Source organism: Hetaerina americana, unplaced genomic scaffold, assembly GCF_022747635.1.
Source record: "Hetaerina americana unplaced genomic scaffold, ioHetAmer1.1.p SCAF_10, whole genome shotgun sequence".
Lineage (NCBI taxonomy): Eukaryota > Metazoa > Arthropoda > Insecta > Odonata > Calopterygidae > Hetaerina > Hetaerina americana.
In genome coordinates, this window is record NW_027286070.1 from 30,989,276 (window position 1) to 31,061,364 (window position 72,089).

Below are 72,089 nucleotides of genomic sequence, written 5' to 3' on the forward strand. Positions count from 1 at the left end.
TTATTAAATATTCCTCATAGTCTCAATATTAAGAGTGATTAATACGATTACATGCAGCCCTCAAATGCAGTGAATTGTAGAAAGTTACCGATGACTGTAAATCATAAGTGTTTAATTTGAAGGCTGTTTCCTTTAGTTAAACTAAGACCCAAATATATTATATTCTCTTGCTGCTCCAGATATCACCAGAATTTTAAATTTAGACTTTAAAAACCTTCCTGGCTAAATTTTTAGGTAACTTTGGGTTTAATGATAAGTTGAGAGACATTCCTCTTTTTATCATCGAATTCGTAGAAAGCAAGTGAGAAAGAGAGATAGAGAGAGAGGTACACACTCAAGGCGACTTAAAAGACGTTAAACTTGATCAAAATCTCGGAATCGTTTAAAACGCCAATTCCTAAAAACATCGATTTGTGCGGTCGCGTCTCGACCACCTTTTTCCCCGTAATCCGACTCATCCGGTCGTAAATTTCCCACCGACTCGATTCAAAATTATGTGACAATGGCATTCATTAACCGTTTCCCGATTCCGTCGTACGTTTCTTTCTTGCCCTCATCTTCTCCACCGACCAGCCCACCTCCCCCACAATCCTCCCTCCCGATGGCTTTGAGAAGCAAGTCGGGATGGTACGAGGAAGACAAGGGGGGCCCCCTGCATCCCTTCTCACCTTTTGCATCAATGCGTCTCCTTCGTTCTCCCCCTTCCCCGCTGAAGAAGGGATCTCGGAACGAGTTTCTCCACCCCCCACCCCCCCAACCAGGATCATGCACCCGGCTGTGAATGTGGGGGGGGGGGGTGAAGATCTGGGGGTGGGAAGGAACTCCCGACTCGAAAAACGTATAATTCGCACACAAACACGCACACACCAGAGGGAAGGGAAAAAAACGCGCATCCCGTCCGATTCTTCCACGCGACTTCATTAATGGTGGGTGGTGAGTGCAGTGAAAGGGGTTGAAATGCGAAAGAGTTTTGCGGGGGAGGGATGGGAGCGGCGTGGCGAACGGACTCCATTCCTCCCCGGGGAGAACGAGGGAGGGAAGAGGGCCGTGAAATCTCGCCGCGGTGGCGGATGGATCGGCGGAAAGGAGTAAATCAGAAAAAAAGAGATCTCCCGATTACACGATCGCAGCCCCCACAATAAGAGGGCGAAAGACAATGGATTGGTAGGCGGCAGCGGGGGGAGGGAGGTGTTGCAAAGCTGTGGCGGGGGACGGGGGGGATGGAAAAATAGAGGAAGGGAATGCGGTGTGAAGGGATGCGAAAATTAAGTGAGGATTCGTAGGGGATGAGATGGCGGTTGGTGGGCGGAGGGGAAAGTGGAAAGGTTTTGAGGAGCGAGGAGAAGCAAAAACGAAGGGGAGAGAGATGGAGAGGCAAGTGGCGAGAGAAGGGAGTGGGTAAGGGGAAAGAGAGAGAAGGCCGGACGAAGAGAAGAAACTAAGGCAGAGAGGACATGAGGTTTTGTGGGGTATCTCCTCTGAAATTCCAAAGCAATTGCCCGAATCCTTTTCATTTCTTCTTTGATTCCTTACATACGGTTTGATTTAAATTCCATACTTCTTATCGATTTCCCTAGAAAAAACACTAGAGGATATTTGACAATCGGTGATTTGAGATTTTACCATGCTAGGATCATTAAAATTATGTGTCCCATTCCAAAAATCAACCTCTTAATTGTGAAAACAATTTCCTTTGGATTCAATAGTTACCCCAGGATCAACTTATCAACAGCAGATACGTCTATATACCTTATTGTTTTTTTGTTTCTCTCTTGTCTTTTCTTATATCGCCTTGTGTGTTTTTTCACTTGGGCTCGAATACGTGTACTTCAATGCGTCTTTTCATGGTGCAAAATATTGCGTAGTAACGAAAGTCTTTGGGTAATTTTACTAATTAGCACATCAGTACTATGGAATACAAATTGAAAAATCTACTAATATTGTGTACAGTGTTTTCTTAAAAATATTCAGATCACATGATTGGTGTCGTTAAAAAACCAAAGTTTGTCAACGGATTTCAAGGAGTTTTTGTCATATATATTTTCTTTCATAAATAGTTCCTATTTTCTCCTGTTTCTTTCCTCCGTTGATTTTTACGTTTTTCATAACCAATAAATACAACTATCTCATTCAATACCAGTTTCATTCATTTATAAAATAGTTCACGTCAAATTTATGGAGGCACATTTAACAAAACATGGAATTAGAACGTATGAATGCCTGCAATAACAAGAACAGTTTTGCAAAATAGCGAACGGTGAAAAGTAACGGTTCTAATTTCCTTTCAGAGAGGAGATATCTTTTGGAGCTGCTTTGGGTGAAGAAGTGAAGCGATGAGTAGAAAAGTGAGTAGAAATTTTTAATATGCTTCACAAATCATTATTTCTTTACTCGTGTCTTACAAAATAAGGGGCCAAATCGAATGTCACATTTCTCTTGGTACGTTTACCAAAGCGTGAAAAGTTCTATGAGAATATGACAGTGTAAAACGAACACAACTTAACCGTTTTTCTTCTGCTGCTTGCCATTTACCTTTGTATCTAAAAATCGTGTATACGTATATATTGGGGCATTAGTCAACTTCTTAATTCCATGTTTACGGAACCCAGTGCTCGTAAAAACCCGTGCAGATGTCATTCAATGGCCTTTGCGAGCACTTCTCAAAATTTTCGGCATCAGTCGGGCAAATGGTTCACGATATCCTAGTATCTCCTATGATTCTGAGCAATGCTGCCCTTGAATCATCTGCAGGTTCCATAGAAAGAGTATTAATCTTTAAGCGACGGTTTTCCATCTTTTGCATTCACACCCTACGCAAGACATTTAGTCGGGACACTAACCCGCTACCATTCCTCTCTCCATCGTGAGTTTTTGAGTGGCTTTCCTTACCTTCAGGTCACCATTGAGTCACTTTCCCATCACACATTGCAGTAGGCACATATATTACACAAAAATGACGATTTGCAGCATTAAGTCACCTTAGAATTATAAATCTAACCACTGTTCGGGCTTCACTACTGACGGTATTGGTTATTTATTATCACACTAATTGTAGCGAACAGTCACTCAAAGGTGAACTTTACTGAGATGACGACAATATTGTGGTAACATCCCAAAAAAACGAGTTGAAACTCATGTGCATGCGTGAAGTAATCAGTACTACCGATTGCCATTTAAAACCGATCGACCTTTACTTTTGATACGCACCACGTAAAATATTCTTCGGGAAAATTGGCTTAGGTCAATTGGTTTTTTCTACTTGGCGCAATTTCTAAAGGGAATTACTAAGTACGATAGTACCCGTATTCTCTGGTCGAAAAAGGTTGAATTAATGAAGACGAGATTTCGGGATGCAATAATGTTATTTTCGCCCCATTGCAAAGTGCATGTGTATGTTATTTGATGTTACATGTATTTGCATGCGTGTAAGTAAATAATATTTTTACATGAATGACCTAATGTTCGCCACTATGGGTGTAGGTTCACATAAATATTTTGATTTAGCATTTGGTTTTGTTCTTTTTTACGGATGGTGACCTAACACCCCCTGCCACACGCCCTTGCGGCGGCTTGTTGGGTATTATGGAGGTGTACATAGATGTAGGTGGTATGGGCGAATGTCACTCGTGGTCTTGCGCGAGATAACCTCAACCCTTACACATTAAATCTATTGAATTGTTCGACTTATTGTTGGATTGAATTGTACGTTTATAATGAATATACTCCAACATGGGCTATATCACAGCGCCCATTTTGAGCGCGACGTATCACACGCATGCACGCTCAAATCACCCGTGCGTAAAATATTTTTTAATCAAGATATTTTACCTAATAACCCAGGTTTTGGACGGACTTCTATAATGGTATCACGGAAATTATACGTTTGCTCTATATTGCTCAATATATTCTATATGCGATATTATGTATATATTCTATCATTTATTCATTACTTCTACCCGCCTTCTTGCTATCTAAAAAGTTCTGCTATTCATCTCTTCCTTCCTCTACCCCGCTTATCCAATACTCTTCCTTCTATCCCGGTCTTCAATATTCCACTACCATTGAAATTTCCCCCATCCGCTTACTCTAACGTCCTTGGATTTCTCTTCAAACTACCCCTATTCGCCCACAGTCCTTAAATCTGCAGTGTTTCTCTTTTTCTCAATCCAAATTATTTTTTCATTCTTCTCCATGCAGATGTCTTAAAGTCTATACTCATTCTCTTTTCTCAAAAGACCAGGTTTCCGATCTACCAAGCGCTACTTTCCATATTTTCGGCAATCTTCGCTGATCTCCTCTTCAAATCTCTACTTAAGTGCACCTGATACCAATTATCTTCGCCTTGTAAATGCCTCTTTTGCCACCCCTATTTCTCTCCTTATGTCCCCACTACTATGCCCACTTTTCTCTAAAACACTGCCAGTACTCGTATAAGAACTGCTGCATTTTCTGCATACACCATTGTAAAACAAAAAAGATATTCATCAAATTCACTAGTTTACTGCCCAATACCACTACAAAGTTCCTTCTACCTAAATTTAGGCGAGCATCGGGTATAATTCCAAAAAATTTTGTGACCGCTATGAGATACAGCGAAACGCAATTCCGAGCAAAGATCAGAAATGGCGAAGTTGACTTGAAAAAAATGTTTCCCGCCCTGAATGAGCAGAGAGGCAGAGGTTCTCAGGCAGGGAAATGTGTGATTAGCGATCCTTTCATCGCATCCCGTGATGAGCGCGGTCCGGGCGTACAGTGCGGCGATTGGTCACACTCCTTCCCGCCGATTCGCACTGCGGTCCCGCCCGCGCTTGTGGGAACTTTCCCATCGGTCTGGTCCCCCTAGGGGGCCTCTTTCCGCCCAACGAGGTGGCTGTGGGAGACCATCCGGGGAGGGGGTCGTAACTGAGAGAGGGTGCTGAATCGAAGCTTTTGGTCGTCTCGATGGATGCATCACGCCCTTGGAGTCTTCAACGAGACACGCCCATTTGAGAGATCACTGAACCGTTGTCGCTACCCATTTTTTACGAATTAAACAGAGTACAATTACACCTAAGATAGAAAGAAATGGAAGGTGAATACAGTAATTTGGCAACTGTAGTTAGGATTGTGAAGGAGAACACAGAGGAATTCGTCGCGTGCTAAAACCTTGTGTAATATTTTAGGGAAAAATGGGAATATATTCTTCTACTACCGCTCTTGGATTTTAGGACCTTTGGCCTTATTCTGACTTTACCATCTCATCCTTGTTTCTACACATCTCCTTGATAATCGATTAAATTTTATCGGAATCCTTTCTGCAGCTGTACATAAAAAATGTTCTTTCCGATTAACTTTGTATTGTGCTGCTCTCTCTGGCACCGACTGTGCTCTTAAGTCATCACTTGTATGTTCATTTTCATTATGCTGCGTGCAGCCTTTTGCCAGCTTTTCCGACATGAATGGAATTGCATTTAAGATAATTTTATTTCACTCAAATGTTTTTTCTAGGTCCCCAGCATTCCGATTCATATAATATAATGGTGCCATCGTTATTTTGTTAAAAAGTTCATTTCTGTTTATTTCGTCGATTTTCCTTTAAGAATCCTTATTCTGCCACATAATTTCTGACAAGTATTCATTTTCTCGGCTAATAATTTATCATTTTCGTAGATAACCTCACATCTGAGACATGGATATGGTTTATCTATTCTATTGTTTAAACTTAAATGACAATTTTACCCTTTATCGGGTGATTTACTGGAATTTGATTGTTTTGGTTCCTGATATTTTCATGTTAAATACTGCTCTCGATTAATGTAGCCTGTGTCTTGCCTCTTTTAATTTTTTTACTGTATTTTACAGAAATCTAGCCGTCGAATAAAAGCATTTTGTTCAAGCTTTCGGAGTATCTAAATTTTATATCAATGGTTGTGTACTCATTCTTCCGTCACTAGTACGATCACCTGTACATAGAGATAGAACGATTTTGATGACATAGAGGTGAACAATAACCTTGAGCCTTTAGGTGGTTAATAAAGAATTACAGTGCCCTAGTTTACTCTCGTTTGCCTAGCCCTTGATTCCACTCGGATCAGGAAGGATGTCATGCGACAGAGACATTAGCATATTATAGATTCGAGTAAGAATATAAATGTACCCACCTAGAAGAGTTACCTTGGCGTTAAGATCACTATGCATGGATGAAGGGAGATATTTTAATTATTAATGTATGTGAACAGCTTGCATTTAATACTATGTATAAGTAGTTGACTGATAAATTATTAAACCTTGCAACGGTAAAATGTTATCCCATTATTTAAACATGGAGAAAAGTATTAGAAAGATTTGTTAAGAAAACTTTTTTCTTAACAAAACTTTCTCAACAAAAAACAAAAAGAATTTTGTTGTTTGTTGAGAAAAGTACTGAAGGATAGCAGTAGGGGTGCAGGAAAATAAAATTTTATTAAGAAATCAGTGTGACATCAATTATCCTTCTCATAAGGTGCCTAGTAATACTGTGACAATATTTTCCTTATATACAGGGTTCGTCCGGAAAATAAGTGTACTGAGCTCAGGGAAAAAAATTTATTACACTTTTACATATCTTAAGCTAATATTCCTCAAAATAGGACCCTTGTGAGTCGATACACTTGTTCCAGCGGCGTTCCCATTCCTGGAACGCTCCCGCGAAGGCATCATCGGAAACCTCTCGAAGATTCGTCGTCGACCTCTTCTCTGCCCTCCACGAACATCTTGTGCCACCGAAAGATCATGTTTCTGGACATGGCTGACTCCCCGTAAGCCTGGTTAATCATACCGACAGTTTCGGTAGACGATTTCCCAAGCTTTACCGCAAATTTGATGGAATAACGCTGCTCCAAAAACTTCGGCATCGCGTTCCGTGACGTGGGTCGAGCGTGGAGGTTCACGTTAACAGAGCTCCTCACTACACCACAGCTCAGAGCCGACTGCCTTTTTCAGCGTCGCTTGCCAACATACCCCCGTCCAATCGCAGCCCGTCAGAGCGGTGCTGGGCGCGCCTGGAGCGGCGCGCCCAGCCCAGGAGTCAGTACACTTATTTTCCAGACGAACCCTGTACTCTTAACGTCATCCCCAAGGGCAGATGATAGAATGATGTTAGAGTAGTTGCCAAAATACTATTTCTGCTGACCTTCCAATAGTGGGTTATCCTAATGGAAAAGCAGAAGTTTCGGGAGAACATTGTTCCTAGCAAAGTGAATTTATTTTTCCAAGGAAGCAACTGTAATAAAAAAATCTACTCTTTGGTAGAAGCAGCTGGGTCGCTCACCTAGCTAGTACAGTTTTAAGACGCAAGACTTGTGCCGACGAAATATTCTTCTACCAGCCAGACCGGTCTTCACTCTAAACCTAGTCAGTCATTCTCCGAATCGAGTTTGAATGGGGGAATATTCAGAGGGATGGGCGCCCTCCCCCACTCGACCCCCCTCACTCCCCCCACCCGATCCCAACGCCTTGCCTCCTCCCTCCGCATTCTTCCCCTGATAAGTCCGTGGGTGCGTTAATTTTTGCACTTCCTCCGTCGGAGGCGTGACCGTGTCATTGGCGGTGGCACGCCTTTGTCGATCCCGGCACGTTCGCCTCGGGGGTTAACTAGCCGTGACGTGACTTAAGGAAAACGGTAGTCCGAGTGGAATAGAAGCGGCGAGCAGTCCGTCTCATTGCGGGGGAGTTGGTGGGAGGTGGAAGAGGGAGGCAGGGAAGGCGGAAGAGTGGAGAAGAATGGGAAGAGAGAGAGAGAGAGAGAGGAGGGAAGGGAGGAGGATGATGGAAAAAGGATACCCGTTGATTCTCCCATCCGCCCCCGACCCCAACTCAAACCTCTTCCCAACCCATCCCCTCCCGCCCCCACCCCAGCGGGGCAACTGTTACCCCGCGAGTTTTTCCGCCCATTTTCACGGGCAGGGGGGGATTGTCTTACTGCTAGTTAATTAGGTGTGCTGTTTTTATTCGGCGTCTCCACACACACACACACACCCACAAACGGACTCCTATCCGATCCGCCACCTGATTCAGATTTAATTTTTGCGCTTAGATCTTGCGTTCTTACCCTCCCTCTTGCTATCTTTTTCTATTCCCAGCACCACCACAGCGCACGCTCGCCTTCCTCCTCCTTCCCCCCGCCCCGAAGTCAAAAAAAGGTGTTGGTGGAGGGAAGGGGTGGAAGAAATAAGGAAAGGAAGCACCTTAAGTTGTTTTTCAGACGCCCTTGATTCCACTCGGATGGGCCAACAGGAAGGATGCTCGTGTCATGCGACACCGTTTACCCGCGATGCAAAACCTCGTTATTTCCCGTGATTGTGCCGTTTCTCTCCCGGCGTGATTTGCATTAGCACTCCTCAGATGGATGTCTCAAGAGCAAGAGCCATTTCTGAAAATGGTCTGGTAAAAATAGGTGTTGCAATGGCCAACTCGCCCGCCATCGGAAGTTCATCATGACCGTACTCAGTGGTTAGACATCGTTGCCCAGCCATTGAACCCTTCACCAGAACTTTTTATAAGATATATCTATTATTTTATGAACGTTCTCGATAGCCTCGGTGCGTTTTTTTGTAGCTTGCAATCTGATCTAACAATAAGTCTGTTATATATTTCTTAAAGTAGTAGGTACCGCTCCGGTGGATGCTCGAGATTTAATCATATGATCAAAGTATTGCGTGATATGGTGAAAGAAAAAGAATCCTCATGATGCTAGGTTTTTAGGTATTTGTATGAAAGCATGGAAAATTTTTCTCAAAACTATGGGAGGAGACCTTATAGCACGGGATAAGTGGAATAAAAATTATAACATTTGAGGAAGAATGTGAAGGGTAAAGGTAAATCCATTTAAAATTTCGACATAAAATATATAAACTGTGTATGTGCATAAGTCAATTACGCAAATGCGGACCAATGGCCTTCACGATAAGGAAATGTAAAGTTTCAATGAATCGGTGCAACAAAATCGATCAGCGGCTATCCCATATTCAAGGCTTGCCGGACGGACTGTATATTTTTATTTAAAATGATGTTGCCGCGAAGTGAAGAACAACTAATAATGCTGCTCATTAGTTATTCGTGTTTACCTAATCCCAAGAAATGTTAGAATTTCCTGCTCTCTCAGAAGTGATCCGATTTGTAATTCCAAGTATTCTTGACACTAAGGTTTTTTAACTCCTCTTTATACTTTTTAATAAATATTAAATTAAAGTTTTAAATAGTATGTAAATATTTTCACTAAATATATCGCATCCTCGTACGTATGAATGCGAGATAATTTGTTGACGTGTCACATAAAAGATGTCAGCATGATTATACTACCAGGAATGTGATGGTTCTTTGATTCCAAGGATTTAATTTGAAAAAAGAAACTACTAATAATGCCAAGGTTTCTAAACATTTCACCTAATGTCTTTCTTTTGATAGCCATAAATCTTGAAATATACATTAAGTTTGAAATCTAATTTCCCATACCATGACACAACTCCCATTGCTTCTGGCTAATTATTTTTTATATTTTATGAAAGAAAAAGTGGGTTTGCAAAAATTTATTTAAACATAATCGTCTTTATTTCAAAGCATATTAAACCATAATCGCATCGTCAGCAGTCACAATACTAATGAAAAATCGTAATATTTATGAAAAAATCACAAAATTTAATCACCAGTAATTAATGGCTCTAAGTATGATGGTTGTCAAATTTCTAATTATCATTTTAATTGGACTTTGTTGAATCCAAACGCTGTTTCTCTTAAATATTCATCGAGGAGTCGAATTACCTTTTCAAGCTCATCCATCTTGTAGTAAGTGCCTTGTTTAAATGCATAATAAGTGTAATTATGTCATCACTTAATTCAAAGTACAGGATTGAAAATTTAGACATTTCATAATGAAATTCGTGTCATAAGAATTTCATGTCACTCATCGTTAAATCTTTTTCCATTGTTTGTCATGAAGATAGGCATTCTCTTTCTAATTTGAGATGAGTCGATCAATAATTAAAGAGCAATTAAGTTGTATATGTGCAGACCGTTGACCATGAACGCAGCCCTTTATGTCGTATCCGAAGGATACATAAATTTCAAGTGTTTAATTTTTTTTTCAGCAAATGGCCAAATATAATTGACTCCACTCCCATTTGAAGAGGGAGTTATCTTCTTTTAATGCACGATTCAATTATTATTTTACATCCCGTTAGGCCCAAATTAGTCAGGGTCATTGCTGCTCAAAGAATAAAAACTTTCAGGATCTCGGTTTTCGGGTTTAACAGTTACACTCTTCTGAAGCCTACCCTTGGTCTTCCCTTGCGATTTTGCTCGGGTATGTAATTAAATCAGGCAGGTGATCACCGATTCCGACACGCTGTGTATATTTCTCTTGCGTTATGACGTGAAATGACCGACCCTCTTATGGAGGTTAGCGGAGTTCTAACAGAAAACAATACAATGGTTATCAAATTAATTATCTTCCATTTCCTCAGCTTTCCTCTAAGATTAACGAAACGGCATGATTTCCAAGTGAAATATCACTCAGTGATTCTCCTTTCCGTCATTTACTGCAACGATTACTCATTTAAGATTATTATGCTTACGTGTTCCGAGACTATTATTAATTGGTTTGATTTCGTAATCTGAAAATTATAAATACAGATTGGCGCTCACTTTTCAGAAGTTCCTTGGTTAACGAATGAAGTTTTACAGATTCAGTTCGTCGAAGTCGGATTTTCCCTGAGGAACTGAAATAATGTTGCTCTGTATTTCTCTCTCAAATCCTGTGAGTTAAAAACTTGATTCCTGAAATATGTAATTTCACCGGACGATTACCACAACATTAACATATAGGTATTGCTGTTTTCAATGCTTGAAGTATCTTTCTATCAATTGTAATGCACGATATCTTCATTTAGCATTTGCTATAGGGTATTGAAATATGGAAAACCATAATAAGATCACATTTTTCTTTACTTGAGCTTATTAATTCCTTGAGGATTAATCTCAATATGTTGGCGAGGGAATCCTTATATATATACTAATTTATGACGATGAGAAAGTTTTATGTATCGTGATGGTTTGAAAGGTAATTCAGCACGTGAGGGCCTGGACTTCTTCTTTGGCATTAAACTCACTTTTTTTAGAATGTTTGTGTAGCCATAATAATCATATTTTAGTGTTTCTCAAATAGTTTGGAGTGAAGGAAGAAAATATAGCTCCTCGAGTTTGTGTTTAATTTTAACATGCCGAGATAGTATTCACTCTGCATGAATGTAGAAATCAAACTCTATGTTTATTTGAAATGCTTATAATTACATCTCCTAAGCTACTTTTGAAACCTAATGGAGTTGATTTAAGGACTGATGGTTTATTTTCATAATTACGAAAGTGTCTATCATGTCGAATACCATTTTTAATCCGCCTCTTCTGGTAACAGTATTTTCCGTGGATGCATTTAAGATTATGGGTGAAGTGAGAGTAAAATACATATACAGGTATCTGTTTGAGTTTGGAACCATGCGCTGCCTATAGTTGGACACTCGTTTGAAGGCCAATCTACATCTACACATTACTCCGCAAGCTGCCACAAGGGCGTGTGTTGGGAGGTGTAGGGACACCACCCATAAAAAAGAATAAACCACATGCAAAGCTAACAAAATCATGCCAATTTAAACCCGATTCTATGACCTATAGTATACCTCGCAAAATATAAAAATAATTGTACTTAAGCGTTCCACGGATAGAATGAATTCATTATGACTAGTTTATCTACGCTATGGCATCAAGTACGTTAGCGGCAGTCTACAGGACATGAGGAAAATCGCCATCTGCTCGTATGATACAACGGAAAACCAATTTCGGCGTTAAGATAGCGCTATTGGGTGTCTTAAAGATGTGGGAGGTAAACCGCTCAATCGGCAGCCCGCTCCCGCTAGAATTTTAGCATTTGTGGGGGGTCTGTCCCATAGATGCCATAGATAAGTTAATGTATAGTTATTCTGGTGGTAGTCGTCCAGTCAAAAAAGGGTGCATCAAATCTTGAATTTTCATTGCCAATTTCTATGAAAACTATCACGGTGACTATTTAATCATCGCAATTCGATATGGTGAAATTAGGACGACAAAGTCAGGAAATTATATCAAAATCGCATAGTATAGCTGGAATGTCGATGCAAACTCCTAAAGATTTAAGCGGTTCACTTCGAATATTTTTTGCGTATTACATGTATTTTATGGTTTTCGGCAGACTTTGGACGTTTAGATTGCTTTCTGTGACAACCAAATAGTAGGTAAGGATAATCATCATCCGATCTTTTCGAACTCAGATGATCTCTAAGGATTACTGGAAAATCTCCTGCCCTAAAATTAAATTTTCCGGTCATATTCCGAGCATAAATCTGAACCGTTTCGCTCATTTAGAACAATTTGTTTTTATGGAGTGCTGGTCAAATTAAAGACATTTGACCAGCACTCCATAGTGGAGTGAACGCAGAAATATCGAGTGCTCAATTGTTGGCTCGTTCTCATTATTGATAGTCTTAATATTTTTCTACTGGTCTCGAATGTAGTAATTCTCAGTCACGTGAGAAATACATTTATCTTCTCAGGCGGGATCATTGACGAGTAGAATCACCCTGGCCGGATCGCTTCGGGACAATACGAGGGGTATGTAGATAGTCCCCGCAGCATCTGCTGTTCAAAGACGCGACTGAAGGTGGCGTTTCACCTCGTTGGAGCCACCATTGATGTGTTAGTGACACGTTATAAAACACAATGGCGGAAAGAAGCAGGAAGCCACCTCAGTAATACTCCCCATGAAAACATAAGGGTCTGAAAGAACTTACGACGTTTCTAGAAGAAGGCACTTGATGGTTACTGGGTATTGGAACGCAGAGATAGGGAAATGGAGTTGGAAGATATGCGAGTTAGGTAGAAAGATATGGTTTATGAACAATGGACGCCCCGCTGTGGGAAAATAGTAGTTATGCAGAAGAAAAAATTATTAAAACCTGCCTCCCGTTTCAGAGACACCTTAAAGATCATACAAAGCGATGTGAGAAGACGGGATTCGTGGATATGTCAGTCAAATTATATTACTGTGAGACAGGTTAAAGAAGAGGGATATCAATTGTCATATGCACTCGGGTAAACGTTAATATTTAAATAATATATCAGTGACTGCGAATTCGAAATTAAAAATAACTATTTTAAAGGGTATGGGAGTGCGAAAGAAGTAGCAGGTTTCATTGGGATTCAGTAAAGAAAACCAAGAACGGAAATATACGTACATGCATTATCATTAAAGATCAAGAGGTGAGAACAGAGGTAAATTTTGAATATGTAAAAACAACTAATACGAGAGCTATAGGTGGAAACAAAAAAATGATAAATATGAAAATAATTATGTTTAAGAGTTCTTCGAAATGAGAGAAAATCATAATGATAATGGAGTGAAGAGAATAAGAAGCAAATGTGATGGTTGGGAGAAGAATGCTCAAAGAATTTAACAATACAGGTCATACCTGTACATGTACAAGTGGTCCGAGACAAGAAATAAAGTGTGTGATCATGCAAAGAGTGTGATCATGCAAAGAAATGAATGGAGCAGAAAAAGGCGAAAGTGCGGTATAAGAAAGTGAAAGACTTTTCAGAATTAAAAAATTGAATAAACAAAGCCAGAAATGGAAGTTTTGACAAATACATTGAATTTCCGAAAGAAATTCATGGAAAATCGAGGGAATGACATGAAGAGGTTGATGGACCAAATAAATGGCCAGTATTCTTATGTATAAACAGGGAATCATTTTTAGATAAGGTTTGGATCACGTCCAAAATCAGAGATAGCGAGTGATAAAACGGTGAACAGGTGTTGGAAGGGATCACGGCATATGAAGTATGCATTTGCCCCATTTAACTACTCTAGGGATTGGAAAACACTGGAAAAAATATTTCGTTCGAACTCAGCGAAAACCTTTTCCATTGGCCTTCGTTAAATCAAGATTAATTCCCTTGAGAAAATTAGTAAAACAAGAAGTTTTTGAGAATTACGCGGCCGTAAATTACGTCCCACCCGCGATGAAGGTATGGTTTTCATCCCAATCCCAATCTGCGGCAGAGAACTGGAAATAACCTAGAAAAGTATCCAGAATGTCTGTTCTCCTTCATGAATTTCATGAAGGCATAAAAGAGGGAGAATTTTACAACTATGATGATATTGTCCATGATTGAAAAATACGGTTTCGGTGGTAACTTGTAGAAATTAGCCTTACAATACAATGTGGGGTAAGAATTGGTTGGCTGTTTGCATTTTAACTTCTCGCTTCAAGCGGCTCGTATCCAAAAATTTACGGTATTCATGTGACACAATGGATAAAGTTCGTTTAATGTTTTTTACTTAACGAGCAGCTATTCTCAGTATCCAGTTCACCTCAAAAATTAAAGTCATCTGCACAAGGTCCGACATACCTTAGTTCTATAAAACGAGACGCATGCATATCATGAAATTATTCTGCAATTGCCTCCACGAGAAACAATAATCAATGATATTATGTCGATACCTATAAATGAAAAAATTTTAAAATAGTTGACGTTCTTCCCGGAATATTTATCTGAATTCGGTTTCACCACTGGACTACGAGTCTTTCGTACGTCTTTCATCGCCGAAATTTCCACTCCCAACTAGTTCACCCGTTCTCTGAGATTGCTGACTCTGCTCAGTCTAATCGACTCAAGTGGTATACTAGTACATGTATGAGGGGTGGTGAACGAGATGAAAATCGAAAGGTTGGTACTGAAAAACCCTGCCAGGAGTAGACTGGAGAGGTCATCTCTCATACTTTGATTTCGCGTCCAATGTCTCAGTATGTCCCTCGCCACATCACGCCCTGGCCCTTCCCCCATAAGCGATCCGAATGGCGATGCCTCCGCCGCTGGGCCCCCGGTGCCTCCTCCGTTGCCCTCCGTCCCTTCCATTCCCTTCGACGACCCCTCGCCGGAGTCACCCGGCGGCGACGCGAATCAACTGAGTCGCCGACCTCCGTCGACTGCGGCTCTGTACAAAGGGACGCGAACACCCCATCATACAGAGAGAGGGAGTCTTCCTCCATTGTTTGCTCTCCGCATTAACTCCGACGCGCACCTAATCCGAGGGAAGGACGGTGGGAGGGGCGGGATGATAAGGGAGGGAGAAAGGTAAGGAAACATGGGAAGAGTATAAAGGGATGGGCTGAATGGGCTAAAATGACGGAGGGGAGGATAGCTCTCCTCCAATCTGAGATACCCGATTGTCGTCCATTTTATAGTGCATAAGGTGCCTATGCAAAATCAGTTTTCTAATAATTACACTTTAGCTTGATTATGATATCCCTTGTCGCCTGTCGCGTTTTTATTAACATTTCTCATGGATATTTCTAATGTGGTCATTTGTCATCCAGTTCCCCATATGGTTGAGATAAAGGATCATCTAATTTACGAATTCGGATTCAATTGATCGATTTTTGAACGCTGATTTTTCTAGAAAGTCGGCTGCCTATCTCCTCATTGTTCATCACAAAGTATATTTATTTAAGTGCATTTCATATATTCGATGTTTTCAGGCTTAACTTCGTGGTAATCCATTATAACTTAAGTAAAAATAACAATGTATCTTTCCACTCAATTTTATCCGGTGCAACAAGTTACGACGCATCGACCTGAGGATGACGCCGATGCGTCGAAATAAGTTGTACCGAATAAAATTGAGTGGAAAGATATATTGTTATTTTTACTTCAGTGGTGAATGCATTTTATTAATCGCTCCTTAAATTCAATGAATAGCGCTATCAATGAATGATCATTCACGAATCAGATGCAATTTTTAGCAATATTTAATGAAGAATCGCCGTTAAAACATTTTTTCTAGAGGATTCAAAATAATTTGGCTGAAATTTGATATCTAAACCGTATTAGCATTTCTTCCAGCTGACTTTTATAGGGAATTACTTGCACCGAAATTTAATTCGGTGAAACTGATCGCATTAAAATTGTAAATGCTAATTTCAGTTCAGAGTATACAGGGTTCGTCCGGAAAATAAGTGTACTGAGCTCAGGAAAAAAAATGTATTACACTTTTACATATCTTAAGCTAATATTCCTCAAAATAGGACCCTTGTGAGTCGATACACTTGTTCCAGCGGCGTTCCCATTCCTGGAACGCTCCCGCGAAGGCATCATCGGGAACCTCTCGTCACGGCCTCTTTGACGGCGTCCAAAGTCCCGTATCGCATTCCTTTCAAACTCCTCTTTATCTTCGGGAACAGAAAGAAGTCTCTAAACGCTCTCTAAAAAATGTGGATCATTTTTGCAGTGATCCGCAAGTTGTGTCGCGATTTCCAAACGATTGAGTCTTTGATCATCACTGAGCACTTTCGGTTCCAACTTTGCACACATTTTTCGCATCTGTAATTGGTGCCTAATAATCTCGTGCACTATTGTTTTTGGCACATTACACTGCTCTGCTATCATCCGAACACTAAGACGACGATCAGAGTTCAGTACATCGCGAACTTTTCGCACATTTTCGTCGGTGAGTGTCGTTGATGGGCGTCCAGGCCGTGGTTCGTCGTCGACCTCTTCTCTGACCTCCACGAACATCTTGTGCCACCGAAAGATCATGTTTCTGGACATGGCTGACTCCCCGTAAGCCTGGTTAATCATACCGACAGTTTCGGTAGACGATTTCCCAAGCTTTACCGCAAATTTGATGGAATAACGCTGCTCCAAAAACTTCGGCATCGCGTTCCGTGACGTGGGTCGAGCGTGGAGGTTCGCGTTAACAGAGCTCCTCACTACACCACAGCTCAGAGCCGACTGCCTTTTTCAGCGTCGCTTGCCAACATACCCCCGTCCAATCGCAGCCCGTCAGAGCGGTGCTGGGCGCGCCTGGAGCGGCGGGAAAAAATCAGTACACATTTTCCGGACGAACCCTGTAGTGTCATTATATAACGCTGTTTGTGAATCAATTGGTGGCCATGCACGTGATGACGCGCAATAGAGTACTTTGCAAATTAAAATGCTATTTAAAAGTTTTAAAGTCAATGTTAATTGAGAAATCACATCCGCCTCTCAACATCTCGTACTTGGGTGAAATAATAAATCCAATACATTTTTCCTTAGAAAAGAAATCACGGTGAAAAATATTTAAAACCTTATGATAGTTCATAAAAATTGAAATATTTGCTATCTATTATATTTAATGTTGAAGTAATAAACACCTAGGCATGCACTCAGTATGTGTCGGGTAGTTTCGGTGAGTATCTGCAGATTCGTATAACAATCAATCTCCATTATTTTGGTATGCATTTGTAATTAGGTAGAGCTGGAAAAATGGGCCAATAACTTGGGAGAAGCTCGAGTCAAGAAACATATAAGAAACGAAATTGTTCAAGTTTGACATCAACGACTCCGCTTTAAATTAATTTTCACTAGGAGATGCTGTTTATTATTTTTGAAAGAACACCCAGGTAAAATTCGTTTTTCTATGTGCACCATAGTCGTCGATACGGAAGAGGATATTATCTCTCTAATCCCCAACTCATCTGTTTCGCCCACCATGACTGAGTGAATCAGTCCGGATACCTATAATTTCACTTAATATTTTCTCCTCCTAGACGTATATAAATATTTTATTCATTTTTGTTCGGCGACGGATTTTCTCTTTTCCTTTTTCTAATTCAGCACTAAAATTTTTCCGTATTCCAACAAACGGTTTTGGATTTACGCATAGGGTGAACGGCACTTGGTTTCCGCAAGAATGAAATATTATCATTGTTAATTGCTTACTTTTACGCACATTTCTTACTTTTTCTTTCGAATCCGTGAAAATATTAATGCGAATTCGTGTTCGTAATCCAGTATCGGTTTTTAAATTTCCTTTATCTATTCCTACGGAAAACGAAGGCATTTTCGATCCATTTTAAAACTTCATCACTCCGTGTGAGAAACCTGCTTCGGAGATAAGCAAGCTCTTCCCCTGCACGCCGGGGAATGCGCTCTTTCGGTGGGAAACTTGCCCTAATGACCATATTCACCCCCTCCCCCCAACGCCTCAACATCCATCGCCACTGCTCCCTCCCGTTCCCATGCGCTACAGCCTCCTCCTCCCTACCCCCTTCCTCCCTCTGTTACAAAGGTCGCGCTTTGATATCCCTCGCCAAAAGGACATGCATTTATCGGACAGTGATATAACTCAAGCCCTTTCTGTTTACATTGGCATCCCTTAATGAAGACCTCAGGCCGGAGGGCGGGGACGAGAGCGGGAGACTTGTACATACTACTTCAATAAAAACGCGGCGAGGCACCCTTTGAGAGCGCAGCCGTTCTCCTTGCCATCGACCTCGCTGAGAAAAATAAACTTACCCGCTCGGCAATACATGCACCCAACCAATCCGTCCTATCTGCCCGAAACCCCTCCACCTATTTGCTCCTTTCTTTGTACGTTTGTTTATTTAACCCATGTTACTTTTCACTCGTAGTTTTAATCGGAATTCGGGTCCGAGATCCATTTAACTGGATGGATTTAGCGAGGTGCAGTCGTAATTATCTCTCTTTCCCTCCTCTCTCACCCTTTTCTCTTCCTCTCAGCTCGGTGGAAATGCTCAAGGGCCGAAGTCAAGTGCCTTCGCCGAGGGCGGAGGGGGCGTGAGGAGTGGGGAGCAGGCGGAATAAAGGAGCGAACGAGTCGGTCGAAAGAATTACTGCCATGGCCCTCGAAACAGGCCGGCCATCTGTTGAAGCTCCCTGTTAACGGAAAACTGTTCCAGCTCCCACCTCGCCTCTCACCCTATAAAAATCCTCCCTTCCTCCACCCACTCCTCAAAACAAAAGCAAAGAGCAAAAAACACGGAGGATACACTGATCGCCGATGTGGATTCAGGGGGAATGTAAGAGTTACTGGAGGCTGAGGAAACCTAGGAACCCGATAGATAGATAGATAGAGGTCTTTTTTACTTGGGCAAAATTGAGACATATGGTCCCTTCTTCCATTTAACCTACCGTCGTCTACATATTATATTAGGCATAAAATTTATAAATACATGCATATATACACATAAATACATATGGACAGACACAAATTCATTATGCACAGGTATGCACATCGAAAAGAAAAGGAAAAAAAATATATAGACCAATCGGAGCCTCGCTCCGCCAGAACTAAATCCCCAACACTGGGAATTTTTCCGATAAGACTGTTTCCATCGCGTTCATCCCAGACAAAAGAGCATCCGCCAGTGGAGTTCATCCTGTTTCAATGATCAAATGAAATTTTCGAATACTCGGAAAAATATTTAATTGAATTTTTTTACTCTAAACTTTTATTGTGATTTGTCAGAGGTAACACAATTTTCAGTCGGGTATCTTGATTTTTGAATTTCCTTGACCCAATTATCAGTCAAATGTGGATACGAGTTAGCTTGTAGTTAGCTTTTCTCCCCCACTTTTTTTTAATTTCACATTTTAACCTCAGATCCATTCGTACTTGTCCACGAAGATTTCTCACAGCGTTGATTCTGCACCATGAACTCCTTCAGGTTGGAATCTATGGGGTTAGAGGTGCAACAGACGAGCAAGGCATTCTCGTTTATTATTTATTCTATTCTCATTCTAATTCTTTTGTATTCTTTCAGCAAAATTTCTTGACAGGCTTAAACGGGTGAATTAACAAAGCATTAGATTCAGGTGCGGTTGATCATGAGAGCAAGAATTAGTAGCTTTCAACAAATTATTTACGACTCTCCTCAAAATTGACGTTTTAGTTTTCGAAAGAGTCGTATATTTTATCTTACAAAAATAAACCGTGATAAATTTTAATATTACAAGAGAGTAAATAGCCTTTAATTTATAAAGCTGTCCATTAGCCGTCAGTTTCCACAATTTTCTTTGTCTAGAATAACCTCTTAGACCATATCATACTTCCATCTCACTCTTTAGGCAAGGCTTTCATTTTACTTTGGTGTCCCTCTCTCTCTCTCCTCTGCTTCTTCCCTGCGAGTTCGGATCCTCCAAATTACATTTTGTCACATTTGGTACATAACTCCATTCGACATGTTTGACAGTTCATACGTATTAAGGGCAATGGAAATTAATAGTCATTTTCATTCTTGACATCTTAACTCCTCCTTGAAGACTTCTTATTTCATACCTGATGTTAGTAACTAGATACGAGTTTAACCCTGAAAAACAACGTGCAATATATCTCCGCATTGCACCAGTAGGGGAGATCACATTGAGAAGTAAAGAGAGTTTAACTTGCAAATAGAAATAAAGCTTATAATGCAATAATTTTCAAAGTGTAAAAATTATTCGCATTTATCGAGATCCCGGACAATGTGAATGATTTTTTACGCTTTGTAAATTGCTGAATTGTAATGCGCATTTAACGGATGACTTCGTGAAAAGTTACTGGCGCAGCATCCCCCGCAGTTTCTTAGAATTAGAAATAAGGCTTTACAGGTGAGGTAGGTAAGAGCTTACCTTATAATAAGCCATAAGGCGTGTGAAATTCACTCATCAGTGTTGGGGAGGGGTAATTCTATACAAGTCTGTGATTTCTCAGAAAAATCTGGCACCCTAAAAATCATGATAAAGCGGGTATGTTCGTGTAAAGTTTTAATTTTTTCTTAAGAATTAAAAATGTTTGAGTGCGTATGTTTCATATTGCTAAGGTTATGTATCCTACGAAGGAAGAAACAGTCCTAAAATCTTCCAATGATGGTGTGTGTCTCTCTTTCTCTTATTTTATATTATCTCTTTTTAACCTCTAATCCCTATCGGGCTGTTGCAAGGTAGTGGATGACAAAGAACTTGAGTAACGTTGTCAAGAAAGAATAGTGAAAATTTAATATAGAGATTTGCATGGCGCGTAAATGTGGCCGTTGAAGCAAAATAATTAGATTAGAGTGAAGAAGGTGGGGATATTCGTTTTAAGAATGATTGAAAAGATGAATTGTATGGAAAGGGTAGCAAAAAAATAATTATCATGCATGAAGACGAGACACGGTTGTGGAGATAAATCCAAAGGAGACGGGAGAAATGGATAAATAGTAGTATATGATCGGTGATAGAGTGCTGGAGACAGTAATAGAGGGGCGAACGTTTGGTGAACGGGGAAGAGAATTAGAATAAGAATAGGCATGTTGAACAAATGAAGGGGGTATTCAAGTATGAGGAATTGAAGAATATATTAAAAGCAATGCAGTTAGCCAAGTTTGGGTGAAGAATCAGATGTGTAGGGTGGGATGATTAGTCTTTAAGTCCATCCGAAATCCAGCTCAAACATTCGAATGTATTAATTATCCCAATTGCCTGATGATTTATCTCCTCCTATCACATGCCCAATTGACGAGCCCGCGGAGTAAAGGGTATGTAGATGCAGATTTCCCAACCCCAACCTCTCTCATGATGGTGTCCCCTAACGCCCCTCTGGCCTGGAAGAGGTGGACACGTGCGGGATTGATTGTTGAGGAAAGGGGAGAGAGTTTGCGGCGGCGCGCAGTGAGCGAGCCCCTCCCCTCCCCCCCCCCCTCCCGCCATTTCCTCCGACACGGAAGCGCGCACGCCGCCGAAGAAGTCACGGTCGCCGAGCCGCCACCTCCTCCTCCTCCCCCCGTCCGTCCTCCCCCCAAGGGGTCTCTCCCATCGCGATCTCGCAAACCATTCCCCATTCAGTGATCCTCCTCCCTCCCATTCCATTCACCCGTCCGCTCTCCTTCATTCACGGCATTTACCGTTCGCCACCCCCTCTTCCGTTCCGTGGCACACGCGCCACCGTATTGTAATCGCGATGTTAAACAAAGGGGTAGGAAACGTCGTCTCCCGGTTAAGGAGCGCGAGGCAAGTGACCTGACCCGACCACGAGGCGGCCACCCCTGGTCCCAATGAGTCATACGGTAGATCTCTTGCTCCCCCCCGGTGGAGAGAATCGACTCTCGTCCAAGCTAATATGAACCAGGGATGGCCAAATGAATTGAGATTATCAATCTATAGAGGCATTTGATGTGTTATAATTTGATATACTGATTTAGCATTATCGATAGACTATTCTAACATATCATGCAGAAGAATGAAATACGCTGAATGTTTTTTATCACCTATCTCCTTCCACACTCCCGCCTAGACTCTCTAGATAATAACCTCTCCTTTTTAAACATGATTGTGCCGTGGTGAAATGAACCGCGCCCTGCCGCATATTCAAATTTGTGGAATTATACCGAATTTTTTGTATCCTAGCTTCCAATGAAATTTTAATCGTTATAGCTTAATCCCTGATACGGCATTATCCTCTACGCGAACATACGTTTATTGTTTTAAAAGATCTGAAGAATGTATTTATCAGTTCAATTTCGAAAGAAATTATTTTTATAATCGGGAAACGTAATATGATAATGCTCAAATAAATATTGAATTGAATTTCTCCTTTCGATTGATTGTCGCTTACACCTATTCACAGATAACGCTCATCCACCCTGCGAACGCCATGCGTATAGATTGATTTCCAGTGCCTTGCAACCACAGAGTCCTGATTCGGGTTTCGTAGTTTTTCAATAACCATTAAGGAATTGATTCATTGCTACTAGTGACGAGAATTTCACCGAATTCGTCAGAAATATCGCTGTTATGTACTCCGTAAAAGTATAACAATTCTCCGACTATTTTCCGATGAGGAAAGAGCTCGGTCATCGACAAAGTCTCGCCTTCTCTCGGTCAGAAGTCTTGCGTAACGAAATATTTCAGTGCCGGCCCTAAGAAACCTTGGTACGTCATTCCAGGGGTCTCCAGTTAGGATTGATCCTTACACCAAACCTACTCAGGGTTTGGTGAGTGCCGCAGAGTCGTTGCCTTCTAGCAGATTTTGTTGTTGCAGTTGACGATCGGTATAGATGGCGTAATGGAGGAAGGTCATTTTATGCTGCTAAGAAAATACTGTGGAATATAATATGCCTGTTGACATTCCATTGATCATGGATCTTGGATGATGAAATGCATTATTTTTCTACCCATCCGGGATGTTATTTTAGCACATCTCGTATTATGGGAGACGACCGACGGCAGAAGTCATTTACACGGTAAAAATAGGTGGGTAATTTGTCATAGGTAGGACTTTCAGAGAATGGTGAAAGGGTGGAGAGAATCCCGGTGCTGGTATCTTCGCAATCAATATGAAAGACACCCAGGGGTCGACAGTTTAACATTGTAAATATCTATCACCGACGGTATTTGAGCCTATGTCTTCGGGGTGGGAAGCCGGTACACTAGTTACCATATCAGCCCAAACTCCATGTTATTTATCGATGCATACGAGTATATATGTGATATTCTTGGGGTAAAGCGAAGGAATACTGACCGGAGGCCCGCGTTCGACTTTCGAAGACCCCTCTGGGCACCTTCAGCTTCAACCAAGCTGGGTGATTTTTTTCGGGGACAGATCTTCCTGGGTAAACAAGGAAAGGATCTGGGCCCCCTATCCAGAGATAAGTGCGCTATTTTCACGCGTCGTTGGACTTAGTAATGGGTGAAATCTGCCCTCACCTATCAAACCGATCTTCGGTTTGAAAAAGATGGTGACCTATATGCTCATGTAAACTTAATTTAAACCTTGCTATTTATTTGGGAATTTTTAAGACTATTATAATAACGTATACTCAACGTATCCACTGCGAGAAACACTGTGAATTCGGTCTCCTTAGGTTGTGGAGTTGCTATATAGAGCTGATATCGTGTATTTTCAATATATATACATGTAAAATCAATCGTCGGAACATTTTTCTACAGACTCTTTCTGTAGTCAATATCCGGAGAGTTGCTTAAGGTGCTTAAGGAGATGGAAAGGGAAACGTCTGCTTAGTTGTTTGTCGGCGCGTCGGTGTGCCAGCCCAGTGATTTAAATGCTTAAATCTCGCCAAAAAGATTATTTGGTGAAAATCCAATCCTGACGAGGAAAACCCAAGAATCTTTTTATCATTGATCGACTGGAAAATCTGTAATAGATTCCTTAGTTGATATTTTTCCACAGCTTTATCAAATTATTAACGGTGTTTCATTTTCGCTTTCCCATTCTTTTTTATTTCCCAGTTACGTCGATAGGTCATTCAAATTAATTTCCATAATCCTTACAAAATAGAAATATATTTGTATCATGGCCTACTATTTCAAATTTTCTTCTCCATATTTTTTACTAGCCATAGTTTGACTTGAACCACGATAATTCACTGATTGCAACTAAAACTTCGATAATTCATTAAATAACATGAATTCCAACAGATAAATAGTATTTTATAAAATGCGGTTTCCTGAAAATCACGGAAGAGAAACAGAGGAAATAAAAATTGGTAGTGGAAACCCAATGGATCGGAAGAACAAATATGAATTTTATGATAAGAAAGAGAAAAACATTTTGCAATAGCGAAGAGGAAGAGAGGAGGAACACTTTAAATACCTGAAAACACGTAAAGTGTTGAATTTAAATACCGTCTGATTCGAGCCCTCAAGCTCTTGGTAATTGAGCGTAATTGAGTATGGAGCAAAGCATAAACAGACATTAGCGTCATATATTACCAGAATTATTCACCTTCTTTTTCCCTAGGGCTTCGTGCTAACCTGGCAAAGTGCCCATCGCTCCTATTGGAGTTTTCAGTCAAGAATAACTGTATCGAACGGACGGACCATGTGCCTGCATCGGGATTGCATTAATTTAAATAATTAACTATTAGCGAGCTCTAATTAGTAGCCTAATTAAGCAATTGGAATAGCATGTTTCGATAATCAAGACGATAAACTCTGACTTTGGCTCAGCTAAGGATTGATTCCTTCCTAAAATTTTCGGAATTTATTGAAAATTCATTTAATTTTAACCAGGGAGGCCGAGATTCCTCGCTCCACTTCCCTGCCCGCAGGTGGGTACCTCAAATAAAGCCCGGTAAATAAATTAATCAGATCAACGGCGCAAAACGATGCATACGATGTGTATCGGAATCAAGTTTTGAAACTATCATGAGAGAATAAATGAGCTGTCATTGAGGCTTTAAATACTATTGTTGTCATACGTACGTACTTGTATTATCAGTTCGTGTGATTATGACGTTTATATTAGTAATACGAGGGCGATTCGAAAAGTAAGGTCTCCCTACAAAGTCAATTGGACGATCAATCACTTTATGCATCCTTGTAACCAGCTTTTTAATACCGGCGTCGTGCCTTTCTCCTGCCGCGTCACGAAGCCTTTGTGGAGTACTTGAACTTTATTTCTTAAAATATTTTTTTTGTTTTTTTCATTTCCGTTACCTAGGGCACCGCAGCCTATTGGGCGTACAGCATTGTAAGTGGCGTCTGTGTTATTTCACTTCCAAAATGTCCTTAATCTTACTGAAAATTATTTTCCTAGTTTTGCGAATACCATTATCTTCTCCTCACCCAATATTTAATTTTTTAGGTTGCACTATAGATCCCCTGTTTCCCGGCTTATGTTCTATTCTGCTTTTTCATCTTCCCTGTCAATATGGGTATGTAGCCAACACAGACGTTTCCTCGGATTCTGTACATGGTTTCTAATACATTTCTTATTCATCGCTGTCTTGGTGTATGTTTTAAAGGCGATTGCCGTCAGTGAACCCTTACTCACGGCTGCTCTATTGACTTCAACAGGTACTTTTGTGGTTTATTTCTATTTCTTATTGTAAGTCATTTTTATTCCGCTTAAAATACGTAACGCAGTGTCAAAATTCACAATTTAAAATTAATTCCCCAGCCTCGGAGGCTTGTAGATCTTTTAAAAATGTCTCTTCCCCATGATAGGACGTGAGAGCAAGAATTGGTGTTCCTGTTCATATATAGTTAATGCAAAACTAATTTCTAATTAAATACTCTTACGACTTCATCTCCATTTTTCAGCACCAAATTGGTCATATTCTTCCAAGTTTAGGGTTACTTGACTATTAGTTAGCTTTCATTTTTTCGACAAAAGGACCATAGCATTTTTCTTGCGAGCCGAAATAATGTTTATTTTTAATGCATTAGTATCACAATAGGGTTTTAAAACTATATAACAATCATTTTTCAAGCTATTTTTTTACTTTTTTTAATAATATTTCGTCACTGTTTAGCCTTGTATACTTATCAAGTCCTTATGGCATTCATTTCCTCGTCAAAATCTTATATAAGGATGTCAGTATTGTCACATTTCTAAAATAAATTTTGCAATTTTCATATAGTTTTATTTTTTTCTACTTGTAAAAATTGAAACGAATATATCAGCCACTTAGCATTGATTTTAACAAAGTTCAGCCACAAACCATAAAATACATAGTTTCTGTCTGCAATTCTATTGATCTGGCCTGATTGACTTTCTATTACTTTACCGGCTATTTCTACTTCCCCATGCAGAATATTAGTTTGCACTCGTATAGATCCTACAGACAGTTTTTTATACAGTTATAATTTTTGTCTGCCTTAAATTTTTCCTTTCATAATTCAATAATTCGTGTGCACTTCTCCCGTACATCAGAGGTAACCTCTTATCAATTGTTTCGCCTTCGCAAGCAGTTTCTATCGTTTACGGCTTCTCCCGTGGGAAAATCATTCTGTCTCAGTCAGAAATCAGTCAGATTTTAGACGTTTCTCGGCTTATTACTTTCTTTCAGCTGATTAAAAATATCCTTTACATTTTTTCAGAGTCTTCAGCCTTAGATTACCCAGAATGTGTGCAAATTGGGCATTGTTTTACTTGGAAATAAAGATGGGATAATTTTTCAAAGCTAATTGAAATCACACAGAATCTTTGGGTCTAGATTTTTCAAACTACCGTTGAATCATAGATGCAGTCTTTCAATATATCCTTTAATTCCGCGGTAGTTGGTGAACTTTGTGGTTGCTTTACGAGGACTGCAGAGTGGAGTAATTTAACGAAAGCAATAGAGAGGGAATCAGCACAGCGTTGCCCCTACACCTCCTCGTGATTCAATTTATCTGTGGTTTCATAGAAACGCGCTCTATCGTAACATGTTTAATTCGCCTTTACATGGAATAACCGTTATTATGGTGAATGTTAAGTTTTCGTGTAAATTATTATGAAGTATATGGAGTAAAAGATAAATTCATCCAAATATTTACGCTGTTTGCCTTTTTTCCGGGAAAAGACAAACCTGATTTTGTTGATTGAAATCGTACCCGATTTTCTCCATACTACCAACCATTGCGTTCTTTTTTTTGCCTCTTGTACGTTCATGCATTGTTTTATGCATGCTCTTTCGCTCCTGAGACTTCATAATTTTCGCATCTTGAGTCTCTTCGACCACAATCATTCATCAATTTCTCGGTCTTTCCTTCCTCTGAAACATTCACTCTCTTCTCATGTATATGTGTTTGATGATTAGTCCCCCGACCGTCTTAATGCAATTAAACCAAACAAGTACATTACTTACGTACATGACAGTTACGTTTTATGCGGTCCAACGCTTTCATAAATCACTCATGTCTCATTGTTCTCTACTCTTTCCAACAAAACCATCCCTCAAACAACCCTTACCCTCCGCGTTTAATACCTACCGTACCAACATGATCCGCCGATATGTTTTCGTTTGTCTCTCTAACGCAAGGGATCATATGACTTTCATTCTTCTTAGACGACTACTTTATAAGCGTTCACGCTGAGAGTAGTAATTGATTGAGCTGCATATTGGGTTGATATACCTGTAGTATACTTGGGGTCGAATATTCAGGCGATAAGCAGTTGTGTGGGAGCATGGAACGAATCACGAAAGCCTCCCTCTTTGCAATCTGACTGAATGCGGCACTTCATGGGATTTATTGTGAGCATTGCATGCAAGCCTTAACAAAAGCAGTCACTCAAATATGAATTAATCTGAATTTATTAAAGGAACGCATTATGGTTTTCACTGGCATAAAGGGAAATATTCAAATGCTATCTTTTCCATCTTTTAGACAAAGGCTCATTGTTCTAATTGCTCTTTTCTGTCTTTTTGAGGAGAACATAAAAGGTAATTGTTTGCACTGAATCAAAGGATGTTGGATATTACTCTGATGACGTGCAGGAGGACTGATTACCCCTTACGAGAGAGAGAGAGAGAGACTTTTATTGGCTGCATAGAATTATAACACTTAATTGCCATGATATGAATATTCCATGAATCGAGATTTCAATGAATTGACCTTAACTGTTAAAAATTTATGAGCTAAATCTGTGCTTTTCCATGGAAACCCTGATTCCTTTCAATTCATAGCTACAAAACATTTCTTTCGAATTATTTGTGAGCTCACTCATTGATCATTATCTTCGCCCCCCCAAACGACCCAATAGAAGATAATATTAGATCCAAATAAAATTAATTACTGCCGAGAACAATGAGTGATCTACATTTTGTAGTACCAATAGTTTCATTGCGAATTTATATGCAATACAATGATTTTATTTCCAAAACTTTGGAGTTTTGAGGAGAAAAAACACTATATATGGAATCGGGGAAAGCCAAAAACTGCTCCAGAAAACCGAAATTTGTACTATCTCCAAGTGATGAGTTACGATGGTTTCGCCTGATTAAAGAGATGTACTTCTGTTCCTGTAATCCCAAATTCTTGTGGGAAGAATCTTTTTTTTTTTGTGATTCACCTTCTCCGGCAGAAAAGATGTGGGTGACTTTTCCAGTAGACTTTAGAATGAATTAGATACGGTTTCCGGTGTAACCAATTGGGACTCCGTCATAACCAAGCGCTTCGTCATTTAACTCTGATAGGTTTTATTATAACAACCGAAATAATGTACCTCGCCAAAAAACCTAACATTCACCTGATGATGTTGCTCCACGGTGAAAATCAGGACGTAAAACTCAGAATTTATCAAATCTGAATTAGCAAGGGCTCGTTCTTTATTAAACTAGCGTTAGTGCCATTGTTTTCACTTCCAGATTTATCTTCGTACACTTCAGTCTCTCTTTCCATAGCCCTGCTCTTACCTCAGCGATTACTTTACACAAAATTAAAAGTAAACCACGTAGGGACCCCAATATCCACTGATACTCCAATCAATTCTAGAGGAAATTTTTAACCAATTTTTAAATACAAAAATGATGACTTCAATCGAAACAACTCTCATTTTATTTTCAACATCCGGAATCAGAAACATTTTCAGCATAAAAATCGTTGTTAGAAAGAGGCATCTAGGATAGCATGTTTTGGGACTCAGGGTCTTTCTTCTTCTGTCCGACGAATTTTTTATTGAATTGCGAGTCAGGCTATTGCCTATTACGTCAATGTTTGATTTGCGGCGTAAGGAACATGTCATTCAATTAAGGATCCATTTGCATCATCCGGGTAGCTCATGTCCTTACGTTCTACATCAAACCCCCTTTATATACAGTATTTTCTTCTATGCAATAAAGCGTTCAAGTTTTCCTCTTTAAAATAATTCCGGTACGTCCTTAATCACTGGGAAAAACATTGAGTGTCCACTCTGTCTGGCATCATAATTGCATTCGCTGGCTAATAGCTACTGCAAACTTCATTGGGGGAGCATAAAGTCTAAAAACTATCAAATAATAATTCAATTAATATAAAGCACATTAATCAACGCAAAGTTTGATTTGGTGGTGAGGGTAGAAGTGAACATCATAGCGTGTGAAATTCACATATCAGTGTATAGAGGAGCAAGTAGCCCAAAGCCACCTGTGGTTTTCCAGGAAGATATAGCAGCCGAATAATTAACACAGCTTGGATAAATTCGGATTTGTCTCAAGTGAGATGGAGTCTAAAACCGGACCCTCCTAGCAGTATCCGAACGCTCTAACCACCAGAATACTCCGCTCTTCTACAGGGTTCGTCCGGAAAATAAGTGTACTGAGCTCAGGAAAAAAAATTTATTACACTTTTACATATCTTAAGCTAATATTCCTCAAAATAGGACCCTTGTGAGTATACACTTGTTCCAGCGGCCTTCCCATTCCTGGAACGCTCCCGCGAAGGCATCATCGGGAACCTCTCGTCATGGCCTCTTTGACGGCGTCCAAAGTCCCGTATCGCGTTCCTTTCAAACTCCTCTTTATCTTCGGGAACAGAAAGAAGTCTCTAAACGCTCTCTAAAAAATGTGGATCATTTTTGCAGTGATCCGCAAGTTGTGTCGCGAATTCCAAACGATTGAGTCTTTGATCATCACTGAGCACTTTCGGTTCCAACTTTGCACACATTTTTCGCATCTGTTATTGGTGCCTAATAATCTCGTGCACTATTGTTTTTGGCACATTACACTGCTCTGCTATCATCCGAACACTAAGACGACGATCAGAGTTCAGTACATCGCGAACTTTTCGCACATTTTCGTCGGTGAGTGTCGTTGATGGGCGTCCAGGCCGTGGTTCGTCGTCGACCTCTTCTCTGCCCTCCACGAACATCTTGTGCCACCGAAAGATCATGTTTCTGGACATGGCTGACTCCCCGTAAGCCTGGTTAATCATACCGACAGTTTCGGTAGACGATTTCCCAAGCTTTACCGCAAATTTGATGGAATAACGCTGCTCCAAAAACTTCGGCATCGCGTTCCGTGACGTGGGTCGAGCGTGGAGGTTCGCGTTAACAGAGCTCCTCACTACACCACAGCTCAGAGCCGACTGCATTTTTCAGCGTCGCTTGCCAACATACCCCCGTCCAATCGCAGCCCGTCAGAGCGGTGCTGGGCGCGCCTGGAGCGGCGGGAAAAAATCAGTACACTTATTTTCCGGACGAACCCTGTAAGTAGTGAACGAAGTATAGGAGTGTTGGCGTCTTCCTTGATATTGACGCATGCTTCCAGAAAATCTTACTCCGCTTCGATGACTTGCTTTTTGTGTTGCATCTGGAACGCACTAAGGGAGGCACTTTTTTCCAGAAAGTATAATATTGCTTGTTTTTAAGCTCACTTAATTCTCCACGGAAAGGCTGTCATAGTTCGAGCGTTTCGTGCGCCCTCTCCCGTCGGTTGACCTCGACCCAACGCCCGGCACTAAACGCACTAACCGCGGGGCCGCATCACGCTCTTCGCAAACCTTCCCCCGGTGCATTCCCCCATGTCTCCTTCTCAACCCTCCACGTGATATTTAATGCTCACGGCATTATTATTTGTGAAAAGCATAAACTTCCAAATGGCTCGTAGGAATTAAAGGGAAACTAGATCCCATCTGATGAGAAACACGAGGATTATGCCTCCTCTCTTCCCCCTTCCAATCCCTCACTCCTCATCCTCCCCCCACCATCTACCTGCCGAGACTAAGCCCTTCCGGTGGGCTCGTTGGCAAAGACTTGATTTACGTGAGATGAGCGCGTCGCGCTTCCTTTCCGATTATAAAAATCCTCTGCCTCCCCTTACCCCTGCCACCTACTCCCATCCAAACCTCCCACCTCGTCTCCACGCCCCACACCGTGTCTCCTCTCTCACAACCCCCCCCCCCCCCCCAAACACACACGCCCCCATTTCCTCCCACTGATTCCTCACTCCCCGTCTCGTCCCCCCTCTATCCATGTCATTTCAACGCCCGTCTCTGACCTTTTTGCTAATTAGCTATGGGATTTCTATGCGCACAACCATATCTCTATCTGAATTGCTAATATTGACCTCTCTAAGGCAGGCATGCTGAGCGTTATAACTGAATTACTTGCGCATTCCCTCGAGAGCAATCGAACAATAGAGTAATCCCGCTATGATCCAGCATTTTTGATCATTAATCCGAGACGAAATATAATTTAATTTGTTCAGACATAAATGATATAAACCGGGATTAAAACTTATATTAATTCGTGGAAGGAATTTTCGCCTGCGATGATCAAAATTATGATATACGAGTAATTATGCCAGAATGCAAAAAACACGATTAAGAAGTATTAAGAACCCTAGGGTCCTGATAGAATGTAACAGCAATCCTATAAATAACTAAGATATGCTATGGGTTGAATAATCGTGTTTCTTTAATTATCTATGATTAATTCTACTTTCTCAAGCTGAAATACGCCAATATGTGTGAATTTTTCTACCTGCATTCGCCGTACAAAACCTTGTAATCATAAAAATAAATGTCCATTTCATGAGGAATGAAAATGAACAGAAATATTTACTTGTAATTTTTAACTCTTTTGAATACCTCTTTCTCCGCGATTAAGGAATAAGGAAGCCAATGGATCCGATATCCTTGTCTTGTAATCTTCAGTCATACGATTGTTTCGTTTCTCCAATTGATTTAACGATACCCAATGTAATAACTAAAACTAATCAAAATAAACTTGCATTTAAAGTACTCCAGAAGGAGGAAATAATGTAACTCCCCAGTTTTATCCCAAAAAAATAGCCTGCATCGTATCCGTACAACTTTTTCCTGTCTCGTAAAATCAATTATTTTTTGGTATAACTATACTCATGACAATTCGCAAAAAAAGACATATTGAAACCATTACAAACGTATTTGATGATCTCAGAGTTAAGTTGCGTCCTATGGTAATTCTTTGTTTACATTACTCTTTTTGAAATTGTAAAGTATTTTTCTTTATAGAGGTGCACTCTGTGTAGTCCTGTCTTCCTAATTTGTGTCAGACAGATTGTGTGGTATTTAGTGCTAGCGTTCTACATAGTGAAAACGGATGATATAACTCACAGAAGTAGTAGTATTTAGGGGAGGCGACCGACAGCTAAGGTCATTTGCGCTATAGGGGAAGGACAGGAAAGGTTGAAGGGTGGAGAGAAACCCGGCGTCGGCATTAGCCTACTCTTTACGAAAGGCGCCAAGGGGTCCGCAGCTTAACGTCCCATCCGACGGACGGCGTACTCACTCAAAGAGCCCCCCACAAAGCACCTCAAGTAGGGATCGAGATACCTCTGAAAAATATTCAACACCGCCGGGATTTGAGCCTGGGCCCTCTGGGTGGGAAGATAACTCAATTAATGTCATCTGTTAAATTTCAGTCATTTAAAAAAGCTAGATGTGTTTTGTTGATCAACGATTTAGCAATCAAACATTTTCGCACATTTGCACGGATTATACAAGTAGTATTATTTTAACCTATTCAATACGAATTTTTAATGGTAGAATCCGTTAGGAACTTAATAATAGGCACTATGCAGTCGCTGTGAACCATGGAACGGATAAAAATCATATTTCACGAAATAATTAAAGAGACTCGCAAGTAATTATTCACTTATTCCCGCGCTGATTCCCAATTAACTGTGAAAATAATGTGAGGTACATTATTGTGAAATTTACAAGGGAAGGGAATCGACGTCGTTGGTCAATGATTTTTCCGCGATTTCAACGTGCCACGTAAAATATCGATGGACGGATTAAGTTACGAATGAAGCTTAACAAAGATCATCGGGGTACTGTGGGAAATTGGGGAAGGTAATAGCTGGGCTGAAGCAACTTGTGAGTAAACTTGAAGATTTTTTTCCTGAAGACAGGATAAAGAAACTAAGGCGGCGAATAAACTTAAGGAAATAAAAAAAAATTGAATGCTTTATGTGGGAGCAGTGCAGAATGGAAAATTTTGCCCAGCTATCCATAATAATGCTAACTTCTGATCATTATAATGGTTACTTTTATTTCCCAAGATAAGTGCAAGGATTTAAACCGGAGATTCGATCCACGTAGATGCCCGCAATGGCATCTCCCCGGACCCGTGCATCCGTTCATATTCACCACACTCATTTTCTCCCCTCCCCCCTCGCCTCTTCCCCATTACTCATTCCGCACGACGATCTCAAAACCCCCCCTCCTCACACACTCCCGCCCTCCCCAACACCCCTCTCTCTCTCTCTCCACGCTCATTGACCACGACATCGTAACCCAACCCACCTCCGCCGCCGTATGCATGCACACAACTACCTCTTCTCTCATTCATAAAAGGGAATGCCTTAAAGTGGCGAACCCGCCCCCTTTCTCAAGTAATTGTTCCCTCTTATTCTTACCGCACACGATGGGGGGTGGGAGGGCTCTTGAGATCGCACAACATCGCACTTAAATTCCCTCATTTTCACATCCGTAAAAAAAATTGCATGAACCCGAGCGTTTGAGATGCAGGCGAGCTTGCAGGTGAGCACGGCGTGGTTTTGTCTTGGGCGCCGCCGGGGGTTGGTAGGTATACCGAGCGGGGAAGGGTGTGGCAAGCGAGGCGACCGCGGCAACGCCGGAGAAGCGATGATAAGGGGGTTGGAGGACGGTTCGGAGGTTCGCGTTTCTAACCGCGGGCATAAGCCGTGTTAGCAGCGAGGCTGCCTCCTCGGATTAGCGTCGCTATGGCTAACATTTTTAATTGTCGGGATAAGCAGGGCGTGCAAGGAGGAGGTGGATATGGGAGGGGTGGGAGGGTTTTGGTAGGGGGATGGTGTTGCATGTTCGAGGGAGGGAAAGAGGGAGTCCTAGGGAGGAGAGGTTAGGGGGAGATGACCCTTTGCCCTCAAGCGATGGCTAAGGGAAGGAACGTGCATCGCGAACCAAAGCGGACACTCCCATCAATCTCTATTCGCGCCTGTCCTACCCCGTGTGACAAGAGAAATGGTGGTGTTCTCGGGTGTTCGTTGAAAGAATTCCCCTTGAATGGAACAAATGAAATGGCTAATATTGCATCCAGCAGTATGGCGCAAGCTATCGATTAAATGTGAGAAAACATAGGTAATTTTATAATCCTCCATTCGTTGTCCTTCACTTACTCGGTAATTATTTTTACTGATAGTGACTTCATCATGTAACAGTCATTGCAAATATTTGGGCGTTTACTTAACTAGGCATCTTAACTGGGTATTCTAAGTAGATAATGTGGCACGGAAGGAATTTGAAGTACTTCATTGGGTAATGAGGAATTTAAAAGGAAGTAGTTAGCCACAAAGGAAAAAGTAAATAAGATACCGGTTGGTACTATCCTAGAATCCACAAAGTTTTACGGAAATGTTGGATGAACTGATTGGGAGAGTTTGAAAAAAAGAAGAAAAAGGAGTAGTTAAGGCGCGATGTATAGATTCGTTAAAAATGATGAAGCGTGGAAAGATATGGAACGAGATAGAAAAAGCGAACTTTAAGGGAAAAAACGATAGCAATTTTAAAATGAAAATAAAAACAAAAAACAAATAAGAAAAAATATTATTTTTTAAAACAGAACTATTGTTGAAAGGAACCAGCAGCATCGAAGTTCGTGTGAACCCTTTGCATCCAAGTTTTAAAAATAAGTGTAAAGAAGCCACTGGGTGATATTGGTCTTTATTGGTCAATGATTTTAATACTATTTTGCTAATTAAAAATATTGCTATGTAAGTGTGGTTTACGGCGTGAGAAGAAGAGTGACCGTTGACCAGACTTAACCGATTCCACCAGGACAATGACTTGGCTGCAACTAGATTTATATAATAATAATAATCATTTATTTTCGATTCAATGGGTAATAATTGTGCGAGGGTATTTTTTGATTTAGGTCAGTTTTGGAATTAACAATATGTTCATTAGAAATTTATTTTACTTTATAGTTTCCTTTAAAATTCACTTCACTTTTCTACATAATCACCGTTCACTTCTAAGCACATTTTGTAATGCAGAACCAGCTTTTTTCATCCCTCAGCATAGAATCCGATAGATACCAATAGAAGTACGCCACCTGGGAATGGAACCAGCTGTCAACGGCGGTCCTCTTCGTCTTTAAACCGTTGTCGACCAAGGGGAATTAGTTGTTAGATGTTACATCGGGACTGAAGGGTGGGTGATCAAAAAGTCAAAAAACGCTCGTACACTCAAAATTCATTGCTCTTGATGGCGTTCGGTAAACATTTTCGGTATCCACTTTCACAGAATTTTTTATACCTGAGCTTTACGTAACAATCTTGTAAATAGTGGTAGATCCAACGAGAGAAAATTTGTCATCCTTTGTCATCGTCGATCAAAGATCAGATCGCAGTTTTTGGTCTACATATGGAACGATTTCATCAGCCTGTATACTAGCCTGCCACTCCGCACCTTATCATGTACACTTGTGTGGCCATTTTTGAAGTCTCCCTTGCATTTGTTTAACCTTTCCTTCACTCATTAATGTATATCCATAAACTAAACAAAACTATCGATGAATTTAGGCAGCTGATGATCCTATAGCATACAAAATCGAATCATAGCATGCACTTCGCAACTGGCGGAAGCAACGATTTTCGATGGTAGTGTCTATCATCATTCACCGGCAAAAAAACGACTATCGAACCAAAATGATAACTTAAGTGGCTTATGAAACCATAAATAGATGGTGGCGCTTAGCTTTCTCTTAGACTGAAATTCATTTTCATGCTTCCTCTTCATAAACGGACTGTGTTAGCCGCTTTGAATTTCATTATGTGCGAATAGTTAGAGTATATTTACCTGTGTTTATTAAAACGCATTTCGAAATTCCAATAAGCAAGCGTTACTTATTATAAAACTTTTTAAATGACTATGCACGGTTTATCAATAATAATGTACATAGATGGTCATAAAATTGCTAATTAAGCTCTCGGGTATTATCTAAATTTGAAGAAACTTAAATTCTATGAAGCGAAACTGAAGGCTGATTCAAAATTGATTTCAGGGTAATCTTTTATGTGCTGGTAAATTTATATAGTCATAAAGTATAGTTAATAATAATTTTATCATGCTGCTTTAATTATGAGATTATTATTTCACTCTTAATCACTCTCGTAATCTAAATTATCTACTCAAAGGCATACAGTCAGGTTCAAGATGTATTTCCTTGTAATTCTAAATATGTTACTCCTCAAAAAATATTAGTGACATTATAAATGGAAAAAAGTTCTTTCCCTTTAAATAATTTTCAATATAACTACGTATCTACAAACCATTTTCCTAGGGTATTTAGATCCACGCGGATGTGTTTAGAGTTTAAAATGAATCGTACGACATAAACTGGTTTTGATGTAAAAATTATTTCTCCACGTTTGGAAAAAGGATTTTTACTAGAGGGTTATCTGTAGGATTTTCATTCCCAATGATGGGTTTTCACAGACTTGCATGTTTTCGCAGGATCGTCAGTAACAAATAGATGGAAACCCAGTCTTTCACGTCAGTAACTTCAGATAAAATCGATACCCACCAGAACTAAACATTTATTATCAATATAAAACTCAAATTTTGGCATATTATAATTGGCCGTTCACTGCCATCTTTGATAATGTATAGGATTTTCTTAATTATGTACTCGGTTCTGATATTTTAGAAGGTTAAATCAAGTTTTAATTAGCTGCTAATGGCTACTTTTTTATTTTAACGAAAAATATATGGAAGGATAAACCTAGTTTTTAAAATAACGAATACGTGGTTTTGGGCGCTATTTCTCCACCATTCAAGTCAACGTTATCGTTCGACTGAAATGTTGTCCTACATTGACGTTGACAATGCCCACAACGATGTCTCGGCATTATGACTACTCTTTGACCACTTGGGTATTTATTTTTTAGTACTGAGGGTGAAGTGGTGTTTTAAAGTACAGCGAAGGATGGCTTTACCAGCCGCAATAGCGGAAATGGAAGTGTCTGTCATCAATGTTGAAAGGAATTACAAAAACTGAAATCGATTAAAAATACCAAAAGGCCTAATATTTCTCAAGTAATTTTACCATAACTCAAGGAAAATAACTAAATGGGAGAGACCACACAAGAAATATTTGTGTGCATGGGAGTCAGTTATCAATTGTGACATATTATCCTTGATGTGTCAATAAAATATCAATAAATTTGCTGCATAAATGATTGAATTAGTTCGTCATAATGACAAAAATGAATTTACACTTTTCCCTGAGTTTATTGGTAACGTACTACGCGTTCCGGTTCACAGAAACATCATCAGGTACAAGAATTTCCTTGTCCTTCTCTATGAAGGACAAAAGTGGAGGGCTGGATTAATTTCAGCTAGGACAGATTTCAATAATTAACTTTTATCCTCAAAGATGTAATAATTTTGCATCATGTCCGTGAGCCGCTGTGTTTATTCCGTCAGAGATTCAGTTGGCAGGTAAAATTCTACGAGTGTATCCAATTGCTATATTTTAATTCATGGAGTAATTTAACTTATTTACTACTGCATGTGAATAGTGATAGAAATACTTATTACTAATATGAATTAATTGTAGTCAATAGTATTACAAATTTTGCTGCCGCATCAATGTTGATGGTTCAGATATTTATTCTAGTTAAAGGTGCAAGTTGAAGTAATTCGTCGCATATAGTATTATTCCACATGTGATTTAGGACGTCAATTATAAGTGTATTTTAATCAAAAATTTATTTAGAAAACTTTCCACTGACCAATGAAGAAAATTGAACTTCGTCAAAGCAAACATCAATCCAACTCGATTCTTTAGAATTGTAGCCTCGCTCGTAAATAATTTAGTTTACAGCACTTAGAATGGGTTACATGAACTGATTTATGATAAAGTTTTAGTACCTTTTCAGTACTCTTGATAAATCATGGAAATGAATATATTATTTAAAATGTGAGGATAGCTTGATATAGGCTCTTGAGGAACGATTAGGGAGCTGGTGTGTGTTCCAAAATGTACCAGCTTACCTTAAGATTTTTGACCTTTCTGAGATGGCTAATGCTCCGAGTGGCCACTATCATCTATATTTGCCTGTAAATGAGCCCGTTAACTCATGAATTTGAAGTTAGCGAGTTATATCAAAGTGTTTGTGAATCCAATCGAAACGAAAATATTGCTTGCCCTAAAAAAGTACCTAGCTTTTCCTAATTTTTTTAAGCCTTTCTTAATGGTAAGAACACCGTTTTTAATTGAAGCATTAAATAATTTTCGTTCGCGGAATAATAATCCACATTGATTGGGTTGCGTGTGCCAGGAGGCTGAAAGAACTAAAAAACACGAGCGCATTGCTCTCAAGGAACCCATACAGCTGAGGATATCTTATTTTAAGCTAATATGGCTAGAATGAAACCTAGAATAGTTTAGTAGCTAATTTAAGCCCACCTTATCTGAATTATTAAATTTACGTGTATAGGGTATAATTAAAATACAATTTAATACGACGGTCCATTACTTCTTTTGAAAGCTTCAGACTTATCACCGCAGGTAATGAGGATCATTTATTATCTTGAGGGGGAAAGAGGTAAGTGTTGATAACTTATAATTTTGCGGCATATTAAAATTGTGGTTTAGATACAATTATGCCCGGTAGTTAAGGATCTTCAAAGTATAATTATTAAGTGGAGGAACGAAATGAATCAATCTCCAAAAAGAGTCAAACTTGGAGTGAAAGGGGAATGAACTTCAGTTTTATTTTACGAGAGCCAAATGAAAGATTCCCATAGATTCATTTAGAATCGTTCGGTAGATTCATTTTGCCTCGGTCAAATAGAGAAAGAGTGAATTGCGTATTATATTTCCAACTATGCTCCCTTTAATTATAAATGATTTCAGAAGACCTTAATTTCAAAGGCGTTATGATATGAACAAAATTTAAATAATTATAATTATAAATTAGTACGGTCAGTTTACTTAGGAAGAATAACACCGAACTACCTAACATGCTTAAACTAAAAAAAAGAAAAAACGACGGAACTGATTTCCTTTACGTTGTATTGCGAATGTAATTGGTTGCATAAGGCACCTATAAGAAATTATCAAACGATGAAAAAGTAACTATTCTGGTCTGTTTGACTTTACGAAAAATACAGGAGGTTAAAATACTGTAGAGGTTAAATGACGATGAAATGACAAGGACAGCGGAAATCTTATTACTGCGGATCTCAATATACAAGTCGTTGGCTCTTGTTTCCTTTAGGATTACTCGTTGACTCGCCGAGGAGAAGCGAGAAACAAATCAAATATATCGATTCCTCATTGTTTCATATGAGAATTGAACGGACTGCTCTCCCGTCGAATACACATCCGTATTTACGAGAGATTTTGAGTTTCATTTAATATTACATAACATCAGTATCAAAATAAAAGTTTTAATCCGTCATGGGTTTTCTGTGATACACAGATAGGCGCGCATATGGAAAGTTTTTATTTTCAGGGCTTCATGGGAATGAGTTCTTTTGATTTTATTCTACTGACAAGCAGCATTCGAAAATACGATTAATTATATACAGTGGGGTGATACTTCAGTGGGTACAGCATGGGGAAACTGGTGAGCCCTGGTCATATTCTCGGAAATGTGTAAATTCAGCTTCACCCTAATTTGTTCTTTTCCGGGAAACCACAGGTGGCGCAGGGAAAGGAACTGCCCCCCTATCTCCAGATGTGTGAATGTCACGCACACTTGGACTTTAGGCGGGGTCCTCATTTGCTTACCAACTTGAGGGTCTAGGATTAAAATAAGTACAGTTTCAGGAACTTCTGGATACGTGAATCAAAGCTGAGTCCTTTCCAGTGTTCATCAGCCTTTTGGGAAATCTCACTTCTCTATTTTTTCTAAGGGTGTGAATTTTAAAGCTCAGTACTCTCACTTGAGACGGACCGTATTGACATCTATAGTTGTGGAACAGTGTTTTTTCATTATCTTTTTTTGTTAATATAGTTGTATGTATATTTTAATATTTTTCAATGACAATTGTGACCCTCTTTCGTTGTCACTAGTTTTTTCAATAATTTTACATGGAATCAGTTAGAAATGATAGTTCAGCGGGTAGAATGTTGAGCTGCTGTACGGAGGCTCTTCTAAGATTCTGGGTGATGTCTTTGGGAACTCTAAGCTTGACACAAGCTATGTAATTTTTGAGTACCGAAACTGAGGAAGCCCTTTACGAGAATTTGCGGAACCAAGTCATACGAGAGTGCAAGAAGGCCGAAGTTGAGTGAATAGAAAACTGTTGTTAGGAAATAAATGACAACATAAGGAAGGGAAACAGTGAAACTGCTTATTAAATGGTAAAGACACTATTCGCAGTTAGATTCCCATCAATGAATACTAATGGAAATATACTGACAAAAGATGAAGACATTGGGAAGAGATGGAAGGAATACATTGAAGATCTCTATCAAGGGCCCGAACCACTTGAAGGTAACTTACTTAAAGAATAAAGCGTGATAGAAGAAGAGGAACGGAGCCCGGAGATACTGAGAAGTAAATTTGACCGAGCCATGAAAGACCTGAAGGACAACAAGGCACCGGGAGTTGATCAAATAAACGGAGAAATTATCAAGCCACTCGGAGCCCACGCAAAGGATACCATATTTTAAGTAATGAAAGATATCTACGACAGTGTAAGGCTACCTGAGGACTACGAGAAGAGTGTAATGATTGTAATACCGAAGAAACCTAGAACAAATAAATGCGAAGAACACAGAAAATTGGGTCTGACCTCACACGCATCGAAAATACTTACTCGGATAATCAGCCGATGAATAGAAGGAAAGGTAGAAGAAAGCCTCTCGGAAAACCAATTTTGATTCAGGAAAAATCGAGGAGCAAGAGAGGAAATACTCAGGTTGAGGGTATTGACCGAAAAATTGATCCATGTAAACAAGCCATTATATGTGACATACGTGGACTTGGAGAGGGCCTTCGACAATACCGAATGGAACAAAATATTTAAGGTACCAGAAGCGCATGGAATGAAGTACAACGACAGAAGAATTACCCATCACATCTACAAGAACCAGGTAAGAACCATGCAAATGAAAAACGGAATGGGAATAGAAGCCAAAATAAACGACGGAGTTCGACGAGGATGCAACCTCTCGCCAGCACTATTCAACGTATATATCGAAGATGCAATAAAGGAAGTACAAGAGTTGGACATCAAAGGAGTCAAGGTGAATGGCGAAGATATTATCATGTTGCGGTTCGCAAACGACATCGCAGTAGAAGCAGAGACGCCAGAGGACCTGTAAGCAAACCTGAATACTAAGGATCAAGTACTGGGGGAATATACGAGTAATCGCCCTCGCCCTCGTGTAAGCATCGACAGGAAGAAAACTAAAATCCTTGTGTGTAGAAGAGAGAAGCTGAATACAGATATCACAATTCGGGGAGTGAGACTAGAGCAAGTGGGATCCTTCGACTACGTGGGCAGCAGTATAACTTGGGAAGGAAGAACCTCGATCGACATCAAACGAAGAATATCCCAAGCAAAGAAGGCGTTCATTGAGAAGAGGCATTGCTAAGTTCAAAGATCATAAGATTGTAAACAAGGAAGCAGCTCGTCAAACCGTTTATTTGGATTATGGCACTCTACGAGTCGGAGAAATGGAATGTTGGAAAAGTGGACCAACGAAGAATAGAAGCATTTGAAACATGGTGCTGGAGGAGAATACTGAAGATTAAATGGACAGAAAAAGTGAGGAACGATGAAGTATATAGAAGAGCACAAGAGGAAAGGGCCATATGGAGAGCTCTGTGGCAAAGAAGAACTAGATGGATTGGACATACCTTGAGGCAAAATGGATTAGTCAGAAATATAATAGAAGGAAAAATTGAAGGAAAGATCCCGCGAGGAAGGCCAAGAGACAAGTACATAGGGAAAATTAAGGGCGTAAAACAGGGAACCTATCAGAGGATGAGGGAATTAACACTAAATAGGGAAGAATAGATGGCTGCAGTAAACAAATCTTAGGATTGAAATACTGATAATGATGATGACAGTGATTTTACCAGGAAGCGTATAGCTGTCGCTGAAGGGCCATGGGTCAGCTCTACACACCTGCTAACACTACATGAATGAATGTGTCCCAGACCAAAGTTATAATCAGCTCCCTTGCATCTAATAGAAGAAAACAGGCAGCTGGCTGGTGTTTACCGTCTGTCAGTCAAAATTACCTATGGAACTTTTCATTATTTTCGTGAGCGATTCCATTAGGTATGGGTCACAACTGTAAAATATGAACCATATCTAAGAGGTAGCTATTCCCTTCGTGATTTTCGAACTAATGTTAATAAGAGGTATTTTACTTACGGCTGACTCATTTACATAAATTCATAATTATTAGTACGACCAAAAGTACATTTTTACATAGCTACGATGGGAAGAACTCAATGAGACTATTCTCCCAATAAATTGTGCATTAATGCATGAATATTAATAAATAAACAGGATAAAAGTGAGCCATAAATTAAAAAATTGTTTGTAGATAAATATTAAATTAAGTTTAGATATTAAATTTGATGATAGCTAAACTCGTATCGGGTTGAACCTTGGAGTTACTGGGATACCTCACCGTCGTAACAGTGGCCTCTTCACACCTTCCGTCCTCCCATACCACCATCCCCTTCATGCCTTGGTGCACATACGGTCCTTTCACCGGATGCGGTCCGCAAGGATTGATATGGTCCTCTGAGATATTCCTCTGAAAGAGGAGGGAATGGTGTTACTTCAATAAGCATGACTATTTACTTTGGCCTAATTAGTTACAATATCTTATTTTCCTGCCAAATACCCTCTTCTAGTTAACCTCGTTACTCTAATATCTTGCTAAGTGTGGCCCAAGGCTTCATTTCTTCAGGTTAGCAGTGCATCACGGTGGCACTGGAGTTCCCTTTTCCATTAAATCATGACTAAACCAATTGAATATTTGTTTTCAGCGTCGAACAAAGTCAGCCTGTCTTGACGTTCGATAATTCAAATATGAAACGAAATATTGATTCACATCATGAAATGAATATCGTACACCTTTAAGAAAAATTTGGATACACCGACTTCAAAAATTAAACGTGCTCTCCCGAAACTGTGGTATTTCGGCACAAAATATCTATTAATGGAACGTTTTCTACACCACCGAAAACTTGATAACACGACCCAGGTTCATCAATATCAAGTTCTTACACCACATCAAGATGCTCTTATGTGCCCAAAACAGTAAATTAGAAGGGAGAATAAAACTAGTACGCAGTTTAGGAGATGGGGGCAATATCGATGAATGTTTGTTTCTCGCAAAATCCCACATCCTCTCTGCGGTGTCGAAATAAACACACTTCCCCAACCCTTTTCTCCACTATCTCTAAGCTTTCTTCCCACTACTTTCATATTACTGATTGGTATAAATAAGGTAATATTGATGTGGTGTAAGCACCATATAATGATGCTAAAGCGCCAAAACCCGGGTGGTTTTGTTACAATTTCTGAAGTGTGGTAAAATTTCCGTTTATATATAACCCCCATTCTGGCTTATCTCACGTTAGAACATGAGGAAAGTGAGAACTCAGCGTGATACATCTTAGTTTTCAATTCTAAATCAACTGTCTTGTTATGGTGGAGGCCTGTGGTATAAATGGTTGTGGTTCATTTGATTCTCTTTTCTCACACAACAAATAACTAATTTATTCGGTGAATTAACCCTTGTATTGAATTAGTCCTCTTCTAGCATGAATACAAATTTGCACGTTATTCGATAGTTTTTTACTGAATATTTTTCCTTTCCTCTCCCATATTCTCACTTATACCTTACCCTTCCCACTTGGTGCATGCATTCCTGCCACACACCTTTTTTGTGCATCGCGGGGCATTTATGTTGATTTCGATACACACGCAATAGCTAAAATGATGTTTTTATATTCTATCCAAACGATATTTCACTTCCTAAAGTAGCTTCAATGAATATATTTGTTTACATGATTCCAAATTGGCCTATCGGACCCATCTTCACTTATTAATTGAATATTGATGCTTTTTAAATAAGGAGAGTTTGTGAAATGATAGCATCTATTGTTGTACGAGAATTTTGCATAATTTTATTAATTCGAATACAGGTTGCGGAACCAGCTACGTATGAAGTGTAAGGAAGACGGTATATATTTCAAGCTTCTTTAGGCCCAGTGGTGAAAAATCAGATAATTACTGTGATGGTAGCGAAAATGTATTAGTTTACGAAAAATCAATAAGCATTTTATTATTGGAATGAATCATTCTCTTGTGAAAACCATGAAAGGAAAAGTAAAAGGCACGATTCTGAGGAAAATATGTATAGTTTTGCGAAGACGAAGGAAATTGCGTGGGCCACTTGAAATTAATGGTGAGAAAATCTTTACAACATGAAATTGCTGAAAATTTTCCAAGGGATATTTGACATAAATTTGTCTTCAGGGAAAACTCATCATTTCAAGAAACTTTTTTTCCGTCTCATGAACAGGTACCAGCTCCGTTTTCTTACGATGGGCATGAATGCAAAGAAGTACCTCGAGAGGGATATCAAGTGAATTCTACTGTAAAAATGTAGTAACCATTGAACCAACTCATATGTTGAAATAGCAACTGGAGGACAGATAATTATTTTAATGGTAAAAATAATAAATGATAAAATAAAAATGTAGTTTACAAAAGAGAACAACATAAAACCGATAGGGCGGATGGAAATTTGAAACTATTTTCTTGAGATTAGCCTCACGGTGACTGTGTGACACAGAAGAAGATGGTGATCTAGAGTCGGATAATTCAAATCGAGCATGAAAAGATCACGAGACTATCGATAAATAGGGAGATTAAGATAAACTTGAAAATAGAAGGGCTAAAGCTAGAGTAGGTGCAACAGTTTAACGATCTTGCCAGTAATAAGGGAGACAAAGACTATGGCAATTTTCCACGTGATATATTAAGTGGAAATTGCAATAGTCTTCGTCTCTGTCATTATGGAACAGTTCCATCATATTACACCTGACTCTGTAATGTATATCAATTTTGGCAGTGTTTTACACTAATACCATCTAAGGATTTGTATGGTAAGAGGAAGAATAGCGATGGGCAAAGAAGCTTTCTCATTGAGGAGGGAATAGATGAAAGAGACGTTGAGCAAGTATATTAAGGAAAAATTAATTGAAACACCGATATGAATAATGGCTTTGTAAGGCGCAGAAACATGGTCATTTGGACCAGATGGCATTCTTAGATGGGAGGATTTGAAGATGCACGGATGGAGATAAATGGAAAAGTTAAAATGGACCGAAAGGAATATAAACGAATGAGTTCTATGCACTGGTGAGGGAAGGGGGAGGATTTTTGAAAGAAATCCAAATGTGGGAGCAAATATGAATACATAGTAGATAGATTGATTGTAGATAGATTGGAGACGATGTAAATGAATCAAAAATGCTGAAAACTGTCTTACACGTAAGGACGCAAGATGAAAGTGATAGTTGGATGGATAGGATAACCTTGTCGGACGAAATGAAGGGAGGTAAAAATTATGCGGATTTAAGCGATAGTTTAATGTCAGGTATAGTTCAATGTCAGAATAGTTTAATGTCAGAATATGTCTTGTTGAACGAAGCTAAGAAAAATTGTGATTTTAAGTCTGTATCCATGAAACACCTTCCTTAAAAGGTAATACATGGATAATAATAATAGAGAGATGTATAACCCTGGGGTGTTGCTTTCTTAAAAACGCTTATTAAATTACTAAAATATATGAAATTTTAAAATAGAGACCATGGAGAAATTGAATGAATTTTTAATGCTAAATTGTGCAGCAAACTATAAATATTAATAAATCAGCTGTTATTCGAACAATGATGGACTCGAACAACTCAGTATAGAGTCCAAGGGCCTGATTTCGACTCTGCAAGGCAAAAATTTTCACCCTTCTCTGATGGAGAAATAGAATACGTGAGATTTCATTGTGAGGAGTAAGCTACTTTTTAAGGTAAGACAATTATAATCCAAAGAAATTCAAGAGCATTTCATTTGGGTAGAACCAAAACAAATATCTTGTTAAAAGTAAAGTAGTGTTCTTTTTTTCAAATCATCAACACTTTCGAGAGATCACGCTGTATAAAACGATTGATCTTAATTGATATAGAAAAGGTGCCATAAATCAATCGGGTATATCATTATCTTGTCTCGATTTTGATGTGAGAATAATTATTTCCTGATCAGCTGTCATTCATGAGTAAAAAATAGCCTCGATCATTTTTGCCTTAATTATAATTTATTAAAACATTAATTACCTTCGAGATTACACTTAACAACACTTCAGTACCATCAAGCCTGTTTGTTGACATTTTATTTTATTCTATATAGCAATTAAACGCTTTCCAAAGATGAAAACTGAATGGATGCTGGCTATATCATTATCGTGCGGTAAAACTGAGGATTTTTATCGCCTAGAAATTTTCATAGCCATTCATCACTTAGTAAGACTCTCAAGTGGCAGTTTTGCGTGAAATTTCTGTGAAATATTCTGAAGGAATATATCAAAAATCTCTAATTATAATTAAAACTGACGGAGGTGCTTTTGCTGAGCTTCTATGTGGAGAGGGATAGGCAAAGAGTGTTGCGCAAGGAGGGCATAGAGAGGTTAGCATATGTCAGAACGATGGAATTTGAAGCGAAACCACCTGAGCCCGATTACGCATGCGCGTTAATCGACACCGGCGTGACCTCTTAGGACAGCGAGGTAGGCGGGGGAGTACCGCTCTTCATTGTGCTCAAGGGAATGGGAAGGTAGGGTTCCATGGCCTCATCAAGCAATTTCGGATCACAATCTCTTTGGGGTATTTTAAAGAAACGCTCTCAAAAAGCCCTTTTTCCTCCGACTTTTTCGTGGGAAATGCGAGGTCGTTTTGATTTTTTCGTATGGAAATGAGGATCGATAAGAAAGAGGGAAGGAAGTCCATTGCTGGTCTGCGTCTGGGAGATGATGCGATATGACACTTCCTCCGCCGAATTCTGCATACACTTTACGGTTCCTCGGACGAAGACTGCTCTCGGCTCATCCCGATAATGAGGTCATTTCGCAGTCACCTTTTTTTTCACAGGATATTCATAAGCAAGTTTTCTGTACGTGAAATAGCAGGGTGAACAATGGTAATTTCACTATAAATGACCAAAAACAGCGATTTGTTCGTTGATTGCAGTATTTAAATGAACCAGCGCAGCGGTTTTGAGCGATAAAGAGTGCCTGTCAAGATGAATTTGCATTTGGTACTCACCGGAGTCAAGCTTTAAGTAATTTTTCAACTCCTAAATTTTTATTTTTGTCTTCGAACTGGATCAGCTGCCACTGGGCCGCCTCCGTGAGACAGAAATGTATTTCCCCAAGAAGTATCCCAAAGGCCGAAGTTTTTCATATTTCACTATGCATTAAATTACTATTATGTTAAACTGTACCTTTGGGATTCACGATGAGATAATATTGAGTGACGATGTATTGCCTACTAGAGGAAATCCTTGTGACTAGCCTGACTCGGTCAATGAACACGTTTGGTAGTTGGGAATAAGAAAATTTGAATCCCGGCACTAACTTGCCTTTAAGTTGTTAGATTTTACTGGTAGTTTTTAGGAGAGGCGACCGACAGCTGAGGTAATTTGCAGTAATGAGTGAAATCCTTGTTCGGTCTCACAGAAGGAACACGAAATTTGGAATGCGAAATTTCTTGTCTTCTTCCTCGCAACTAGATCAACTTGTCTCTGCTTCTCGCCAAATTCCCCATTTCGACTGAGGGGATAGCATTGTACCCACAAAAAGCTATCCCGGATTTGTAAAGTCTAATATATTATCCTATTCTTTTGGTTCACATCATTCAAAAGTTCTTATTGCTTAATCTTATTGAAAAAACGATAAAGTTGGTAATTTTCCGAATTCAACCCGAGTTGGATGGATGCTTTTTTTAGAAAAGAAATATGGCTTTGAAATATTAATCAATCTTTGAAAAGGAAAGCGTAAAATTATTTTATATAAGCTTGTCTATCCTTGTTATTATACCTCTGTAATTCTTTGAAATTTTAAAAATTCTGTAAAAATTTATAGTTACAACTGTTGCACAGGAAGGATTATTAAATAACCGGTTTATCATATTCTATTTCATAGTGCAATAGGCAAATGTTAGAATGATTTATATATGCGGAGAAACGAGGCATATATGGATTAAAATGAGTAGAAATTGATATTCATAGAATGATCAGCATGATAGGATAGGGAGAGGATGATCGTAGCAATCACAATAAAATTAGAAATTTAAACTTTTTCAAAAATGTTTACCAAAATTCAATTCAGCATATGATCACTATAATACAAGTGGTAATCGAGCAAAAAACGATCTTGTGAAGATAATAAATTTGAATGTTAACATGTCATTCATTTGTAACGAAATTCTGGCTTCCTTCTGAAATTCTGTGCTGTCATCATTGCTGTTTTTACTAATCCATCGGAAGTAGGCCTCGAGCACGGAATTTCTAAACGGCGACCAGAGACACCAGCCAAAAATTTAGTATCCAGCGGAAGCCTCTTCCAGTTGCCAAGGGAATGGGCTACGTTTGCTCAATGTGAGTTTTTGCACTGTCTCGATAAATTCGACAGCATCAATAGATACGACCGGTAAAAATCCAGAGCGAGCAGAAAAGTACTGAATCAAACTCCAGTGAGATATACATGGCATGTATTCATTTTATTTAAAGTAAGCCTGCGAGAAAATCATTAAAAAATTTTACATAGGGTTTTTCCAATAGGTTGTAAAAACGAGAGCATTCGCTAACATCCAAGTCAAATGGATCCAGGCACAAATCCATCATCACGAAGAGTGAGAGGTAAATTCATTTCGATATTTATTAAAGTTTAGAAGGATATTATATCGATATGTATTGATATATTTTTATTATTTATAATTGATATTATGATTATATATGATGATATATGATTATGGTCAACGATATATTTATATATGTGTGCACATATATAAATATATCGTTGTAAGTATATCATATATATATATATATATATATATATATATATATATATATATATATACACATATGTATCTGGATTAATGTTTAGAAGGGCAATTATAATATATAGGCTGATATAAAAACAAATCAAAACCAGATAAGAGTGGTTGGATTGCTTACTTCACAACGTCAAAAGTCACTAAATGTTGAGGTATTTTGAAAGGGCATCTCGAAGCACCCACCCACCTTCGAGCGAACTGGGACCACGTTCTCTCCTGAGTTTCCACAGGACGGTAAAGTGTGTTGAGTACGCACTCATAATCATAAATTCTCGGTCCCAACTTGAAGAAACTAGTCGATCTTGCGCGAAATCCATGAACCCACGAGTAATGCACTTTGTCATTGCTTTATGATTGCACGAAATTTGTCTTAAAAAGATTAATTGTGCGAATTGCATAATGAAACGCTTTCCAGGTCAAGAGGCCCACGGAAGACGTCTCACTTCGACGATGGAATCGTCAAGACGCCACCTGCCGACTGCAGACGTTACCGAGTAAAAAATTACTCTGTTCGTTCGCTCGCCACACGTTTTTCAGTGCTGCAGGCTAAAGAATGAAGGGACGTGAATGGCAGGCATATGCATTGGAGTGCATAGCCCGTCGCTGGTTGTGTCCGTTGCTCATATATCTCCACGGCTGAAGCGAGATTTCCCTAGGCTTCCTCGGTTACCCCAACGTCATTTTTGCTCAGATCCAATTAGATTTTTAACACGTTCATTCTCTCTCCCCCCCCTCTCTCTCTCTCTCTCTCCTTCCTCTTTACAACACACGAGAGGTAGGAATTAAGCTATAAAGAATATTCCATCCCTGAAATCCGCATAATGATAATTGGCTTAAATTGCCCTAATTGCCTACGCTGAGTGAGGGAAAGAGTAGAATCTCAATCTAAGATAGCATTTCTCTTCCTTCCCTCTCCTCGTTGGAAATCTTCCCCCACTTTTTGCATCAGCCACTCGCTTATCATGCGAATGACCTCTTCTTAGGAATTCTATTTCTTCTGAGAACATTTTGCCTTTTTCCATCTCTTCTTCAAATCGTGGTTTCTCCAGTAAGCAAGTCTCCCCAGAGGGATTAAGTAACTCGAACTTCACCTGCGAACAAAACGTGAAGTTACAGCATTCCAAAATCCCCTGAGTTGCATTAAATATTAATTTGCATCTAGCGGGTTAATTGAGAGGAAAACCTTGAGGAAGCTATAAACGTTTCATATTATCGACCTAATATTTATATTTTTTCCTACGAATTATTCCCTTGACACCCAGCTGCACCCATATGCAGGTTGATTCGCTTTACGTCAAAGAATGCTGACGGTTCTTACCCATGACTCTCACAGTTACCGTGTCATGCTGGCTTCATTTCAACAAGGAAAATTAAATCTAATACAGCATCCGATATATATGATGTAGTAATATACGTACTAAAATAATAGTGTGTATATATATATATATATATAGTATATATATATATATATATATAGTATATATATATATATATATATATATAGTATATATATATATATATATATATATATATATATATATAGTGTATATATATATAGTGTATATATATATATATATAGTGTATATATATATATATATATATATATATAGTGTATATATATATATATATAGTGTATATATATATATAGTGTATATATATATATATAGTGTATATATATATATATATAGTGTATATATATATATATATAACCACAGTATAACCATAAACACAGTAATCAACCCGAAGGTAGGTTTGGTAGGTGATGGTAGAGTTCACCTAGTACTAAGCCTGACGGCGTGTGAAATTCACACATCAGGGTAGAGGGGCCAGTTCCTTTCCCTGAGCCAGTTATGGTTTCCCAGGAAGATCTGGTACTCGAAAAATCACATAGCTTGGCTGGAGCTGCAGGTGCGCAGAGTGCCTATGCCGGGAATCGAACCCGGGCCCCTCCGGTTAGCAGTCCAACGCTCTACCCCCTTGACTACCACGACCCATATAAAATATATAAATATATAATTTCACATGGATATAGATGTAAGGAAAGGGGATAGGAACACATAAAGGACAAATACAGGAATTATGGGCAAAGTGGAATCGAGAAGATCACAAGTATAAAAAGTTTCTTTGACTGGGACTTGGACCACGGATCTTTTGACTTGAGCTATAGAGGAAACGTAAATTACATTGGGATCTGAGGGGGGTTTTATGCAACCAACTGCCCCGATTCTTTGGCCAGGAGATGGCGTGCGGGAGCTATTTCACCCAGCAAAGGAGGCATGGACGAGGACACAAGAACCAATGTGTGCCAGGCCAATGTGGCTCGTTTCCTTCTTCTGGCTATGCGTGCCACTGGAACGCACCGTTTCTATTTCATCGGATGTTGTATGATTACTTTACTTACTATCCTTTCATGTTTTGTACTCGTTCTAATCTAAGTTAAATTGTTTGAAGCATGATTTCTTCTCGTACTCTGCTGATTCAAGTCATCATCTGAATGATATTTTACCAATTTCACGAATTACCCAGGAATTTTGTTTCAAGACCCGTTTAATTTTTTAATATGCCACTCTTTTATCACCAAAATAATATTTTCTGGTTTTGATATATGCTCCTGACTTGGAAAATCGGGTGACCAGTCTCTTATCCTGATATCCACCCAACTTCAAAATATATTTTTCAACCATTATTTACTTTCCTATTCCTTTTACTTTAGTGTATTTTGTAACAATATGTGATGTCGTATTTTGTTGAATGTCCTTTTCTAGTTTTTATTTGTATTAAAAAATTGAACAAGCTTTTAAAAATATTAATTACTCTAGGCTGAATGGAATCCAAATTAATTAAATCCTGGCAAGCAGCCAACCCATTACACCCTCAAGGAACTTCGCCATTGTTAACTTGCATGAAAGATTACAGATGAAAATCCCTGGTTAAGTGGGGGTTTTCGAAATAAATATGGGATAGCTAGCAAAGTGATGGACTATTGTAATGAATTTTTTTTATTTATTTGTAACAGATTTGGAAGTGCAAACAAATGTGATTGTATAAATGTGAGTGTATACAATATCCATCTTTGCATGCTGTGATTTATATCTTACGAAATCTTGCATTAGCTTTCTACCAGAAAAGAGGTATACACATTTCCTAATACCCCACACGCTTATTCCCTCACCTTTGCAAGGCTATCCTCTGCCGAACCTCCATAAACCATAACTTCCGCACAGAAGTCTACCTCTTGCCAGTATTTCAATTTTCGTCAACATTACTTCCTCGTTAAATCTATGTTACCTCTTGACTTGGTTTTTGTTTGATTAAAGTTTTTAAGAGAGAAAATTTCAAGTATTAGAACAGTTTTAAGAGTGTAGGGAGTCTCATTTTACTAAATAACCGTAACCCTTAAAAATTATAACTATTTGATTTTAATGTCATAAAGAAGAATTTTCATATATCATATTCATTTTTATATTGAGATGTGTATTTCACTTAAAAGGCATATTTTTTCAAATTATTTGGGCAGATGGACTGTTTTCGTACTGGATGTTTGGGCCTTTTTGGAATCTCTGCACCCGGAATATTTTCCTCCATGCTTTCTTGTTACTTGTGGGCTGAATCATTCGTAAGTGGCATGCTACATCCGTTTTTTTTGCATTTTAATCAAGGAATATATATTTTGGTAAGGCTACGTTCATGGAGGTAGACTAGAACTTAAGTATTAGCTTTAGAAAACTAAGGTAACCAAGAAAAATAAGTTTCCACCGGCGGTTTGTCATTTTTCAATATCAATTTTGTTACAATTAAGTGTCAGAGGTATTTAATCTTGCGACCTGGACCTGAAACTTTGGTCATGAATTAGCAATGAAAATTTGACAATACTTCATGGCTATGTTTCCTCTTGAAATAATTCGTCGCTGACGGTAAATTCATGCTGATTATTTCCCTTCTACCAGATTCAAAACAACATTAAGCCTTCGCCTAAAACTCGAAAAATGAGCATTTGCCATAATACTTTAGAAATGATATTACATTTTAATTTTATTTAGTTACAGCGGTTATTTTTCAAGTTAGGTCCATTTTGTCATTAAAACGTATTCGTTAGAAAAGTTTTTATTGACTTTTTTAAAAAACCTGTTCCACTTTTATACATAAACGTCGTTCATATCTTTGCATATTTTGTAATGTAGCACCGGCTTCTTTGTTCCCTCGGTATAGAATTACAACGCCTGGGAACTGCACCAGCTAATAATGGTGTTCTTGAGTACCTCGTCGTCTTCAAACCGTTGTCCACTCTTTCTAGTGCAAGAAGAGGTCGTTGGATGTAATGTTGGGACTGTAAGGTGGGTGATCAAAAAGTCCGAAAACGTTCGTATGTATCCGTAAATATCACATAAATAAAGGTGCGCCCAACAATGAGAAACATCAGCCCAAGCAATAATCGTAGATCAGATTAGATCAATCGTCCACTTGTTAAATGACTGCATCGGTCTGGGCACTGGGCTCTGCATCATGAACATTTGTGCAGCCATTTTCAAAGTCTCGACGCCATTTTCTAACCTTCCCTTCACTTATTACTGTTTTCATGAACTAAGAAAATGTTTCAATGAATTTGGGCGGCTGATGGTCCTTTTGAACGCAAAAATCGAGTCACATCACGCAGTTAACTAGTCGGAGCAACGATTTTCACGAACACTGCTAACTACATTCACCGACAGGAAAACGACTACCGAACCAAAAGAACAACTTCAGTGGCTTCGAAGGCAATAAAAAGGTACAAATAATTGGTCAAATGTTTTTCTGACCCGTGAATATTCAAATATAAGAAAACGACCCTTGATTTTCAAATATGCCTCATTCTTTTAGAGGAAACCGAAAAAATATGTTCAAAGAGATTACGTAGTTTTCTTCAATTTTGAAGTACCATTGAAACGCATATTTTTAACAATTATACTGTGAACTAGGGGTTGTTATTGCTATAATTAGGGCTGGAAAGTAAATAACAAGTGTTCTACCCTCAAAAATTAAAACATTAGTGTGCGCTACAGAGATTAGTACAGGCTAAGCGACACGAAATGAGGAATAGAGCTATCAAATTAGGTCCAGAGAAGAGGATTATAATAAAGGATGTTTCGTGCTAGCATTTAATAGCAGGGGAGAATTAAGAAACGCCATTTCTAAGGGTCTCAGGATACTCCTTCGCTATGCTCAGTCTGGTTATAGCACCACCACTGTCTACTTCTAATGTTATTACGTTAGTGGGCTGCAGTTGCTAACTCTTTCAACTCTCGCGATAGTCGCGGATGTCGCAGAAGAACGCAGCGTGACAAAAGAAGTGAAAATATAATACCCGGAAATATGCTTAACCATTGTACTTCTCTTTTGAGCTTACTTCTATGAAAAATCCTTTGAAAGGTGAATAATAATTCAAAAACAGCGAAAAAGCCAGCAAAATCTCATATAAGAATTCTTCAAGACTTGGTTCCATAGTAGGTCATAAAAACGTGATCCGTCAATTACTCTCATGAAATTAGGATTCATCTGTATGTCGATATACGTCACGCCAAGCCAAAGGAAGAATACATTACGATTTCCTTACATTCAAGTCGGCAAGTCTGTATAAGGCAAGCATACATATTCTTTTAATTTGAAAGTGAGAAACGCCTGAAAATAAAATTCTTGTCCAATTTTCATTTATCGCATCTGGTTTAAATTAAACCACCTACCCAATATGAAAGAAACCCTTTTGCTCATCAAAGCGAATTAATGCGCAACTAGGGAGAATTTGAATAGGTAATTTGGTAAGCAATTAATCAGGAGCGCGCAGCGACTGAGGGAGAGCAGGAAGTGAATGAAATGAACTCATAACGCCGGAACGCGGATTAAAATACCCAATTATACAGAAGACACAACTCGGAAAAATACCTCGGCGCGAATGCAGAAGGGAGGCGAAACGGGAAATATAATTGTCGGAAAGAGGGAATAAATATCACCAGGTGACTCGTGAGCATTCGTGGATTAAAGAAATAAAAATCTGTTCGGCGGATCGACACGTGCTATGAGAAAACGGAAGCGGACCCAAGAAGCTTCTGCTGAAGGCAATTGAATGCGTCACCAGAATGCGACTACCAGATCCCCGAGAAGGCCTGGCCACCCGCCCCCCCCTTTGGCGTTTCGCGGAAGTGGCGACGTCGGTGCGGGGAGGGCAAGGGTGAAACGGAGCGCGAAAATGGAAATGGGATTAAAATGTAAATGAAGGGGTTGCGCGTTCTTCGTTGTGCGTGCGTGGGTGGGTGCGCTCTCGTGTAGAGAGGAAGGCAAGAGGAAGCGCTTTTCGCCCGTTGCGCTAATGTTGTTCACGGCTCCTCCGACACGCGACAGCACCAAAGCCTAACACCTTCTCCCAATTATCATTCTACCCAATTAATGTAATAGTTTTAATTTAACGCCAAATGTTATCACCCATGTGAGGGCAATAAATAATTACGGGTTCTTAGCAAATACGACAAGGAACTTGCGCGTTTTGAGCACACCGTAATGGCGGGTTTAAATGACTCGGTTTTGATTCTCGCATTTTATTTTATCTTCGGCTTTATTTTTTGACGATTGCTCATGGGAGAATTTCCACCATGTAATGTTTTTTTTCAGCGCCACCTAGCATTCTCCTTCAAAATTCCCAATAAACCGAGGCAGTTGTTAGTCGTAATGAACTGCTAATCGTAATTACCGGTTGAGACTTCACTAATGTATTTAAAATGATTCGTATCGCTCGTTTCAAAGAATTTTGTTCATGCTCACTATAATTCAGATGCTTACAAAATGTAGAATATCTAGAGACGACTCTTCAAGGTTAAAAATTAAATTTGCATGTAGATTCATCGTAAAAATTCATATTCCGTGGAAAAATTCGGGATGATGAAGTTAAAAAGTGGAACTGCTACGTTTAAGTTGGTAGGAACACTTCGTTTTAGAATAAATTTCTTCATCATTAAAATTATTGTATATTTTATGAAGCTGCTTTCTTTCTCGTGAATGGATGTTCCTCGCACGCATACTATATGTCACATTTTACCTAATGCATTCTTCCATCAAATTATGCTTGGCTTGAACTCTTTCCCTAATCCCCAAAACCAATTCCATTCTTTCTTTGTTCTCCACTCCCTTTGCGCAGGATCTATGAGTATGTATCCCTCTAGAATATCTCTAGTTAATTTTTCGATTATTCAGCCTTTATTCGTATACTTCAGCTGTAGTTTTTATTCGTAAAATAAAAGCATAAAAGTGACGGTATATAAAACATCTTCTCTGTTTATTATTTCTAATAACATCTCTCAGCTATATAAACCTAAGAGAAATTTATTTCCGATGAGGCGCATTTCCACCCATAGCACATAATATTTTATGGATTATATTTTAACCCCCGTCTAAATTCGCTCAATAATAGTAATTTATAATTTTCGATGGCGCTTCTTTTCTACGTTGCATCTCGAAACAATGCAATCCTCATATCATATTCTGAAATCCTTTCCCATTAATATAAATTTTTATGAAAAGATGAAACTGTTAATAAATTTTCACTCGTTAAAACTATACAATCACGTTACCGACGAAAGCTTTCAATCGAACACCCAAGTTGCCCAACAAAGAAAGACCAAATACACTTCACGAACTCACCTCTATGGGCATGAATGGGAGGCGACCATGGTATCTGTTTATCTGAGCGACGAAATGGCTCATGGAGAATGGAAGGGTTTCCCGAAAGAAAGCGATAGATATGGAGGGAACAACGACAGCAGGTGGGAGTGTTGAACTCTTTCGGAGCGAGGGAAATATAATGAGCAAGTGGAATTTCCTCTCGGGCCTAACGCTATGGGCACACGCACACACAAGCACGCGCGTCTCTATGTAAGTAGCGTGGGCCACGAATGTCTTTTGAGGAGGTGGTGGGGAGTGTGGGGCGTGTGACTAATCTCCTCGTCCGGTAGCGAAGCAACCTTGCCCCGGGCAGCGGCGGTCCGGCTGGGAATGAGATGGAGAGAGGGGAGGGTTGGAGAGCTGGCTGCGTCAGTCGGGCGGTTGGCTATCAAAGTGAGCCGCTCTCCGACCTCAGGAGAAGGCAATCCAATCCATCAGCGGGAGAGGGAGTAGTAAAGCGGGGGCGGGTGTGTGCTCGTGTGGAGGAGGAGGAGGAGGGAGATGGAGGAAGGGAAATGCGGCGCGCAAGGGTGAATGGAGAATTGTGTGGCGGCCGTGCTAAGAAGTGAGGGCGGTTTCGGGAAATGCCTTCGGTTTTACATCGCGCAGAGATGGGGTTTTCGCAAAGGAATTAGGACTAAGAAAGCACGCTGCGTTATTTGAGGCAAACTACTGCCGAGAAATGCCCAATTCTTCCTCGAAATCGGCACATCCTAGGGCGATAAATAATAATGTTTTGCCTTCCCTGACGAGAAAATGAGGAAGGTGGGCGGTGATTCCTTCGAAAATTGAGCGAAGTGAGCACTAATCGATACGCATTGACTGAAATTAGAAGCAGCTCAGGATGTCGTCACTGATTTCATTTTGCTTTCAACAAATAGACGAAAATATGTTGCATATATTATTGTGCTAAGGTCAATTAAATTTTGGACGAGGTAAGTGCAGGTCAATCACTTGGGCTGTTTTGGCGAAGGGATATCGAGATTTTTGCTCGTTAGATTGGTTCCCTTACGCTCTTGCGCAACGACGTTAACGCCCGATAACGACGACTCTCATGCTAATTCTCCGTATGAGTGGAATACATAGAGTGTTGATATTCTAAATAGTCGTATTATCACTAGTATTGAGTGCACGGGCAAAGAACCCCCGAGGAAATGATTTAAGAAGCGCTTCGGATGATCCGACGGCTTCGTTCCTTGAGGGCTTTCTATCACCGCGAAGCACACAATGAAGTAAAAATGAGGGAAAGGGTGCGGAAAAGAGGAAAATAAGTGTAATGTGCTACCGACGACAACTCTAGATGGATAGGAAATTCAGAATGGATGGGAGAAAGAGATTTCAGTGGAAAGGACGAGAAAATGAAAGAGCGGACGGTAAGAGGGAGAATTTTCTTTCATCGTGTCAATGTCAGCAGAGCAAAATGTCTCCAAATAACTTTTGGCTAGCAAATGTGAGTCTAATATTGAACTCACAAGCAGTCAAGGAATAGATGAACTTAGGTTAGTACTTTTAATGCAAAAGGTCATAGCTATATTTTTAGTATACAATATTTAGTGATCCAAAAGCTAACCCTTGAAAGAGTTAGGGGAAGAGGAAGAATTATTGTATTCGAGATCGTTTCAAGAAAAAGTTGCCGTGCTACACAAGATGGAAAAAGCCAAAAATGGTAGAGAAGTCCAGAAAGATTAGTTTGAGAAGGCTTTGCCCATTTAGTGGATAGGAATATCTTTGGTGACGGTCAGGCAGTTGCAGTCACTAGAATTGTCCTTACCCTTAAAAAAAACCATAAAATGTATTTATTTTGGCTGACAAAAAATCCCATGAATTGCAGTGGCTGTGTATGCTGGAACGGAGCTAAGTACAAGTGTGAGGGAAAACAAGGCGTAGAAGTTACATATAAATGAATGGCAAGAGAGTTATAAGCCCTTATTTTGTTCATCCGTACCTTAAACCGCGATGCTTTATGCCCAACAAAAAAGAGCTTCTCCTCGTCAAAAGACAACGAAGGTGCGAAAACAATTAAATTATTAATTTTTAATTACTTTCTCGCGGCCGTATGAGTAATTTCCGAGTTTTCATATCGACAAGTGAATGCGGCCGGCCTAGGGCGCTCGTAGTTGAGTGGGATTAGTGTTGCCAGCAATTGTTCACGATATGTGGCAATAATAATATTATTGCTGCTTTGCTATCTGATTTTCTAGCATGATTCACGTACTCGTAGATGAGATATCTAGATCATGAGAAGGCCAAAACGAATCCACACCTCAACTAATGGACACCTTTACGTTACGTCTAATTTTTTTAAATTCATACTCCTAACCATAAAGAGGAAGTAAAACACGATAAGCTGAACGCTCTGATATACTTAAATTGGCAGCCTTTCCAAGAAACAGTATATGCTCTCTGTATAAGATTCTTTGCTCTCAAAAGGATGCAACTTACTCTGAAATGAAATTCTTTTCCATGAAAACTTCCATTACTTAAATTAGGCAAATCTAAAATAGTTTTTTTTTCAAATAATAACCTGTCTACGTTCCAGGAAGCAAAGCTGGATACTGGGATAAAAGAATATTATTTTAAAGGCCGGTGGAAACAATTGACCCAGAGAAGTTTTTTGACACGTAATTTTCACAGCATGCTAATCAACCCGTTTTCCTTTCTTTGCTCCTACAGCATTTCCCTCCAGCTCTCAGCTTTTCCCACGATTCAACTCATGATTCTCCTTATTACGTAATCTTCCATATCCATACTGCTATTCGTAACGCATTTTATTCCAGAAAATTTCTGTATGCATGCGATGGATATTTGCATAATTTCATTTCCTTAGCCACTTAAAAACGAGTAGCTGCACTAGTACAAGGACCAAAGCCTTCATTTAATTTGCATGGACGCTAATATTACAGCTCTGATAGTTATCAAGTCTTCATACACTATGGTTTGGTTGTCCTTGATGGTGGTGTAGAAAATTGTTGTCATTATTCTCAAGTTTTCTAATTATCGTCTACACATTTGTCTACTCTGTTATTTGTCGTAGTTCTCTCATTTTGGTGCTGATTAAAATCGTTTATCCAATTATTTACATGACATCCGATCAATTCTGCTTGTTGAAATGTTATGCATTTACGGAAATGTTTGGGAAAATTATTGAATAAACTAATATCGCTAGTTAAGTATATCTCATTTGGACCTGAACCGACAATGCTGACAGATCTGGACATGCAGTTCCATTACATCGGTGCAATGTTCATTTTTAAAGTAGACTCAGACTTAAATTAATTAATTTTTCGAGATAAATAATAGATTTATTTCAATTATGGCTTTATATGGTCCATCAGGAAAGTAATGCGCATGATTTTATTGTCACCCGGCTATCCAGGACCGTGCGGTAAAACTAATCGGGTAATGTGGGTGGGGGTTCTGCCTTTCCAACGCAGCCAGTAGCCAGTTTTTCCCAAGTAGTCTGAGCTGAAAGGCATGCCACAGCGTGAAGTGCATTTTCCAACATACCAACAGGGCGCGATGGAGCGTTCGCTTGAACAGCGATACCCCATCAATTTTTGCGATAGGCTTGGAAAGAATGCAACGGAAATATTCCAGATGCTTTAAGAGGCCTTCAAGGACGTCTGCATTTCAAGGTCACAATCCAGGAGGAGGCACAAGGCGTTCAAGGAAGCTCGGGAGGAGGTCGCCGATGAACCCAGTTCTGGACGCCCAACAGCGGCCAGTAACGACGAATAAGTGAATCGCGTGCGCAAAGTTTTGCGCTCCGACCGTCAATTGAGCACCCAGAAAATTGCTGACACCCTACACATGTCCACATTTGCGTTGCATGGGGTAGTGATCGAGGATCTGGAAATGTGCAAGGTCTGCGCGAAGCCAGTGCCGAAGTGTTGACGGAATACCAGAAAGTACTTCGAGTTTCACACTGCCAAGAATTGTTAGATTTCATTCGAAATGACCCGGACTTCTTAACTCTGTCGCAACCGGAGGCTGGATGTTCGAGTACAACGGTGAATCGAAAAGGCAGACAAGCGAGTGGCACACAAAATCATCCCCCGCCCCAAGAAATCGCGAACGAGCAAGTCTCGCATCAAAACGATGCTCATTATCTTCTTTTACATCCGAGTAATCGTCCATTTTGAGTTTGTATCGCAGGAAGAAATTGTCAGCTCAGTCTTTTACCTGGAGGTGCTCAAGAGATTGAAACACCGGGTCTTACGCGTGAGGGCAGACATAAAGACATACGAGGGTCATCCGGAAAGTAGTACCCGTTCGTGCCGCATGAAGTGCTGACGACGCGAGTAGCCGCTGGACGAGGTCAGATAGCTTCAGTGGCTTGTCTGCCTTCTCTGAGCCAAGTTGCGTGACGCTAGCATTGCCTGTGTTGTTTCTGTGATTGTTTACAATGTTTAAAAAAATTGAGAACGCCGCCAGTTGTGAAGCAGTGATTAAATTCCTCAATGCAAGAAACGTTCGCCCATGTGATATTCATCGCCAATTAAAGGAGGTGTATGGAGACAATGTAATGGACGAGTCGTCTGTTCGGCGGTGGTGTCGCAACTTCAACATGGGGAGGGGGAACACACACGACGATGAGCGTTCGGGTAGACCGTCTGTCATTACAGACCAACTGGTGAGCTCAGTTGACGAATTCGTGAGGAACGATCGGCGCGTCACAATTGATGACATCTGTGAGCATTTTCCCAATGTTTCTCGAACAATTGTTCATGAAATTGTTAAACACCATCTGCATTATGCAAAAATTTGTGCAAGATGGGTCCCTCGCGTATCTCAATGAGCTGGCGGCGAAGGACTATGCAGCAGGAATACAGAAACTTGTCACACGTTATGACAAATGCCTTAATTTGCTTGGAGATTATGTTGAGAAGTAGTTTAAAGTATCCTCTTTCAAATAAAATTTTTTATGTTTGTTAATATTTACTTTTGTGTCTTTATTTCACGAACGGGTACTACTTTCCGGATGACCCTCGTAGTTAAGCTACACCATGACAATGTCCCTGGCCACACGTCCTTCATCCTTACCAATTTCCTGGCCCCTAAAAACCACCACGGTGGCCTCCTAGCCCTTTTACAGTCCCGACTTGGCTCCGTATGACTTTTTTTTGTTTCTCGACAGAACGGAGAGCTGAAAGGAAGCAATTAGGAGACCGTGGAAAACATCCAACAGCATGTTACAACGTTCCTGAGAGACATTCCCGTCGAGGAGTTTCAGGGTGCCTTCCAGGCGTAGCATACACGTCTCCACAAGTGTATTGATGCAGGGGAAGAGTAATTTGAAAAATTTCAAGCACTGGGGCAAGGAATTTGAAAAAATATATTTTCCCAGATAATGCGCATTACTTTTATAGTGGACTCTGTATTTAATACTTTTTCCACTTTTTAAATATTGTAGACATTATCACTAACTTTCATAAGAAAGAAACTGCAAAAGCTTAATGGAAAAAGTGGTGGTATAGTTGAAAATCTTTTGGAAATATTTAATTTCCCTTGTTCACATAAAGTTATGAAGATTTTTTACATTCATAACTGTGTGCCTTTTGTACAGGCACCGGTATATGTGAAAGTCATACTTACTTATGATGCGTATTCTTTATATAATTATATGCAACCATACTTGGTCATCATTAGCGTATTTGTAATGTATTCCATTAAGAATATAGTTATAATCAAATTAAATATGTAAATACCCTAAATAATACGTAATAATGTCAGAAAATGCTGGTGGGTTGTAAAAATGACGGCCCCTTCGCACGCCTCCGGAATATATTGAGTAATTTTCTTGTTAAAAAGGCCTAAATATCATGCTAATATCATTCTAAATTTAGCCTCACCGCCTGAGGTCATTAGTGCCATTAAAATTAGGCCAGCGAATGAGCAGTGGGGACAAATTAAGGAGGAAGGTTGAGAAAAATCCAACCGTGACTTAGAACTGCAAGTCAGATGGCCAGTGGTTTCCGCGTTCCATCCATATCCCTGGGAAAAAGGATTTTTTCGGCAAAGTAAAAAAAATCCTAGACTTATCTGTTGGAAAACATTATAATAACCAATTAACCCTTCGTTTAGAAGCCATTTTCAGGCACATGAGGGGAAAAAGCTGGACAATTTTGAAGTGTCTTTGGGGAATGCTGATTACCATTCACATTTTTTTCAAGAGATAGACTTGTAAAAAAGTGAGCTAACTTGGGAGTCATTTTATTTATATACTTCTTTTATCTGTAATTAAATGCAATGTGCGCTTTTTTATGCTTAAAAATTTATTATTATATATTTTAATCTCATTTAAGTGCTGGTATTCATTTTTACGCCCTGAAAAAAAAAGAAAATTCATTATTATATCAGCAAAATATTTAAGAGTTAGCGATTATAGTATGCGACTGTGGCAGATATTAGTATATATCCAATTATCTATGCTTAGTACAATCATAGTGATATTTTTTCAATGACTGATAGAATTTGAAATATTAAACTGTAATTTATTAATCATAGAGTAATCATGAAATTGACAAACCCCTATTCGTACTCAAATGGGCGTCTGTCAATCCGTGAGTGAATGAAACATTAGGCACGAACTATAGAGTGATGCGGTAATGATATAAGCTACGGAGGAAAATTTATTACACGTTGAGTTTTGCAAAAATAAATCCCCGAACTCCGGATAAGATAGGGGGTATATGAATACAGTGAAGATGGCTGAATCGAGCATTTCCGCGAGGGTCAGACTCACTATCTTAGGCGTTCCCACAGGAGAGCGCACGCGCTCCCCATCGTCATCCCCCCTTTCAACCCCAAGCGAGCCCCCTTTACCCCCTAGGATCCGATCTTCTGGCCGGCAAATCCCCCCACCCCTTCTCCTTATCTCCACGCCGCTCCCCTTTTGTTTCCGACGCTTTTGTTTTCGCTCGTCTTCCGCTCCGCTTCCGTGACGCCTCCACTCCTGGCCATCACACGTCCGTCCCCCCCACCCCACTCATCTTCCCGCAAACCCCTTGGCCACCACCATCTACCCCTTCCCCCCACACACTCCCGTTCCATTACGACGTGATTAATGGGTCCCGCGGTTCCTAATGGCGTCATCCATCACGGCCGCATTTGCATCGGCCCCGCGGTCCGTTGGCGCTGTGGTCGCTCGGAGAACGAGGGACACAGACTGCCCCGGGGTCCTGAGGGATCAAATGGGATTGCCGAATAATGAAGGGAAGGGATTGCTGGGGCGGAGAAGAAGGGAAAAGGGTTTCCTAGAAGGTCTTCGTCGTGTTGGTTATTAAGGGTGAAGAGGATGGCTTCGAGCCAGGTTGTATCTTGCTTGAATGAAAGAGGAAATGTTCATAGAAATTAAAAAGTCACTCAAATAATTCTTAACCTGTGAAAACCATTTGAATTTTTTCCCTCTGGGTATCTTAATCAACGTACGCCAAAATTTCGAATCCTAGGGCATAACCTCTGGAACTTCAAGTAATCGTATATTCTCTTATAACCAACAGTAACTTGCCATAAGATGCTTATTTTGCGCAACAGTTAAGATATATTCTCTATATTAAACCTCAGAAAATATCTCAATATGGGGTACGATGTACAATAAAAAACACTGCACACATTCCGGTGTAAACTTCGGTTTTTGCAAACCGAAGTTTACAAAAACTGGTTTGAATTTGAACTTTCGTAGGTTAGAAACCGTTTTGAAAATATTGAATCCTTATAGTTGTTTAATGATCATTGTCAAACAGACCCATTCCAAAAAGAGAACAGAACAAAGATAATGTATTTTTCTCAATTTCACATCACCACACTAGTTCATATATATCGATAATAAAAACTACTGGCGTCCAATCTATCCCATTACATATTTTGACAAAAGATTTTCTATGGATGTATGGGCCACAATTTCTTTTCTGTTGGATTTTTTCAGCATAATTATTATTGGCAATTCTTCAAATGAAGAGGATCAAGACGATTCAATCTGAGTAGGGATTATCTTTCTTTAAAGGTTAATTAGAACGACCGATGTAGATAGATGCATTAGCCTGCGCCATGTCTTACGCGAGAATATGCATCACCTACTCTCTTCTGTAGGGATTCTTCTAATGGAAGACGAATAATAAACGTATAAATAATGAATATGTGGATCCTAGTGCACGTTTTTTTAAATATTGATTTCATATAAATTAAGTGTTGGTAGAATTTCATAATGTTATGTCCCATTCATATTTGCATTCTGAGAACTGGCAAACGATATAATATGTAGTGCAAAGGTGTCTTTACAATTTTTCAGTAAAACAAAGTTTTTATTTTCGTTTTCCTTGAGCCTCAAAAAGTAATGGTGATTGATCGAATAATGCCAGCATAATTTGGAATCAGATATAACTCCCTGATTTCACAATCGAAGTGAGTCTCTTGACTTCGTATGTCCCTTAACCTAAGGGCAGGTATAGTTTTAGAGCTCGATAGCAGAAGGGACCGGTTGAGAATATTTTTATGAACGCGACCGCCAAACGAATGAATGAATGACCTCGGATAAGCTTAGAAGTACAATTAGGTACTCTTATAGAAACCCTTTGCATATTAATACGTCTATCAAATTGCAGACCACATTTTTATGAACGCCAACTTCGTCACATCTATTGATCATAAGTCGAGTTAGAGCATTTTTTATCTAAACTCTACAAAGGAAACATGCAATATGAAAGGAGGAATAGTATTGAAAGCACATTAAAGAAAAATAGTCTGTTTATTGAATGGTATTATCAGAAAAACAGTAAAAAAGTATGTGCTTCATAAAGAGTGAGAAGTAAAAACGGCACCAAATATGTAATATTATGAGTAATGGTTTAATGAAGGCTGTGAAAATGTCGCATCGAACCTGATTTTCAATCCCCGCAAGGATAATTTATGGGAGTACTCCAACAATAGTACTTTATAATGCAAGTAATTCCTTTGCAATACGAACATAATGCATTCTTCCCTTATGCCGTTGTAGTTTATTCAGTTTTTCAATACGTATTCAATGAGTTAACCAGTCCCAGTCCTTAGCTTAAACGTTGGTTTGATTAATTAGCACAGGCATGCGACTAAGTTTGTATTGATCGCTACGGCATACAGTCTGTAGAAATTCAGTATTCGGGGATCAGCTTCTTTTCTTATGTATCTGTGGTTTCAAGGCGGGACCGGTTGGCCAAAAAATAATATGTCTAGGATTTAAATTGAAGCATGAGTGGGCATTAACAAAATTGAAAACTGGGACCCGTCGTACTGTTACAAAATACTTAGACTACTAGGCTACGATGCCATCATGTGAAACGCATTGCCTTACTTAAAATTACACAAACGTAATGGGAGGTAATTGCAATTCACTCGAGCCCCCGAAATGTACTCAATTAAATGATAATTTTATCTCTCCCAATTTTCAAGGGCAGCTGCGTACGCATTAAATGATTTCCAACGCGGAAGGGCATTATATGGTTGCCAAAAAAAAAAGAAAAGAGATTCAACATCCAATTTAATGAGATTTATTTCGCACCTACTTGTAGTTAATAACCTCTCACAATTAATTAAAACAGGGATTAAGGAACGGTATTATTTGTTATTAATATGGCTATTAGGAGCTGATGTCGGAGGAGACGATGGGATCGTAATCGAGAGTTATATTTAAAAAAAACAATTAAGATTTTGTCGCAATTTGGGATAATTATATTAATGACCTTAGGATGATAAAAAAAATCCGGGGGAGGAGTGAGCGAGGAGGGTGGGCTAAAAGTATTTGAGGGAAAGGGCGGGGGAGGGATTTGGATATTAGAGAGAGAGAGGGAATTGCGGTGGGCAATTGAGTCGGCGGTGCATGCGGCTGTGACGTAACGACGGCGGGTGGGTTGGTGGGAATCAGGGGGGAGGAAGGAGGTAGGGGGCGAGGCAATTTGATTGTGTGAGCCTGCAACCACATGCAGGGGGTCGATGCAACGGTCGCCGCCCCCCTCCTGGCTTCACCGCGTACAATTAGAGAGCCGAAGCGCGACCGAGGCGTGGCGCCCACATGGGAAGATATGTGGACGTGAATCCATGTCGCGCGTGCAAATATTCTCTCTCAACACACACTAAGTCAATTTTTTTTTAACGGAGGGAAGGAGAGATGACCACGACGCCGGCGACGTAGAAATTAAGACGCCAATTTGTACGGGGTTAAGACACGCCCGGGTTTTTTGGGGGAGTTGGAGACGAGCCCTGGAAGTCGGCTGGGGAAAAAGGGGAGGGAGGATTGTCTCGCGGATACGTGTCACCTTCGCGGGAAGCGCAGGAGGGAGGCGAGGGCAAAGCTCCTGGGAGGTTCCGCGGAATGGGTTGGTTGGTGTAGAGGGGTATGGAGGGTGAGTCTTGGGATGGAATTTGGATGGGGGAGTGTTGGAAGGTTGGGTGAGAGAGGGGAGGAATGAGGGGGGGGGGAAATAGGGGGTGAGTGGCATAATTAGGGAGGGATGAGGTGGATATGGATAAAAAAAATTGGGGCGGCGGATGTGGGAAGGAAGGTGCGGTGTAATGGCTTTAAAAACATGCCCCCGACCGCGCTCCGAGTCCCATGCAAAAAGCGGGTTGAGTGACACCGCGGCTGTGGGTGAGGGGGGGAGTGGAATGGATGTGTGGGGGAGGGGGGGAGGAGGTTGGTCGAATTGTCAGTGTGCCTAGGAGGAGTGAGGGACTTCTTGCAGTGGAAGGAAGAGCGGCCAGGGAAGAAATATAACACACAAACACTTGCCCGTGGCAAATGAAAATTATTGTTCTGCAAAATATTTTTCCACTTAGGTTGATTTGCCGAGCCGCCGGAGTCGTCGCCTCCATTGGATGTGACAACTGACCCGTTGAAATTGCGAGGACCTGTGAGGCTTAAGTCAACAATTTAGGCTTATTTTTGGCATCTCAACTAGCAATTACCGCTAACATATCTCTGCTTAGTCTGACTAACACATTTAGTAAAGTCGCCTCGTATTTGTCAGCCCTAAGCAATGTAATTTTAAGTAAACCCATCGTCAACTAATGACACTGCTGAGTATTAGATGATAATTGTCGTAAAAAGGCATACTTTAGTGGCAGCGAGAATTATCTTTCTTATGTAATTAGAAAATAAATGTTTTGGAAAAATCAAAGTAAATTAGATTTTCCAAAACTCATTGTTTTCCACCTAATTCTTAATCTTTCATTATTAACAAAATATAAACACGTTATTTCTATTCACTGGAACGGTCTTTAACAAATGAATAATTTTAGCCAAATAAAAAATGTATCAATTTTCTTTAGTTAGAAAAAATTACCCATATTAAGGGTGAATGGCGTCTGATTTGTAACTTACAATATACAGAAGGTTCAATTAACGCAATAAAGGCGGTATAATAAGCATATACCATTTTCTCCTTATTTCGCAAAGAACCCGCCGAAGGTTATTGAAAATTAAAGTGCTTAATCCAAAAGAACGTGATGATGCATACTTTGATGGAGCTTAAGGAATGACGTATGACTTAGAAATAAAATATTCTTGGCCAGGAAAATAGGATCCCCATATCCGTAAATACATTAATAATGCTGAGTTCAAAGTCCATAACGTCGGAAGAGATTGCGCATGAACAATGGGGCGATGTTATTTACTCTTGTAAAACCGTTAATGATGGATTCGTAAGGATCTCCGTATTATTGGGATTGGGATGTTGCGGTGGCTAACCTACTGGCTTACCACCCAGAGGGCCAGGGTTTAAATTCTGAAGGAGGCAGATATTTTTCCCGAGTGGTGCCCCTACTTGAGGTGCTCTGCGGAGAGCACTTGTGAGTATGAGCACTTGAGCGTGAGTACGCCGTCTGTCAGGTGGTGCACCGTGGACTTGTGGACCCCTTGGCTCCTTTCGTTATGAGTAGGCTAATACTGACGCCGAGTTTCTTTACATCGTTCCTAATGGCGCAATTGACCTCAGTTGTCGGTCGCCTCCCCTAAAACTAACATTTCTACTGCTCTTTAATTGCTGCAACACTCCTTTTTCATGAGAATTACGGAAACATTCACCTGCAGTCAAATTAAGTTTTCAAATCATATGTTGAAAAAAATAAGTTTATTCTCACTCTTAGAGTGGTGATCGGAATGATACGGTGGTCAATGCTTGGCTTCCCACCCCCAAGTCTCGGGTTCAAATAGCGGAGGTGGCAGGATTTTTCATTGGTACCCCAATCCCTACTTATTGGAGAACACTTGCAGTGTGCCGTCCATCGGATGGGACGTCAAAGCCTGAACTTCTTAGCTCACATCGTTATGAGGTTAAAATTGTGCTGATACCGTCACCAGATTTCTCTCCGCCATTCTTCCATTCCCTAAGCTTCCTAGTTATATCAAATAGCGCACATATTTCTGATGGAGCAAATGAACTCAGCTCTCTCTCCCCCCCCCCCGCAACAACTAACTCGCATTGTTAAGTGCACACACTTCAGTGCCATATGCCCAAATGACAGTTTATCATGCAGATGCAATCGAAAAAAAATGTATTGGACCAATCAAAGTAATTAGTATTTCCAAAACTCACTGTTTTCCAACTAACTTTGGTCTTTTATTTTTTTCAAATCTAAAGACGTTATTTACTGGATATATATAGACTGAATGAAATATCCATCGTCTGTTCCCCCTATTCCGAAGGACTTGGACGGAAAAGTGTGGAAAGTGTACGATACAAGTTAAATTAGTAGATGAGCTTCAATCCTACAGCGCAAATGGTCCAATAGTCCACGGTGACAAGCTGGGCAAAGTCCTCTTCAAGCTTGCCAGTTGGGATTGGGCAAGGGTCGAGGGGAAGAGGTAGGAATGAATGGATTCCGATGCGGTGGAAGGAGAACAGTCCATATCCCTCATGATCCTAAAGGAACTAACGAGATAGCCGAGAGTGTAAATTTTATTGAGCATGGACTTTCTGAAATTTTGAAGTCGGGCAGTGCTGCTTGTTAAATCTTAGATTATGCCGGTAGTAAACTACTGTTAACTCTAGTGGATTATCTGTAAATGTTACGAAACGAACTAATATTTTTTTAGAAAATCAAATTTCCTACCTTTTAACCACATACGAATAAGTGCATGATAGGCAAAATAACGTTTTCACCAAATGCATGTTTGGTTCAAAATCTGACCAATGAAATTCCTTTGACAATTAGTAAATGCGGTCAATGAAAATTCAACTCAGCAAAATAACATTTTTGCAATTTATGTGTCAAAAGTGCATTAATTTGCGTTGAATCACAAATATTAGGGGCCAATGTTTCAAAAATTCTGTGTAGTGTGACAAAATCTTCACAAATCATGACAAGGGGAGCGAAGTTAATTTCTTAAATGAGTTATAATTGAAGTTAGACTCAATTAATTGGAGATAAAAACGTGCAGTTTAAAGCTCCGAAGATTTGAATAAAATTAGTAAACAATCAAATAATAGATTTCATCAATAAAAGGATATATTCCTTGTATTCTTGTAAAAGTACATATACTTGTGTACTCGGAAAATTTGGACTTCCTTTAGTGATGCACGATGACTCTGGAATAACTACCAACCGCTGTCCCCCCCCTTTGACTATGTATTTGTACTTTGAATTAAGTGGAATGCTTATTGTATATTTTTAATAAAAATACAATAGTCCATTTAAAGAACAAAGATTAATTTCAAACCTCGGTGGACCTAGAGCGTTGATTTTTATATTCAGTAGAATCTATGTATATACCATGCGGATATGCAAGTCGAGTATTAGATTTGCGTTTGGAGAGCCAAGAAGCATGCAGGACAAAGATGAGGAGTTTTCAAAACAGACTTCTAATGCACTGTTGCATGCATGTGTTGAACAGTACCCTGTATTTCACATTAATTTCACACTGACCTCAAGGGAAAATTTTCGGAAATGAGATGACACACCTACACTGACATACGTTTCCCTGGTGAAATTATGGAATTGGTTTCATATATAGCAACATTACGTCCTATTGGGTATTTAGCCTAGATAAGGAAGCAGAAAATACATTAATTAAGGTGCATCTTTTATGCATTCAATGTAAAAATCAAAATATCGAAAGTGTTGAAACATTTGCCAATTAAATTTGTAAATACATTCCTTGAGCGACGATAAATATCTCCGATACGAAAGGCTAAAATCGAACATGCTCAAAATATAAGCCCAGAATAAAAAATAATCATTTATCATACCTTCAAAAGCTTTTGTTTTGTAAGACTGATAATATTTTGACAAATATTTATGATGATTTATTTATATAAATTTTAAATAAATGCTATATTGGTACTGAATCTACTGTTAACGTTCTAAATCAAGCTAATTTAGTTGACATGAGACATTTGTACCTACCGTAAACATCTGATGTGCGAGAAAGAGTTGAAATTAAAACTGAAAATTAGCATGAACTCAAAACGTGAATCATTCAGATATCTATTTTTATTGTTCATTAATTATTTGCGGAAATGTTGAACTAAAACAACATTTTTGTTTTCCATATCCTCATAACAGTGAAGATGTACGCGACTCCATTGTCATTCAATTGAGAACAATCGTCAATTTTGCTCCTTATAGCTCCCTGGATTCATCAATCAACCGGTGGTAGGATCATATATGAAATATCATGGGATCTTATCAAGTTAAATCCTACGGTGACTAGTTTCGTTAATATGGCACCAGTTCATCGAGAAGTCTAAAATATTG